The following is a 65,145-nucleotide window of genomic DNA, read 5'->3' as shown; positions in this document are numbered from 1 at the left end:
TCATGTAGAAAAGAACCTTAATCAGAATAACAGTTTTAACGACGATTTTTGAAAAGAAAAATGATACTGCATTAAGATTAGGTTGTAGCGAGCACAATTATAGAAAATTGGCTACAATTGCCGTTCAGGTACGATAATTAATAGGTAAAGAAAGTGTTATGTAATGACGTCGTCATGCAAGGCACTCACATACAAAATGCTTTCAAATGTGTAATGAACAGAAAAGATACACAAAACTGCAGCGGATTGTCGCTATTTGTGCTCTAAGACTAGTGCAAGAACATCACGGTGCATGTGATGATACATGTAATGAGCATTGACGGGAGCGTGCGAAAATACCACGGTGGAAGTGATGATACGTCTGATGAGCATCGACGAGGGCGTACAAAAATATCACGGTGGAAGTGATGATAAATCTGATGAGCATCGACGAGGGCGTACGACAATAGCAGCCGTGCCTTTGGCCGGTCGCTTGATAATCCAATCACTTCCTAACCCAGCCTTTAAATCTTGGCACGGAGTCAAGGAAGGCATCGAATGTGCTCGGCTAGTATGGGAGCCAACCCGAGACTAGCCTTTTTGAGTACTAGTTATCGTACTGGGGATTTTAGTAAAGCAATCCTGCCGACGTGAAGAAATTTAATGATGGCTAAAGCTGGAGCTAGTGACTGCTTGCTGAAAAAACTGCGACGAATATGTTCTCTCCTGTAAGAAAGCTGCTAGGATACGGGGCTGTCCCCTCCTATCCGATGACAAAGAATGACGCATGCTCCCTTCCTCGGTGGCGCCGCCACAGGGTCTGATGTCCTGAGGCAGCACCGGCCGGAGGCATGTGCATCACCATCTGATCCGCCCCCTCTCACCGGAGTCACCCCTGCCCCCGATGTAGTTCTGTTCGACCACAGCCACTGTCTGCCGGCCTGGCCTCGATCAGAGGGCGGCCGCGACGCCGGCCCGCTGGACCTGTGGACCCCGTTGCCGGCGCTGGAAGCGATTGGTTTTGCGGAACATTCCCGCGGTGCCAGAACACACGTTAGGTGGCCGCCGGATTGCCCAAAACGGAGCGTGCTCTGGGGGACTGGACCACGCATTTTGGGAGCCGGCCGCTGCCACCAGCACCCTGCCCCCAACTCCTGACCCCCCCCCCCCCCTCTCTCTTTCCCTCTCTCTCTTTCTCCCTCTTCAAGTTTTCCTCCTTCTCCCTCTCTCTTGCTCTCTGCCTCTTGTCTCTCTTTCTCTCACTCTCTCTTTCACAGTCTCTCCCTCCCTCCCTCCTTCCCTCCCTCCCTCCCTCCCTCCCTCCCTCCCTCCCTCCCTCCCCCCGCCCACTCGTTTGATAGGTAAGTTAATCAGTATCGCTGTTTTGCAAAGACTGCGAACTAAGACAGTTATTGATGCCCTACACTTTCCTGTCTTCCAAAAATTCGAGCCTGTTTTTGTCTGGTAGGACACGCTTCATTTGGCGACATTTCTCCAACACCTAAGCAGATTTGACCTCCCGTACCTATTTGCAATGCTGGCACCGAGACCTGACAATCTAAATAATCTGATGAATAAAAAATAATTGACCCTATTTTGCTTGAGGTCACAGCAGCCGCAGCTAAATTTGCTGTGCTTTTTCTGTTTATCTAGAATGAACCACGAGCGTAGGTGTAATTGAACACAGTGAGCGTGATCTACCGCTGTATAAGGCTGTAGACCATAGTCAGAACGATCATTTCGTGAATGAGGAGACCTGTGCCATACACCTGTCCTCCTCAGACGCCTGCACGGCTGTGGCGATGCTGGAATGTTGTCTCCCCACGCCTCTGAGATGCCTGCACGGCTGTCACGACGCTGGAATGTTGGCACCCCACGCCTCTGAAGTGCCTGCACGGCTGTGGCGATGCTGCAGTGTTGGCACCCCACGCCTCTGACAACGGGTCGTTCTCAGCAGGGCCGCAGCCAGGACCTTCTTACGTTGGAGGCGGGGGGGGGGGGGAGCTGGGTGAGGACTTATCATTAGAAGAGCGTCATCATCCGCACGGTCAACCGGGAGATTTATGTGCCGAATAGCACCACTGGCACCAACTGGCAATAGCACCAGCTGGCACCTGCTCAGATCCACTATATCAGCTCATGGTCTCTGAGCCCTGATGTAAAGCCCCTGGAAAGCGTGTGGCAGCCGCTCTTGTCCAGCGCTGCCACACCAGCTTACCCGCTGGTGTTGCCAGTGTTCCCCGCTGCCATACCAGCTTCCCCGCTGGTGTTGCTAGTGTTCCCCGCTGCCACACCAGCTTCCCCACTGGTGTTGCCAGTGTTCCCCGCTGCCACACCAGCTTCCCCACTGGTGTTGCCAGTGTTCCTTAGAGCCCCGCTTTTGCATTAGGAGCAACTCCTTAAGCTCGGTACCCGATTTTGATGCATCGATGCTCCATTTTTGGATGTTTTAGAAGCCTTTCGAGCGTCTGAAACTGCCAAACAGGACTGGGCCGGCAGCACCAAGGCCCTCGCCACCTCCAGGACGTGGTCATGCACTAAAATCCTCCCCTCCCCCTCAGACAACGCCACTTTCGTTCTCAGCATACCGTCTTTTCGGCGGGGCGGATCCAGGTTTTCGTCAGGGGAGGGAGCGCACTTTGCTGTGGTGCCTCCTGCCCTCCCCCCCCCCCCCTCCCCCTCGCAAAGAAGTCTCCGGATCTGCTTTTTATGCTCAGATGCGTAGTTTTAAGCGGCAAAATATATTTGGCAGGAATAGTCCCCCGGATTCGGAGGTTAGTCCCGCTTATTTCTAGAGGTCAATCTTATTTTATTTCTACGTTGAACTTGAATCATTGGGACCGTTTGAGGTGCCCCTCAACTTTGGTGCGCCTTAAACACATAGTTTATGTGGGTCTTAAATGGAATTTCTACTGCCCCTTCAACACGATATTTCGGTGTCCCTTCGGCCCAGGGCCACACTATGGCCCTGTGTCTCCTCGCCCCTTCCTCTGAACCTGCCACAGCTTGTCAGATGAGCTGTCAGCAGGGCTACCTCTCTAGTCACATTTTCGTCCGCTAGGTGGCTCCAGAGGCACACGAGTGACGCGGTGCAGCAGGTCGTCTGGCGGCAGCTGTGGCGGGCTGCACTCGAGGCACACGAGTGACGCGGTACAGCAGGTCGTGTGGCGGCGGCTTGGCGGGCTGCACTCGAGGCACACGAGTGACGCGATACAGCAGGTCGTCTGGCGGCGGCTGCGGTGGGCTGCACTCGGCTCGATCGTGAAAGACCGCCGCCGAATTCAGGCAAACCGGGGACCCAAGACCGTTTTAGATAGCAGAGAGGCCCAGGCGCGGGCAGCGCTCGGTGCCCAGCGTCGGCCGCCAGACAGCAAGCTCGGCGCCCAGCGTCAGCCGCCAGACAGAGAGCTTGCACAGCCCGTGGTGCTGCATTTACAATGTGTCGAAGAATCATGGGTGAACTCCAGCCGTCGCCACTTGGCTCCAGCCTTCCTGCTTTGAAAGGAAGGGTGTCCAATTCAGGAAGAAGCCCACTTCTTCGCGTCTTCTTGGAGGCAGGCTCCGACATTCTTCTTCACTGCTCCCCCCCCCCCCCCCCCCCGTTCAAGTCAAATGCGAAGCTACGCCCCTGCACACTTCTAAAGATACCGGCCATGCTTACACAGAAATGCTTTAAATCTAACCACATCGGATCGGTAAGAGGACAGTGCGTCTGTACAAAGTTGTTTGCAGACCCTCACAGCCGTGCGATATCAGCAGCGCTATCTAGCGGCGACCTCCGCTGCCGAGCGATATCGCGCAGGAGTCTGCGAGCGCCGGCGGCCGGGTCACGTGTCGGACCGAAGAGCCGACCGGCACGGGCACGCCGCATAGCTCTCATGTGCCTCCCGCCAGAGCAGCTTGGCAACGCGCGGGCACGCCGCATAGCTCTCATGTGCCTCCCGCCAGAGCAGCTTGGCAACGCACAGGCATGCCGCATAGCTCCCATGTGCCTCCCGCCAGAGCAGCTTGGCAACGCACAGGCACGCCGCATAGCTCTCATGGCCCCCCCCGCCAGAGCAACTTGGCAACGCACAGGCATGCCGCATAGCTCCCATGTGCCTCCCGCCAGAGCAGCCCGGCAACGCACGGGCACGACGCATAGCTCTCATGTGCCTTCCGCCAGAGCAGCTCGGCGGTAGCCGGTCACGCTCGGCTGTCAGGGCTGCCCAGCTAACAGTCAACTGTCTACAGTTAAAAGCAAACAATAAACAGTCAACACAGGGGACAGTGGCGCCCACACCGTTCAACAGCCAACTGCCAACAGCTGAGAGTCAGCAGTCAACAGTCACAGCAAACAGTGAGCGTCAACGGTCACAGTCAACAGCAAGCAGTCAGCAGTGAACAGTCGCAATCAAATGTCGCAGTCAACGGTCAACGCCTTACAGTCAACAGTCAATAGCCCACACTCGTCGACAGTGGCGCCATTCAGCCGACAGTGGCGCTACTTTGCACCGTCAGGCTGCGACATGCCTAGGGGCGCCCACACTCGTCGACAGTGGCGCCATACAGCCGACAGTGGCGCTACTTTACACCGTCAGGCTGCGACACGCCGGCTGGTCTGCACGCTCTAAGGCGGGACTGCCCACCAGGCTGGCTTCGTCTGGACCGGTGGTAACAGATGATGAAAACAAGCACAGCTCATGCTGGGTTCGGCTTTCAGGAGGCGCAAATAATGAACGCAGCAGTGGCCAGTGAAACAAAAGGTGTTTCACTCAGGAGATTGGTGAAGAGCCGTGGTGAGCCAAGTGTTTCATTTCCTGGTGGACTGTAACACAGACTCTCACTCATCACTCAGAAACGACGCCACAACCAGTGCGGTTGAACTAGAGCGTATCCATATGCATTTGCATCCACCGGGCACTGGGTCCAGGCTAATATTCTTCGGTGGAAGACCGGCTGCCTTCGTCAAGTTGTGCACTCAAGTCTTGAGGTCCGTCTCTCTCACTGTGTATCGTCTTTATCTTTAAATGGTCTATTTCATAGCAAGCAAGCAAGTCAAAGCATGGGAAAGTCCAGTCGTTTCCATTGGTACTAGTCGGGCAACATATAAGGCCATAGGTTTGCGGGACTTCAGCCTCTCCCCAACTTGGACTCCGGCTCCCCAAACCTGGAAAAAAATTGCCCGAATCCAGGGAAAATCCCATTTTTGGCGATTTTTTTAAGTGGGTCGCATTCTTTTCCCTGCTCAGATCCCTCCCCCCCCCCTCCACGCTCCCTAAATCGTTTTGCGAAACTTAGTCGTTGGCACGGATTTTTCTTGCGATAAGGACGAACTTTTGAGCATGCACCATTCAACGGCACCCCTACGCTATCCTACACTGCCTTCAGGCCCATGCCGTCCTCAGCCCCGAGCACGTGACGCAGTGACAGCTGAGTGATTTCTCACAAATCCGGCATGAGACCTGTCCTCCCCAGATCCACGCGCTGACACCGCCCGTGCGACGGTGACTGCTCAGGCTCGAGCCGAGGCCAGGCTGGTGTCGCGTCGCTCCTCGCGCGGCGGAGAGAGGCGCTTCTGGCCCAGTCATGCTCTCTCAGCGCCCGAGCCCCGCAGACACGGAACGCTCTGGGCTCTGAACGTTCGCCGATCAGGGGCGTTGCCAGGGGGAGGGCAGCCTCTCCCCTCCACTGAGCTTACCCTTATGGTCGATTTCGTAGGACTTTGGCTCAAATTCGCAGGGCTTCGGAGGGCATCTCGCGCTTGCGCCTCTCGCCCTCCGCTGAGGGAACGCTGACTGCGCGTCTGCCGCCACTGAGGTACCCGGCCGCCAAGGTCGCAGCTCGAGCCGACCGACCGGCGCCTGGCGCCTCAGTCACGTCTGAGCGGCACGGACGGAGGGAGCACAGGACAGACGGACGAACCACGCACCATGAACACGTCGGTGACGTTGTCGGGGGGCCAGCGGATGCCGCTGCTGGGGCTGGGCTGCTGGCAGGCGCCGCGCCAGGAGGTGGCCGCCGCCGTGGAAGCCGCACTGCTGGCCGGCTACCGGCACATCGACACCGCCTACAACTACCAGAACGAGGACGGCGTCGGAGAGGGCATTCAGGCCGCTCTCAAGACGGGCAAGATGACCAGGAATGAGCTCTTCGTCGTCACCAAGCTGCCATTGATCGCCATGCAGGCTGACAAGGTGGAGAAGTACCTGAAGAAGTCGCTTAGGCTGCTGGGTCTCGATTACGTTGATTTGTTCTTGATTCACTTTCCAGCCGGTTGTATAGAGAGAAGTGAAACAGACATCTTTCCGATCAAGGACGGAAGGCTGTTGATTGATCCTTCCACAGACCTGATCGCACTGTGGAAGGAGATGGAGAGAATGGTGACACTGGGCCTCACCAAGACCATCGGCGTGTCCAACTTCAACGCCAAGCAAGTCCTGAAGATCGCCTCCAACGCTCAGATACCTCCTGCCGTTAACCAGGTGGAATGTCACGTCTACCTACAGCAGCGAGCACTGCGCGAGGCGTGCAAGAAGCACAACGTTGCCATCACGGCTTACGGTCCGCTGGGCTCCCCCGGCCGCAAGGCGCTGTACGAGAGCCGCGGCGTGACGGTCGAGCTGCCGGACCTGCTGAACAACCCGGTGGTGCGTCTGGTGGCCGAGAAGCACAAGCGGACGGCGGCGCAGGTTCTGCTGCGCTTCCTGGCCCAGCAGGATATCATCGTCATCCCCAAGTCGACCAAGGCGACGCGGATCCGCGAGAACGGCGACATTTTCAGCTTCCAGTTAGACGAGCTGGACATGGCGGCGCTGAGCTCGCTGGACCAGGGCGAGCCCGGCCGCAGCTTCGCATTCGACGGGTTCCCCGGCTTATCTGAGCATCCGGAGTTCCCCTTCTGAACGTCGGAGCACCCGGAGTTCCCTTTCTGAGCGTCGAAGCACCACGAGTTCCCCTGCTGAGCGTCGGAGCACCACGAGTTTCCCTTCTGAGTGTCGGAGCACCCGGAGTTCCCCTTCTAAGCGTCGGAGCACCCGGAGTTCTCCCTCTGAGCGTCGTAGCACCCGGAGTTCCCCTTCTGAGCGTCGGAGCACCCGGAGTTCCCCTTCTGAGCGTCGGAGCACCCGGAGTTCCCCTTCTAAGCGTCGGAGCACCCGGGGTTCCCCTTCGAAGCGTCGGAGCACCCGGAGTTCCCCTTCTGAGCGTCGGAGCACCCGGAGTTCCCCTTCTGAGCGTCGGAGCACCCGGAGTTCCCCTTCTGAGCGTCGGAGCACCCGGAGCTCCCCTTTTGTGCGTCGGGGCACCTGGAGTCTCCCTTCTCAGGCGCCTCGCACGCTGCGGCCTGCTTGGCACGAGCCAGCACGAGCGCCAGCAGTGACGTCACGGGGCCACCGCCAAGCGCAGCCAGTATATCGGTGCCGTGTGCTCGCAGGCAGACGCTTGGGGATCAGGTCAGCGCAGGCTGTTTGATCGGTTTCTTTGTGATGGGCACAGGTTTCAGGTTGCATAGCTCATATATGACGCAGGGACTCGTTTGTTGTCTTTGGTATGCATTGAACCCACGGGACGAACATACCGATCGGCAAGCTGGTTAACATCGTGCCATATGGGTGCATCATGAGTGCGACATGAGTGCCAGTTGGTGCAGTAAAGACGACATTTCCGATGCGTATGTTATCCAGTTGCGCATACGACGTAGCGCTGCCCCACTCAACCAGCACTTCACCACTTAATTTGAATGGAGAGGCCGTTATCAGCTGAGCAGCCAGGATCAGTTTTCGCCATGAAACCTTCCAAGCGAAACCAAGCCAGCCCAAGGTCAAACGTGCCCAGAACAGGTTCCTTCAGTTTTGCAAGCAATTGCGCGTGCCAGTCGGTCGAAGAATAACTGAATTAAAACATAGATGGCATTAATTCAAGTATGAATCGTGTTTAACTGGCGGTACATCGCACACATTTGCAGCTGTAAGAACCACGCTCTGCATGAACAAAGCTGGACTCCTGCAGAAGGAAAACAAGAGCAGCACCTACTGGTGTTTTAAAAAATCACAAGCGCAGTATAAACGTCCTGCTACGCAAATACTAGTGTCGTAATGTCGGATACAGCCGATACTATGCGTAATTAAATTACTACGCGCCCGTGTAGACATTAGTGGTGTACTGATAAGCGCATGTACCTGCCTAGCGATCAACACCTTCGCGGCAGCCCGAGCAATTGCGCTGTTACAACGTCGTTGTCAGTCTTGTTCGTCAGCGCCGAGAAGCGGTAATATTCTCAAAAACAGGCGCAACAATGCAACAGCTCCGAGTTCCAAAATGGTTACAGCGTTTGAATCAGTGTCAAGGATTGCGCTAGGCGGCATGTTCCTAAAACCAAAATGTTAACCACGGTCATTTTAGGTCAGTTACCTGCTCGGACCTTTAGGAAGTCCTTAAAAACTGTCTCTTACGGTCTCTTAGAAATAAATTCGAAATGAGCACCAGAAACTATTCCGTACAGCCCATAATCTAGTAAAACAGCTGGCTGGTTTTGACCTCGGTCCGACCTTGGTTGCTGATCCAAGGTCAATGGATTTTGTTGCAATGCTTACTCTGCTCGTTGTATGGCCTAAAAACATAACATATATGTGTAGTTTCGTACAAAACTACGTTGTCGCATCATGTTGAAGGATTCCCCAGAAATTGTCTCCGCTGACAGTCACAGCCTGGCTTTGACTGGTCATAGATCAGCGCCTTTACAATGCACATCTAATTATTTATACCAAAAGATCTGCTGTTTGATTGCCGGCAGCTATGCAAAGCTAAGCGTACGAAGCGTACTACATAGTTTCCGAATAGTTTCCGCGTCCGAGCCCTGGCGCTAAGCGTACAACATAGTTTCCGAACCACGCCGTGTATAAACTTTCGGGGGGGGGGGAGAATTGACCCCCACCCGAGCGCGTGTCAACACATTTGAAGTGGCAGGTGTAGTCACGTGGCTTTGAATCCGACATCCTATCGCGTTTCATTGCATACATTTCGGCTCATGTGCGCAGACCCCAGCCGTCATCAAATATCCCCGTCGTCAGTGTTCAGATCGTTCGCCAGCGACAGATCACATGGGGCAAAGGGTGACCCACCTGGGACGGGCTTTCCGGAACAAATCACATGTTTCCAGCAACGGAGACCTACAGTCGTGCCTGTCATCAGACGCACTGCGACGAGCGAGTCCGTTCTCGGGTGCGCGGACACCCCGTGCACCCGATCGTCGGAATCCCGGCCATGTCAGACCTTCTGCTGCCGACAGATCATCGGCGTACCCGACTGCATGCACTCCGCTCTCTTTTGTAAACGAAAATGTCACGCGCGGGTCACACACCGGCTGTTGGCGACCAACTAGCACCGCGCGACCTCCCTTTACACGTAGGTGATGGACACAATACACGCTACCATACGCGCTCCCTTGTCATCGGCGCGGATGTGTCTGGTACAAGCATCCCCCGAGGTGCCCATGGTGTCCACTTGTGCGGAGCAGCCGCCCGAGGTCTTCGCTGGGGCAGCGTGTGTCGTTTGCTGGGCTCGCGACGACAGAAATGGCGCCATGCACCAGGTCATGCGCTGTCGCAGCCCACCCCTGCTCGGGGGTGGTCGTTTTACCTCATCCGCCAAGGCCATCGATGCCTTCGCCATCGTCGTCGTTGGGGCTTTACGACGCACTCAGCTGCTGAGGCCAGACATCTCCGCCTGCCTATCACCCTGGCAGCGAGGACGGGCACCGCGGGAATCGAACCCCGCACCCCTGGTTTTTCAGACGCGCGGTGGTTGACGCAGCCGGGCCCCCCACTCCAAGATCGGCACGCCCACAGAGGCCTTCACCGCCGCCGAGTGGACGCAGCGCAGATGTCGAAGAGCCCGAGACTGAAACTGCGGCGGGGTGGGGAGGGGAGCGAGGTTTCGGACAAGCTCTGGCCCTCGGCCTCATCCGCGCATAACCGACATTCGCGTGCTGTGTTCCTCGCCCGACTCTCCCGATGCTGGGGTCTGGCTCACGCGCTTCCTCCGACTGCTGTGTTGTTAGTAAAAGTCAGGGCACATCGCTCAAGTTTTGGCAGACGTGCACGGTGTTCCTCGTGTATCCCATCCAGCACGGTAGTGACGGGCGGCGCTTTAGTGTGGGACGCCTCCGGCAGGTGGTCGCCGCCGGCAGGTGTCGCCCGTGCGGCGCCGGTAGGCTGCCGACGCAGGAGCGGCCTGGCTGGTGGGCTGCCGCCGGTGGAGTGGTCTGGCTGGTGGGCTGCCGCCGGCGGAGCGGTCTGGCTGGTGGGCTGCCGCCGGCGGAGCGGTCTGGCTGGTGGGCTGTAGCCGATGGAGCGGTCTGGCTGATGGGCTGCCGACGCCCTGACACCCGCGTAGAGGCACGGGTCACTGCAGCCCCCCCCCCCCCCCGCTCTGTGTCCTGTTTTCGGTGCGGTCCATTCGTCGTGCTCGCCATCGAGACCGACCAATGCTAGGGTCCCAACTGATGTCAAACTCGCTGGAAGTAGAGTCTGAAAAATGCTTCGCACGGCGGGATTCGAACCCGGACCTTCCGGTCCTCAACCTAGCGCCTTCATCACTAGGTTACGAACACTCGTTGACGAAAGCCGCGCGTCATTAACGAAATATATTTATTCACTCCTGCAATCAACAATAGGACCACGCGGCAGCATGCGCCGACGACCAATGCTTACCCGAGTGCACCATAAACACGGCGAGCATCGGATAGGCGCCGATGTCATGGCCAGAGGTCCACATAGGTCCCTGGCCAGCGCGGCGTACGGCGCCAGCGGGGACGCTCGGCACGCGCGCCAGCCGTGCTTTGTGGATACAACCATGGATACAGCATACATGATACAGTATCTATAGCAATACTCGTGCACACAGCGGATACGAATGTTGAAATAGCATCATGGAATAACGGGATGCCCTACACGCTACACACGAGATGAATAACTGGCTTCAGTGCCGTAATGAGAAAGCACTTCAGGCACAGTGCTCTACCCCCGGTACTCACCCTATATAGAGCGCCCGTGTCGGACTCGTCGGCGCTCTTTTCCTCCCCTCGACCCGCGCTCAGCACTACACGGCATAAGTCAAAGGCGCGTTCCTACGGCTAGCACGAAACACACACGTCCCCAATTTTGTTTCAAGCCAGTGACCGGTTCACCTTGATATCCAAATTGGGCTCAACTCAATATCCTGCAATGATCCCACTCAAAAGCCTTTCACTGAGGCGGTTATCACCGAATCAAGACTCCCTCCACGTGTGCGCGGGAAACAGCGGAAAAGGCGAGATCGCGGCACCTCAATTGAAGTGGGCCAAAGGTCAATCGGAGGTCAATCGGAGGTCATTTTCGGCAACGGGAAGGGAAGCGTGAGGTCGTTTTTGGCACTGTGTTCCGGACAGCAAGAGCTCTCTCAAACCACGTCGGTCTAGAGCTCATGAATTGCGCGCAATACCACAGCCCTATCGACCGTGACCGGAACTCGACCTTCGCCGGATCATCCGAAGATGGCGCCACAGTTTGGACAGCGCCGCTGGCGCGTGGCAAGGCAGCAGAGGATGCCGAGAGGGAAGAAGAAGATGGCGCAGAAGATGCCGAGGCAGCTGAAGTCATCCTCCAGCACGCCGATCTGCAACGAACAAACCACGATCTCAGCACAACACCTGAACACGCCTAGAGCGCCCGCGACCCACGCCGCTTCGAAGTCGGCAGCTGAGGACCTGCGCAGTCGGTCGGCGGCGGAAGCTGCTGCCGAGGCGCTGCTGCACGGCGAGTTAGCGGCGCGCACCACCGGCTGCCAGGCTAGGGTCAAATTAAGGCAGGCTTGCCGCGCTGGCCGCCCGCCGTCCCGCGCGCGCCGTCCGCCGGGAGCGGGCCGGCGCCGCGCCCGGCCGCTGCGTCATGCTGCGCAGCCTCGGCGCCGCAGGTCAACACGAGCCGTTGGAAACGCCCCGTCACGCTGCCATGCGTCATGCCCCGCCGGCACGAACAGCCGGGACGGGCTCATGCAGTCGCCGCCGCCGCCGCCGCCGCCGCCGTCGCACGGCACCAGCTGTGTCCAGCAGCTGACACAGCACACCGTGCCGAGCCGCCGACACACGTGCCCGGCTCCGCACGAGCGCCTCTCCTCTCGCGGGCCTCCTCACCCCGCAGGCGGGGGACAGCCTCCGACACAGTTCCTAACCCAGGGGGTACGACAGTCTCTGACATAGGTTCCCACCTATCCAGCGGACAGCCTCTGACTTATTCCCCGGGCCGGCAGTCGGTGGACAACCTTAATGCCGATGAAGATGATGACTCGGGCTCTAAGGCGCACCGACTACCGTGATAGCATGGCGCCCACACAAGACTCCATTCCCACCCGGGAGACGTGGGACAGTCTCTGACACGGGTCCCCACCAAGCGGACGCCGTACAGGCTCTGACACGCATCTCACCCTGCAGGCGGGACAGCCGCCGACGACGATGACCTCGTGGGCAGGCATGTGGGTGACGTAGGTGACGCTGCCGTAGGAGCGCGGCTCGCCGCCGGCCAGCGGCACCCGGTCCCCGTGCAGGGGCCCGTACTGCTGCGGGCCGTACTGCTGCGGACCCGGGCCTGGAGGGCCGCTGTACTGCTGAGGACCCGGGCCTGGAGGACCGCTGTACTGCTGAGGACCCGGGCCTGGAGGGCCGCTGTAATGCTGCGGACCCGGACCCGCAGGACTGGTGACAGGAGGCCCTGCCGGCGGCGGCGCGCGACCGTCACGCGCAGGTCGCGCTCAGGTCACGACCAGGTCACACCTGACGTCACTATCAGGTCACATGCCACGGCCTGGGTGAATCTTCGCGTTGGCGTCCCTTGGCGCTTCAGGTCACGGCAGGGTCAGCGTTTAGGTCACAAGGTGAGGCTGCAGGTCAAGCCCAGGGCAGAGGTCACGCCCAGGCCAGCCGACTCGGTAACGCTCGCAGACACGCACATTGTGAGGAGACGTCGGATATTGCGGACGATTCAGACAAGGTAGGCCGGGCACTCACAACACATGCAAACAACCAACACAGCTCAAAGACGTTCAGACACACGTAATGCTGTTGGGAGGACTGTAATAGTTTAAAAGGCCGCCAGATTCGAGCCCATATTCCTGGAAGCGTTCTCTTCGATCCGACCCCAAACGCACGGCTCGCCCAAGCAGACCCAATTCACACATTTCGAGCATCACACGTATTGTCAGCCGGTAGCCCAACCAAGGGGGAGCCTTTGGGACCACCTCCCTCCGTCACCACTCCACCTGGAGTTGGCGTGGGAACTCCTGGGGCTGCAGGTCCACGTACTTTTTGTTAGTTTAAGACCCCTACAGGGATTCTGGAATAAAGATGGGCCCGAGGCATCACAACAGGATCCAGAGCCTACGAAAGTGCTCCGAAACAAAACAACAAAAAAGGCCCTATCGTGGCGAGGAGGGGAACCACTCGACTGTGGGGGCCCCTGCGACCGGCTCTGGTTTCTCCGCAGGGCGCAATCCTGGTCACGCCGAAGCCCACGTTGGTGAGAAAGCTTCACATCCGCCATGACGCCGGACCGCGCCCGGCGGCTGGGGCTACGGTGGAGTCGCCCGCTGACCCGCGACCTGGGGTCGACCCGAGCCAGCCGCAGGGCGGGCCCGCCCACCGCCCGGCGACTTCGGGCTGACTACTGGCGGCAGCAGCGCCGCCGTCTGCAGCCGCCGGCGGGCCCTGCGCCGGCCGGTCACGGGCCACCCCGGCACCCCGGCTCACGGCACTTGTCGGACCTCCCCCGAGCACCGCTGCCGCCCCCCCCCCCCCCTCGGGCGCCGCTGCCGGTCCCCCTCGAGCGCCGCTGCCGGTAGTCTCACCACCGTGCATCTCCGGCATGTACTGCTGGCCGGGCGGCGAGACCTCCGAGTACGGCGGCGGCTTGTCGTCCGGGTTCATGATGGAGACGGGCGCGCGCGCGCCGCTGCTGCCTGACAAAACAAACAAACAAACGGGCAAACTGCTGTGTAGATGTTAACTGTCTCTCGTTTAGAGCCCGTATCCGTGCATCTGCGGCCTCGCCAGCGGAAGTGATCGAGTGGGGCTGGGACCATAGCCAAGCCACAGGCAAAATGCCTGCAAAGGGGCACAGCAACAAATTCATCTTAAGATTCAGTTCAAAGATGAATTTCTGAGATCAGAGTTCACGCCAAATGGTGCTCGTTGCGTTAGCCCTGACCCCCGTCACCCGACCGTGAAATTCCAGGTTAAAATTCCAGGTTAATGACAGAATACAGGGTAAAAGTTCAATGTCTTGCAATACTCTGCACATCCTGTTCCGCCCTCTGACGTCACCTGACTTTCACGACACCGTCACAGCCGCCGGTCACCCAGGACAAAGGCAAATGGTGAATGCCTGAAGTAACTCAGATCCTCCCCTCCATGGGTTAGAAGCCAGGCAGGAGGATATCCGTGGATTGGAAGGTGGGCACTCCCACCAACTGGGCTATTGCGATGGGTAGAGTTCCATGACCAAAGTTCCTTCAGGATACATTCTCAAAAGTATGTAAGGTGTTGGATGCAGCTGAAGTCTGAGCTTCACACTGTGGATCTGGTCCACTTCTTTTCTCGCTGGCTATGTATGCTGCCTACAATGCCATCCATGATCAGGTGACACTTTTGGCATACAAAACCAGGAGCAGGCACATAAGAACTGGAAAACAATCAAAATTGATAAAACTATCTGAAATCAATAAAAGCTCACAAAAACTTGGGGCATGCATGATACCATAAAATGCTAGCTGCCCCCTCCCCATATCAATCACACCTTCATGTAATTTGAATCACCAACTGCGACTGTTTAAGTCACCCCCCCCCCCCCCCCATCCTCCCCCATCAATGACATGGAATGCAGGAGAGCTGGAAATGTCCAAGGGAGCATCAGATATCAAACACCACTTTGTGATGAGCATTTGGCTGGCTGCATTTGTCACCAGCCAAATGTGCATCTGGGAGGGGGAGGGGGACAACTGTGCATGCTCTTCAAGATGACAGCCAGGCCACAAATGGCAAATACATAGACCTTTGATCTAGGCAATGCTCAATAGGAGTTTGAACTAGAATACTTGCAGGAATAAGAGTAGACCAAATGTAATGAATTTCTTGAAGTTAAGACAATCTGTTGGACTATGGTTCTGCCATACCTTCATTATCCTGCACCCTCTTTTCACCATTCTAGATCTCAATGCACCCCCTTTTCACAATTCTAGATCTGTCATTGTCACCAGCTATGCACGATGCTAAGACGGACATGGAAACTAGTTCACCACTAGAATGGCTATGGCACCCATTGTGATTACTTCACTACACTTAAATTTGGATATTTCAGTTTTCTTTAACACATTCTGCAACCATGCCTGATCTAATATGATGATCATATCCTGTGGTTGATCACACCCTGCAATATATCAAGCCCTGACATTGCCCACCTAACAGCTGACTATGACAATGATGGGGCTTTACATCTTATCAAATGCCAAGGTGAACAAACCAACACAGTTAGCAGGTAATGAGCTTGGGGCATTAGTTGTTACAACAAAACTGTCTTTGAGCTATGTACTCATACTGCTCCAAAAGAAAGCAAAGCAATCATAATGAAGCAGAAGGACCATAAGATCTCATCACACCCATAAAAGAGAACTTGTAATTGCTAATTGGCTCAACACCAAATTGTGGGGCTTTCTCTATATGAAGAATGGAAGACCATCTGGCAGTTATTGAAGCTTAATGATCAGTATGGTTGCAATGGTAAACATTCTACATTTAAAGAATTACCTAAATGCATATCATGTCTACCATTCAATTACCATAAAATTTTATTGCTCAAAAGATCACTGTTTTAAGGCAGTAGCAGTACCTCCTTTGCAACTACTACAAGGCTTGTCTTATGGGTATTAGGTATCTGCATTAAAAATGATGCTCTATAGCCATGAACAACAATCTGCAAGCAAGTGTTCTGTGATGATGACACAGTAGTAGTGTAAAGAAGTGAGTTTGGCATGGAATGGAAACCCCAACTTGCCATAGTTACAGAACCTTTTGGAATCACAGATATCATAGGAAGCACAACATGTCAATCATGCAGAGCATGGTTTTCAATATCTGATGCTAACCCGGTTTGCAACAAATCCAAGCAATACAATGGATGCCCAGGCAACATTGGTGTGCCGAGCCTCATGCTTGTGTAACCAAACTGAGGCCAAGCCAAATTGTACTGAATTTGCACTTCATTCCTTAATGAAGAGTTTTTAGAGTATTTTACATGAAACCACCACTGTGGAATCATGACCTGAAATAATGGTGCTGTTAACATTGCATCTGGTAGAGTTGGGTGCAGCAACTGAGCACCACACTCTATGCACTAGGATTTATAGCATACATAGTTCCCTTCAATTTTTGTAGCACTGGGGAGATGGAAGTACAGGGGCAGATGACAGGTAACACGCCACTAAGACATTTGTCTTGTCTGTATCCAGAGCTTGTACCCCCAAATTGGATATTGCTAGCTGCTGATTGGACGCGCACCACCCCTTAGCAACAATCCATATAACAACTCGGCATGCATTGCCCCTAAATCAATTGAACGTCAATCATATAATTGATATCCAGGACTACTTCTTTATACTTTGTCATACCTATTAAGTACAGGAGACGGCAACCCCACGGGCCCAGCTACCAACAACTAATCGTCCCCCAACCCATTACATCACCAGCACTCCGTGCCTCAATGCCACAAAGGCACAAATGCCGGGTAGAATGAAATTCAGTACATTAATTGCAGTATAGAACTAGAAATACACTAGATGCGCAATTAAAGTATATTTTTAGTTTATTCCACATATTTGGTAGCAGGTAATGGCAGGCGGCGTGGCGAAAATATTACACTATGAGTGCATTTAAAATCTAAGCGTGCATTCAAAGTGTTGAGATCGTGAGGTTACATAAACAGCAGCTCGGAGCGACTGGGATCGGCAGGCCAAGTGGCCTTGTACAATTTTGATGAAGCGGCTTACAAGAACGTTCGCAGGATGGATAAACGATAAAGTCTTTGAGAAATATGTCTACATACCACGCGCAATGGAAGAGGAACTCATTATGGCAACTAACGCAGCAGCTAGATCAGCAAAAGTAAAAATGGCAAAATTGGAAAATCAATGCACAGAACGATCAAAGTAAGAAACTGACAGGAATGTCCACACACCTACCTAAACTACACCGACAGGGACCTACGTCTTTCGTCTACCCCCGCAGGGTGCCGTGGCTAACTCGCGCGCTACTCACATGCCGATGTGCCACAAAGAGAGAGAGAGAGAGAGAGAGGAGAGAGAGAGAGGAGAGAGAGAGAGAGAGAGAGAGAGAGAGAGAGAGGAGAGAGAGAGGGGGGGGGCGTCACCGGTCCGTGTTGTTCTGATATCCACGGACGGGCCTTCTCGATATCTAATAAATACTGAAACTGAACTGCGCTGATAAACTGAAAAAGGATAATCCGATATGAACAGAATTTGGCTCAGAGCCCTGCGTTTTCCATGCGCATGCAATATTTATTTTGTCCGTCCTGATGGCTTTTACCGTCCCGATAGCTCTGTTGGTAGGAGCGCCTGTCTTCCGATGCACTCACCCGTGGCGGGGTGGGTTCGAGTCGCTTCAAGCGCTCGTTATTTGTCCTTGACAGATATAGTCTGCGGTCGGTGGCAGCGGCTGCGCTAAAAATCAGATGACGTCAGAGGGTTGGGTGCACCGTGCCGAGCATTGCGGCACTTAAAGCTTTCGCCACCAAATTCTGCCGTAACCATGGCGTGGCGTGTCGGTTGGTAGGGGTCATCGCTCACACAACAAGCACTGCTTAGCGTGAGCTTTGATCTCAGGAATCCGTCCATTCAAAAGGTATGGATTAAATCTTTTGAATGAAAAACTACCTCCAAGTATCCCCATGGCCTACTCTATTTACCAACCTTAAGTACACTTATGTCTACACTACATTACACTACACATATTAGCCTAACCTAGAATACACTTGGCAATGTCCTTCCGCGCGTGCCGGTGGGATGGCGGCGGCGGAGGTGGTGTCGGTGCTGTGGCGGCGATGGTGGTGTGAAATCTGGTCTGAATATCTGTGTGGCTACGGGACGGTAGTACGGAGTCATGGACGCCCACAAGCCGCCGCACACAAGTTGTACGCGGCACGCACCTTACCTGACCGGGTTATTTTGGATCGGGCGACGTAGAAGGGGGAGGGCTTGGGGGCTTGGATGAATGGGTGTGTGATGGATAAGTGAGTGGCAGGTTCTGTACGGTTGGAGGATGTGCGGAAACCAGGGGTCGTAACAGAGGTGGTGCGGAACACGGGGAAGGGAGCACAACAACGGCCGGGGGTGATTGCTGGTGGCCGGCTGCGGCTGACCGCGTTGGCAGGCCCGCGTCGCGCCGGCCGCTCCGGTGGCCGACCGACCGCCCCGTACGGCCGTGTTGGGCAGCCCTCCCGCGTCCTCGGAGGCTTCCCGGGCCACTTGTAAGGTACCCAGCCCCAAACCGTGCTCCCTTGTGCACGGTTTTGACCCGGTTCGGCGGGGCGGGAGGGGGGAGGGGGAGCTGGCCGGGATGGGACGCGGTCTCTCCAGCGTCCCAGCCGTCTCGGTTCCCGCCCCGGTATGGCTCGGATGCATACTCCGTGTCCGGGCGCGCCTGTCGACCAGGCAGCGCAGCAGTGGGACCTCCCTCCGAAGCGGACTAGTCGTTCATGGTTGCATAGAATATGGGCTGGCGTGAGCCTGACTCCGTGCTGACCGAGGCTCGCGGAGGTTAGTCGGTGTCCCTGGGCGGCTTACGCTCCGTCACATCATCGACTGTGAATTAGCTGCCTGCTGACCGCTGCGGACGGCACGCGCAGCGGTCAGCAGGGGGAAGCGCGCGCCTCGGAGGCGTATTGGCCGTGGCGGGGACACGGCGGTGCGTCGTGTCTACTGTGCCATATTTGGCGCCGTGGTGTCGCGCTCGTCAGAGTCGCCTCCCCGTGATTTGTCAGAGTCGTCCACCCATGACTTGCCAGAGTCGTCCCCCCATGACTTGTCAGAGTCGTCCCCCCATGACTTGCCAGAGTCGTCCTCCCACGACTTGTCAGAGTCGTCTCCCCATGACTTGTCAGTGTCGTCTCTCCATGACTTGTCAGAGTCGTCCTCCCATGACTTGTCGGAGTCGTCCTCCCATGACTTGCAGAGTCGTCTCCCCATGACTTGTCAGAGTCGTCTCCCCATGACTTGTCAGAGTCGTCTCCCATGACTTGCCAGAGTCGTCCATCCATGACTTGTCAGAGTCGTCTCCCCATGACTTGTCAGAGTCGTCTCTCCATGACTTGTCAGAGTCGTCTCCCCATGACTTGTCAGAGTCGTCTCTCCATGACATGCCATAGTCGTCTCCGCACAACTCGTCGGGAGAGGTCTGGGAGAGACTGGGGAGAAATCTGGTAGTTCGTCCTAGTTATCGAATCAGCGTCGACCCGAACTGTTTGCTGGATAGGTCGCGGGTGTCGGCCAGAGACCGCTGCCGCACCTCTCGCCCATGCAACACGGCTGGAACTCCTCCCTCCAGAGTGGGTTGGTTGTCCATGGTTTGTAAAGCATACGATCGTTTCGTCCATTGATTAGAAATTCAGACGGCTTACTCCACTCTCAAGGTCGTCGGATGGACACACGTCTTATCATCGTACAAGCCTCCCACTAAATCCGAAAGTCTGCCCGTGCTCGAGCTGGCCACTTTGTATTACGGCTCATCCTGCCGATACCTGTTTGAGTGCGTGTGATGTCCGGATATCCCGCCGACTGAGGTGGAAACCTCTAGGTCCCGGGGAGTCCCATAGGTGGCGTTAGCATTCCTGCCAGGATTAACGCTCTATCGTCTGCGTCACATGCTGGAGGGCTTCCAGGACGGGTGTGGCGCGGTGCGCGGCCGGAGCGAGGCGTGTGATGTGTGGGTGCGAGGCAGTGGCAGGGGTAATGTAATGTCGTGCGTTATCGCGCTCGCACGCTCTTGGGGCGGCCCCGCTAGTCCACGGTGCGGTCTTCAGATACCGGCACAAGGTACGTGCATATGCTCCCCCAGTTCAGCAGATTGGGGTAGCGAAGGCGAATCAATCTGATGTGTTTGTGGGAACCCAACAGTGGTGGAGGGGCGAGTCCGCTGCGGGATTCGAACGAAGCAACGGCGGAATGATACTTGGGCAGAACCCACTCCATGGGGAAAACGTCACTATGGTGAGATAATATCACATTCCGGCTGGGTGGCGGCGGCGGCGACTGTCAGGCGGCATGGGCGGAGCCGGCGAGGCCAGCGGCGCCGGGCCGATCCCGTGCCGCGCGTGTCAGCTGGGTTGCGGTGGCGGCGGCGGCGGCGGCGGCGGCGGCGACGGCCCTTTCGTTGGCCTTACCTGGCCGGGCCATTCTTGATGGGGCGATCACTAGCGGGGGGAAAGGAAACGGACATGGAATGGGTGGCCGGTTCCGTACGGTCGGTGGATGTGCGGAAACCAGGGGTCGTAGCAGAGGTGGTGCGGAACCGGGGAAGGGAACACAACAACGGCCGGGGGTGATTGCCGGCGGCCGGCTCCGGCTGACCGCGTTGGCAGGTCCGCGTCGCTCGCCTGTCAACCTAGCAGCAGATTGGATGTCAACTGGCAATTGGATATCAATCTAGCAGCAGATTGATATCCAATTTCCAGTTGGATATTGCGGGGCGTCTCGATTGCCTTCAAATTTGGTGTGCAGGGCCTTCTCAACACGCTGATTCCGAAAATCACTGCCTTTGGGGTGGAATTTTGCGTAATTTTCGAGTTATACGCGACGTAACATCCCAATGTGATATTGCGGGGCGTCTCGAATGCCTCCAGATTTGGTGTGCAGGGCGTTCTCAACACGCTGATTCGAAAATCACTGCCTTTGGGGTGACATTTTGCGTAATTTTCGAGTTACATGCTACGTAACATCCCAATGTGATACTGCGGGGCGTCTCGATTGCCTTGAAATTTGGTGTGTAGCGCCCTCTCAACACGCTTATTCCGAAAATCACCGTCTTTGGGGTGGATTTTTGCGTAATTTCCGAGTTATACGCCGCGCAACACAACAGTTGGATATTGCGGATATTAGAGTTACACGCCCCGCAATATCACATTGGGATGTTACGCGGCGTATAACTCGGAAATTACGCAAAACTCCACCCCAAAGGCAGTGATTTTCGGAATCAGCGTGTTGAGAAGGCCCTGCACACCAAAATTGGAGGCAATCGAGACGCCCCGCAATATCACATTGGGATGTTACGCAGCGTATATACGTATTACTCAAAAATTACGCAAAATTCCACCCCAAAAACAGTGACTTTCGGAATCAGCGTGTTGAGAAGGCCCTGCACACCAAATCTGGAGGCAATCGAGACGCCCGCAATATCAAATTGGGATGTTACGTGGCGTATAGCTCGAAAATTACGCAAAGTTCCACTCCAAAGGCAGTGATTTTCGGAATCAGCGTGTTGAGAAGGCCCTGCACACCAAATTTGGAGGCAATTGAGACGCCCGCAGTATCGCATTGGGATGTTTCGTAGCGTATAGCTCGAAAATTCCGCAAAATTCCACCCCAAAGGCAGTGATTTTCGGAATCAGCGTGCTGAGGAGGCCCTGCACACCAAATTTCAAGGCAATCGAGACGCCCCGCAACATCACATTGGGATGCTACACAGCGTATAATTCGGAAATTACGCAAAATTCCACTCCAAAGGCAGTGATTTTCGGAATCAGCGTGTTGAGAAGGCCCTGCACACCAAATTTGGAGGCAATTGAGACGCCGCGCAATATGACATTGGGATGTTACGCAGCGTATAACTCGAAAATTACGCAAAATTCCACCCCAAAGGCAGTGATTTTCGGAATCAGCGTGTTGAGAAGGCCCTGTGCACCAAATTTGAAGGCAATCGAGACGCCCCGCAATATCCAACTGTCAAATGGATATCAATCTGCTGCTAGATTGACAGGAGTCCGCGTCGCGCCGGCCGCCTGGGTGGCCGACCGGCCGCCCCGTACGGCCGTGTTGGGCAGCCCTCCCGCGTCCTCGGAGGCTTCTAGGGCGTACCGAAACGCTGCGATGCGCTGATGGGTACATCGGTGGTCTCCGATGGGTTCGCTCTGCAGCCTGCGGGCCGCAATGTTCTCATAATTGAATATGCTTCGAAAGTCGGAAAATTCACGGCGTTCTGCACGTGCACAGACTTCAATGAAAGATCAATCGTGACTCTTCATTCTGTTGCGACAACCGAGTGTTAGACGAAGCCACGTGTTTCTGAAATAGCTCCCTGGGCAATAAACCAATGGAATTGATAATTACAGCAATTTCCATTGACCTACCAACCGTCAGGTCTGAAGGTCAGACCGAGGTCAAAAGCAACTTGCATTTTTACTCGAGAGCCTGCCTACTGGGATAGTTTCTGAAGCTCATTTCGAATCTAATAATGACGGGGACCGCAGCAGTCATGTTCCAGGGGAATTTTTAGTGATGGGCAGGTCACTAACGTAATAAGATTTAGGTAAAAACTTTGTTCCCGAAACATGCTGCCAAGCGTCATCCTTGACGCTGGTTTGATTAGCAAAATAGCAGCCATTTCGTAGGTTTTGGTCACATTGATCTTTCTAATGTCAAGCAAGGTCACTAACCTTGATTGAACACAGCTGACCTTTCGCTTAGAACAGGCGATGGCATGAGGAGGTCTGGGGGCACGTCGGACACCAATTTGGAGTTTGGCCTTGTTTGACCTCGTATGACCTCAAGGTCATGACCCGTGTAGTATCCGGTCGGCTCTTGCTGTCCGCCCAAACACTAAGTCAGGTGTTACCGTGAGTATTTGCCCAATACTTTGGTGAAAACAACAAAAGCAATAATATAACGTCCGAGGCGTCCGAACACGCCGCGCCCCCGCCACGCGCTACCACCCAAGGCCAACTCTCTCGCGCCATCCACTTACCTGGCGCGTAGGCGCCCTAAACAACTGCCATATACCACAACCCGTGAACCTCAAATTTTGAAGAAAGTGTGCTTTCATATACCGGTCAACCTACCCTGGTTATCTCATTTTTTAGATATCAAGGAGTCCAATTGACACCCACCTGAGTGAAAGGTATTCAACCGGCCTCCCGGGCGTGTGCTAGATAATCTAAATCCTCTCGGGCGTATGCTTAAGTTCTGTCCGGTTTTCGGCGACTTTAAGTTGCATCCCCGTAGTCATAATTAAACGTAAAAAGTATTCAGTCGGTTGTTAATTGTATTGATATGGAGGCACGTCTTCCCATTTAAAGCCAGTGTAACAGAGGCAAGGGTGATATCTGATGATGATACAGACATTGATGATGATGATTATAATAGTGGATATAGCGATGCGTTTGGGACCTAGTGAAGCAGCAGTAAAGGCACTTGCTGCATCTCATTGGCCAAAATCTCCTCTTTTTTTGCTCATATGCAATGAGCGTCTCGGAAGACCATTGAGAGGCTTAACACGCGCCCGGGTGGCCGATTGGATACCGTTCGCTCGGGTGGAGGTCAGTTTGACCCCATTGAGATCTCAGGAACTAAGGGAGCTAGAAACACCAAATTTACAGGATGTATTGACCTGTCCGTGAACTGACTTTGCCCAGAGTTTGATATTTCTAGGTTATGACCTTCGCTCAAGTAAGGTCAAATAAAGTCGAATTTCAGGTTGTTTTCCAAAGGGCCTCTGGAACCTAGATAACTCTTTTTAACAAAAGACCACATTCTCATCTTAGGTCAGTGACCTCGACCGCTTTGAGCTTTACAGCTGGGTAAGCGACGGAGATTGCGCTAGGCGGTATGTTCCTTAAGAAGTGCTTACTTAGGTCATTCTAGGCCAGTGTTCTATTCCGACCTTTAAGAAGTCCGTGGAAGTTGTATAATGTGGTTCCTGTTATCAATAAATTCGAAATGAAGACCAGAAGCTACCCTATACAGCAAGCCGTAGAGTAATAAAGCAGGTTGATCTTGACCCTGGTCTAACCTTTATACCTGGCCTTAGGTCAACGTAATTTGCTCATTTAATTGTTGTGTCGCCTAAGAAAGCATCTCAGAGATGTATGGCTTCGTCTAACGTTTCATTGTTGGATCAGATTGAAGTATTCCGTAGAAACTACATTCGCTAAAACCATGTCATCACTTTGACCTGCCATAGGTCAGCAACCTTACAAGGTAGATCTAACTTGTTGATGTCAGACGATCTGCTACTTCATTGACTAAAGCTATGCAAAATTTGGCGCGGCTACGCCGCGTCGTTCAGAAACAATTCTGGAGAAACCTTCAGGGGGTCAGTTTGACCCCCCACCCGAGCGCGTTTTGAGTGAGCGTCGGAGGGGGGGGGGCAAGGTTCCCCCGAAAGTAAACAAAGTGACGTCCATAGATGTCGAGTCAATCAAAATTGACATAACATCGGTTCAGAGCAGTGTGAAAGCAGGCCTTTAACACATGAACTTTATGGGCTAGTAGGAAAGCTGCGCTGTCGGGCGGCTGTGCTACCAAAGTGCTGGAGAGTGGGAGGGGGGGGGGGAACTTCATCATGACTTGCCGTGATCATTGCAATCAACTCTTGCCCTAAGGCTACATGGTAATGATGAAAGGATGAACAATGATCGAGTTTAGCGATGAGCTATGGTACTAGAGATCTCCTAGATGCACAATCAGGGGATAAAATTTCAGTTTCCATAATTATGTAGTGCTCTGAAATAGCATATAGCAAGGCGTAAACGTCTTAATGGTTATTTGCACAACTGCACTTCAATCAGGGACGGATCCAGGCTTTCGTCAAGTAAGAGTGACCACGCATCATTGAGTTAGATAGGCCACTAGAGTTTGGGGCCCCCTCCAAAAAAATATCCTTGCATTCCTGTCATTTCATGTTAAGACAAAGAGTAGGTAGCATTTATATATATATATATATATATATATATATATATATATATATATATATATATATACATATATATACATATAGGAGGCCAAATTGAAGGTAGTTATTGAAAGTTCCTCGAAACTTGCATTTTCCGAGAGCACCAAAATCCGGGTTGCACTACAATTGGTTTTCCTTCCACTATGATAAAGTCCCGGATCAACCCCTTCGGCGAAGGGTTATCAAAGAGCCAAAAGCTCCATTTTGGGGCATTGTGGCTTTTATTTTCAAGAGACACACAATTACAGGCGGCACCATGAATGGCGCTAATACCTTCATTTTAATATGACCATGAATTCCAGGGACACCAAAAATGCCCCCAAATCTGTATTCTTGACTATGAATTCAAGTTCCAAGAACGTCACTATCAGAGGCGCACACTGGGGGGGGGGGGGGGAGGGGCAGCAGGAGAACGTAGCCCGCCCTTTGGTCCGGATGTCCGAAGATCTCAAGAAGCCCTTTGAGCTCATTGTGGCCGACGACGAAGGACCCCATTGGAAGATCCAAAGGTCTGGCCGGAGACCATATAAAAGCATCCCAGTCCGAAGGTCAGGCCCTCAGAGTCGGTCAGAGTATCTCTTGTACCGATTGGAGGCCCTCAGGGACATTGAGGGCCTCTATCCCAGTCAGCTGACTGAGGCTATCAATATCAAAGTGTCAGCTCCGTGCCCAGCTGCGCCCTGGCGGCATCTTTCCTAAGCAGTGACAAGATCTCGTCGCTGCCTTCTGACTGGCGGCTGCAAAGGCCAATCAGGAGGCCTCCTGCGTCGGTTAGGCCCCTGCCGTGGTGCAGGGCCCCTTGTGCTAGACAGGGCCCACAGCGTTTAGAGGGAGTCTCCCACCTTTGCAACAGATTTTAGAAACATTCTGTGGTGAAATCTCAGGGCCAGTTGCGTTTACTAAAAACACTGGGTAGTGTCATTGCGGCACCATCAAGATGTAATGAGGATGATTATTTCCATTATTTTCTTTACAATTTACGCTGTCGTGTTTCAAGCTTATTTAGAATGCATTAGACAAACTTAAGATGAATTAGTGTATTGTAGACATTACCGAGCACGCACCATGGAAAAAGCAAGGCAAATGGAAGGTACTATCTTCATAGTGGTGAACAGGGAGTCCAATGACACTTTTCTCGCCGGAGCGACTGCTTCAAACAAAAATTATAAGCTTTTCAGAAGGATTTCAAGAGAAACGATAATCTCGATCAAGTTAGACGCGTCTGATCTAACAGTGCGTGAAAAACACAAAGATGGCATGCTTCCTTTTAAAGGGCGCCTTGTAACGGCAATGAGCCTCAGGTCTGCCAGAGGCACATTTTCTGAATACGAACAGAGATCGGACCCCTTATTTCAAAGCGTCTCTTGCGTTGGTTGTGGGCATCTTGACACACTTAAATGAGATTTGAGAAATGACGATGCCAAGGTTCTCATCCATAGGGGAGGCCCTGTGTCAGTCAGAGGCCCCAGAACCAAGCGCGGAGACCTCCATACCGTTTCGACGTGGGACTTATAAGCCAAATCGGTGTATCGGTGCCAATTACTGAAATCCCTGCGCCGGTGAGGGATCCTTCCGCATCAGTCAGCGGAAGTCATCAGTCATCATCAGTCATCAATCCGGTGTCAGATGCCCTGGCCAGAGGGCCTGCCGCATCAGGTCTCTGGCCCCCCTGGCTCCTGATCGATGCGGGCCTGCGTGTCAGGACACTAAGTGTCCCGTATAAGCAGGCGCTGGGGGCCGCGGGCGGGGACGTAATGGCCTTCAGCATTGAGCGCCTGCCGCGCAGCCGCTAACCGATCTCTCATTGGACGAATGCCTGTCTACGTCATTCTGCCTATCGCACCTGCCGCGCCGCCTCTAATCGATCTCTCATTGGACGAATGCCCTTCTACGTCATCCTGCCTATCGCACCTGCCGCGGCGGTAACATCGACCGAATGTTACCTGTGTGAGCAAAGCCTATCTTTTCGGAGCGCGGCGAATGGCCAACCACAGAGCAACGGGCCCGTGACATGGGTGACACGCGCGAACTCCGTAACGAGGGGGTAGGTGTTCCGTGACTCGGTGGGCGTCGGCAGTCCAGTGACAAAACGTGGGTAGAAGACGCGGAATTTTTTCAACATTTTCGAGCTTCGAACGCGCGTCGATCGTGATAATCCACCAGCACTTAAGTAGGCGCATTTGCTGAGGAGGTCCCATGGAGCTTGGCCAGGGAAGCATATGCTGACGACGGATAGCGACAGGGGCTGGACCTGAAGTGTCGGAGATCCGCTCACTTTGCCTGAGCCCTCTGACAATGCCAGGAGATATCAATCAATCTTAGATCTACTTGGACATGCGAAATCCAACATTCACGGTGGCGAGGAATCTGGTTGCCTTGTTCTTTTTCCAAACGCGCCCGACAGCTCACGGCACGTGTTGGGTGACAGCTCACGGCACGTCTGTCACGTGCTGTGTCTGTCACGTGCTCTCTGACTGTGGGCGGTACGTCTGTCACTAATGTTGTAACCAGATATTTGTGTTATGAACCAGGCGTCTCTGCTATGAGCCAGATGTCTTTGAGCCAGATGCTCTGAACCAGATGAACGCCAATTACAGCTGGCGTGACGCCCATAAAGCGATCATTATCCGTCGCCTTTGGGAAGAAGAATCTTTCAATGTTTGCAGGATATTCGAAAAAGTTTAAATTGGTCACAAAAAATCTTAGCATCCTGAAATTCATGGTTCCAAGATATCCTAGAGAAACCTTGAGAGAAGCGGACGCACCGAAGCCCTTGGGCCGGTAAGCGGGCGGCTGGTTTTGTCTTCCGAAATGATCCCCGCTTATACAGGCTTTCTCTGTCAGTAAAGGTCTTCTCTGTTGCATGAAGCAAAACTTCTTGCCTTGTTGACCCTAAGCGTCTTTCTCTTGACTCTTCACATCTCTCTGTCGGCTTAAACTTCTTGCCTTGTTGACTCTTAACTGACTTGCCGACTAGCTGACTTGTTAACGTCCGAACTTCAGCACCCGTGGCAGTTTCGTTGCATTGTCTGCATGTTCTCGTCTCATCTTATTCCAAGGTATCGCTGCCATCGACACGTGCTGGTGCTATTCGAGAGAGTATGACGCTCTGTATTTCAGGTTCTCACAGGGCTGCGCACGTGCTGGGCAGACGATGGCGGCGTCTCTTGCTGCTGCTGCTGGTACCAGCCTGTCTCATATATGTGTTCTACGACTCTCTGGAGCCCCACTTCATGGCAGTGGGGTGGCTGGTGCAAAACCGCTACTGGCACCAGTGGTTTTATCGGGCACCGGAGCTGTCCAGCGACCTGGAGAATGCCAGTCTGGTCCTCTACTGGACGCCGGCCTTCCACGACGCCGCTTTTAATGGCTACGGCATGAAGCCATTCGCGCACTGTCCAGTACGTCTTAGCTTTACGAGGTGTAATTTTAGCTTACCAGCCGCGTTACGAGATTGTCTCGTACGTGAAAGGACAACCGGCGAGATTTGTAAGGCGGTGACGCACACCGCGTCATGCGATGCATGTTGGTGTATGTGCTGTGAGCTGCCATGTGTGTGTGTGTGTGTGTGTTGTGTGTGTGTGTGTTTGTGTTGTGTGCAGGTGACGACAGACAGGATCACGCTCATTTGGGCTAGCTTAAGCGTGAGCTTGCGTTTCTTGCGAGGAAATTTGACCATTTACATTTAACGGTCACTTAAAGTAAAGGTAGAGCTTCCACCGGTGACGTTTTTACTATGCGATGGGTCTCTGATATTGTTTTTACGACAGAGACCCCCGCATACCATAAATTTGTGTCGTTGGTTAGGCTCTCGTGGTGGCCAAAGTATAACACTGGATAAACAGGTCTATTAGTTGATTATCCTTGTTGGATATGTCGCGCTTGGTTTCGAATGTCCGTACATTCTTACATGACCTCCCCATATTTACAGGTCAACAACTGCGTGGGCACCAATGACCGGCGCTACCTGTCGCGGGCGCGAGCGGTGCTCTTCCACGGCGCCGACATCAGCATGTGGGACGTGCCTCCTGAGCGGACGGTCGACCAGCTGTATGTGTTCTGGTCCCTCGAGTCGCCGCCGATGCTGAACATGGCGTTCGGCGCCCTCAACTCGGTCTTCAACCTCACCATGACGTACCGGCTCGACTCGGACGTTGTGTTTCCGTACTTCGAGGTCATCCGCCGCAACCGCTCGGCAACGGTCGCGCCTGCAGCGGCGGCCGGACCGACAGCGAGCGGCGCGCCGACGCTGCCGGCCGGGCCGGAGCCGACCGTCGCCTGGTTGGTGTCACACTGCACCACGCCCAGCCGCCGAGAGCAGTATGTGGCTAAGCTCCAGCGCTACCTGCCGGTGCACGTGTTCGGCGCGTGCGGCACGCGGGAGTGCGGCGATCCCGCAAAGCGGCGCGACACGCTGACCTGCTTCCGCGAGCTGGTCGGCAACTACACCTTCCTTCTGGCGTTCGAGAACTCGCTGTGCCAGGACTACATCACCGAGAAGCTGTTCCATGCGCTGCAGGTCGGCCTCGTGCCGGTGGTGCGCGGCGCGCCGCGCGCCTCGTACGCCGCCGTCGCGCCGCCCGACTCGTTTGTGCACGTGGACGACTTTGCTGGCCCACGGGAGCTGGCCGCGCACCTGCACCACCTGGCGCGAAACGCGTCGGCGTTGGCGCGCCTCACTGCCTGGCGCGACAGCTTCACGGTGCGCCCGGTTAGAGGGCTGGTGTCGCCTGTGCGCACGGATGCTGCAGCCGGACGGGCCGGTGCCGGCGCGGTACGACGACCTGCGCCGCTGGTGGAACGACGGCTCGCACTGTCGGTCCTAGCTCCGTCCGTGGACTGACCTGCTGCGGTGGCCGGCGAGTGGCTGCCACACGGGTTCGGGTACCGACAGGGGCCTGGGAGCCCGGGATCCCAGCCCATCTCCCTCCAAGGGACCTCACTCCGATGCGTGTCGCGGCGCGTGCTTTACCAGCGCATGCCTGCAGCTCCGAGAGCAATCTGACATGCGCAGAAGTCATAGCTTACTTGATGTACCAAAGGTCACTCGCATCCACGCGAGTACACTCATGGGTGCCACCACGTCTCTAAGACAAAGGTGCGAACCATAGCTGGGGGGGGGGGGGGGGGGTAAATAAACTGGAATCTGGAGTGAACAACCGGACCTCAAGATGATATTTTCACTGGGCAAGCGTGACACACGATCATTTGTGCAAACCTGTGGGACAGAATGCCGCTTTGTGAAGGCTAGAGGGGACTAACCGCACTCTTCCCAGTGGTTACCCCCATGGCCGCCTGTGGGACGCAGCTACGCGTCGGCACGCCCCGGCCGGCGGCGTGCTGCTCCTATGGAGACTGATACACTAGCGGTGCGTGCCTGAGGCTAGATAGGCTCACTTCCGTCCTGCCTGGTGTAGCACTGAACCGTGCCGTTCATTTGTTATCGCTGACGGATTTGTTCTCAGCTTCACACAGTCATGTGGGCGCCTGCGTCGTATTTCACAATGGTTGTACATGTTCGGGCGTAATAAAGGATTGAGACGAGACATTGACATCACGGATGAATTCGGAGTGTCGTTCTCGTTTGGCGTGTCGTTACACAGCGTTTCGGCCAGTTAACTCTCTGGTCGTCGGCAGGCGCCTTGAAGTCCTGAGAAGGACTGAATGACGCTTGGCTGCCGCCACGTCCGCATCACAGCCCAAATGATCTCCTTAGCATCGCTGAGAGTTGAACCAGGGTCTTTTCGATTGCGGGTCCAGTGCTCTATAACGTCCTGATTGGTCCTCCCCATTCGAGTTCAGCCGTTCTCAGGACTCCATAACAGCTGGCGACGGCCGGACAGTCCCTGGGCGAGACGTTACCTCACTAACGCCGGGGGTGTCACTCCCTACGACCGTTCGGGAGAGGGGCTGAGTCCATAAGGTGGCCTAAGCTACATCTAAGATGATTCCTCCTCGGATTTCGGTCACTTCAGTTGGCATCCCCGGGGCTGAATGTAAAAGCAAAATGCCGATGACGACATTAAGTTTCCGCGAAAGACTTCGACTTCAAATTTCCAGGCAATGCAAGTTGCAATTTTTATGGACAGCTTAGAAGCGGGTGTAGTTCAAGCAGAAATGCCTCTGAATTAAGTTCTTGTGTTGAATTTGGTGGTGATTCCAATAGCGTTCAAACTGCGGTGGCGTTCGAAGGACCTTTTAATGGCAGGACGTAAAACGTTCACGAGCTACATGTTATATGAGCCCGGCTGTACTTCTTATGGCCGCCGCATGTCACAGTAAATTATGCTTTCCTCAATTCAAGTACTGGCATGTGAAATCAGTTGCAGACAGGCATAAATATGAGGGGGATGGCATGACAAAACCATTGGATACGTATAGGATGGTTTTTGGTAGAAGATAGCTAAGACAATTTGTTTGCACTTCTTTGGTCGAGTATTCCGTTTTTGGTCATATCCATTGAGGGGGGAGGGGGCCAAGTCAGCTTTGGCTGGTGGATGGGCGGAGCCCCTCCCCCCCCCCCTTGACTAGCACACCAGGCGGGGACGAAATTGCGGACAATTATTCCAACCGCAGTTCTACATATATTGAGACTGGCACGGCGAAGCACCACAATTTGACCCTAAAACGACCCTGGGCTACTTAACTGCAGCAAGCAATGGTGTCCATCGCGATCAAAAGCGCGGGATATTCGGCTGAAATGTCGTGAACATCGACACCTCTCAGCGCGCGTGTTCAGGCGCGGCGATGCCACATCTGAGTCCCGAGTGACGCGTCTGGAGCGTGGGCACCAGTCGGCAGAGCTGGGAGGCGTGCTGACCCCGGAGCCGGCTCGGGCGACAGCCCTGGTCTGCTGGCGCGGGCCGACATGCATGTAAGCGGGAGAAGGAGCCGCGAGTCACCGGCAACACGACCTGGGGAGCTGCCTCGCCTCAGTGTTTGGGGGAGCGCGGAGGCGTGCTGACCAGGGGGCTCTCCTTCCTCTTATTTTCCCTCCAGGCATAATATAGTCTAGGGCCAGCCCTCAGGAGCATTGCATTGGGATCATGTGAGGCCCAAGCACAGTTGTTGTGGGTATACATGTACCTTGGGTGTATGCTGTTGACAATGAGCATTGTGTGGGGAGCATGCCAGGCCTGGGCACGGTTGTACGTAATCAGTGTTGTGGGGAGTGTACATGCCATTGGCTTAGGGTGTGCTTGGAAAAGCACAGTTTATCAGTGTTTGTTAGTGAGGGGTTGAGGGGGAGGGGGAGAACACTGAAGCATGTTAAGGTGAAGGTCACCAACAGCAGTAACATTTGATATTAGTCCCATGTTGTACAGAAAAAAATTATTCAAACGTGCTGCCACTGTGATTGTTCGTTCCCTTTCACACCGGCCCGTGTGAAGCCGCCTGTCAGTCCTTTCACACAGGTTCGTGTGAAGCTGCCGATCAGTCCTTTTCTTTTCCGAGAACAGAGACCGAGAACCATAGGACATTGCATCTCAGTAACTGATTCCTTGTTTTGTGTACAGTGACGGGTATGCTTAACCTTCAGGGGTGTGTAGATCACAAAACTGAAGATGGTTTTGACTCATCGGAAGGCGGAGATACCGGCCCATCTTATATTCTGCCAGGTCAGCAGGTGTATATGTGTGGTGGCGTTTGTCTGTGCTGCCTTCACCCTCCCCCCCCCCCCCCCCCTCCCCTCCGCGTCGCCATTGTAGTGCAGTCTCATTCGGCAACCGTCTTCAACTAGACGCATGCAATGGCTGTGGGTGCTATCCGATGTTGGCATCGACTCTGACGTCACTGACTGGTGCGACATTCAAAGTTCAGGCCAAAGTTGGCCAGTTGGAGGCTGAAACAGCCAATTTACGCGGCTGTCTAGCCTTTCGCATGGCTAGAAATATCGCTCCTGGACCTGGACTTCGTGTGTGTCGCAAACGCTGTTGAACGTCGCCCCATCTCACACTGGTGGTAGTGTAGACGTCTGGCGTTCTAACATGTCACACGGATCGCGACACTATCGTTATGTGCCGTCACAATCCCTCACACTAACTGTAGTGATGGGGGCAAAACACTTTGCCATCAGTGGCGAAAGTCTGAATACGACCCAAGAATCGCACAGGGTGTTGCGGTGAACGCTTGGAAGTGTTTGTGGTATGTTAGGAATTCCGAAATCGGCAGCGTTTTATCGCTACCTTTAAACGTCCGGATACATTTGCCAGATCAAAAGCGATTTGATAAGCAGAAAAGTCGTTGCAATCAGCACTGAAGTCTTTACAGACATAGAATGCACGGCTTATGTGGCACATCATGTCCTGTTCCGATCGGACAGAAAGCATGTTCTTACCATGTCTTTATGTAGCTGAAGAGCCATTGTTGTAGCAAACTCGTGCTACCCGGGTTAGCTCCATCCAAATTGATTGCTGAAGGGAAACGTCGTCGTTCATCTTGCCAAATCAAAGCGAACGGAAAATTGGGCTGTGTTACTCTGAGTTAGAGCCGACGTCGATCTCATTTACTGTGATTCGGAGTCAGAATCGATAACGCGAAATCAAAATTATCAGCGGAATGACGCCACGTGTGAGTGTGGGACATTATGAAATCTGGCTCATTTTGCCCATTTATTTTTTCTGCCTATAGTTCCAACCACGACAGCACTAAGGGAGCGTATAGAAGTCGAAACGAAGGATGTCGTTGACCTAGTACCGACGAACCAGTGTTTATCCTGCCAGGTGAACATATAACTGTCATGTGTGCGTATGTGTGTATGTGTGGTATATGAGTGTATGTGTGCATACGTAGTATGTGTGTGTGTGTGTGTGTGTGCATGTGTGGTATATGTGCGTGTGTGTGCGTATCAGTGCACGTGTGGTGTGTGTTGGCGTATGTGTGCACGTGGTATGTGTGCGAATGTGTGCATGTGTGGTATGTGTGATGTGTGTGCGTATGTGTGCATGCGTAGCATGTTTGCGGAATTTATTTGCGTATGTGCCCATGTATAGTACGTGTGCGTAGTGTGTGCATATATGCGCAAGCGTGGTATGTCTGCATGTGTGATATGTGTGCGCATGTGGGCATGTATATGTGCATGTGTAATATGTGTGCGGAGTGTGTGCGTATATGCGCATGTGCGGTATGTTTGCATGTGTGATATGTGTGTGTATGTGGGCATGTATATGTGAATGTGTAGTATGTGTGCGGAGTACATGTGCGTATGTGTGCATGTGCGGTATGTTTGCATGTGTGATATGTGTGTGTATGTGGGCATGTATATGTGCATGTGTAGTATGTGTGTGGAGTACATGTGCGTATGTGTGCATGTGTTGTATGTGTGCGGAGTGTGTGCGCCCACGGATCGCTCCGCCGTGGCCAGCAATCTGGCCCGTCAAGCTCTGAGAACGTGAACCGACGTTAGCATGCAAACGTAGTACGATCAGAAGTCATTCATAACTTTGTCACCGGCGATGCTCCCGCGATCGAGTCGGACCCGCTGCCGGCTCTTGAGCGGGACATCCCGGCCATGCCTGGTGCCTCGACGTCGGGTAAGGCTCGGCCATGCCTGGTGCCTCGACGTCGGGTAAGGCTCGGCGCCGGCGGAAACACCGGTCCTCCGCATGCGGATTGGTTTTATTGTGAGTGGGATGGAGGGCTGGGCGGGTCATAGCCTCACGCAAATTGAGCGGAAATTGTGGATCCTCAGCATCCTGGCACGTTCAGGTTCAGCTTGTGTTAGCAACTGCGTCAGAGTGGCCTGCTTAATGAAGTATCTCGAGCACTCAATCTGGCATGTAAATCAGAGCCAAACTAGAAGCGTATGAAACTTAGTTTGACACCAGGAGCTTGCGCAACAAACGCCCGTAATATGCAAATGCTGCATTAGCTGCGGGCCTGAAGAGGATGCATTTATCACCCATCGCTGGCTGGCAATGCACGTTGTTCGCCTGCCCGGTTCTGTACTGATGTTCCTCTTGGCCGTCAGGCCGCAATAACGCCGTTGTTGGTTTACAATTTCTGGGATGCTGAAGCGCCGGAATGAGTCATGCTAAACCTGCTGACGTCATCTTACTTTTGAGTGGTCAGCTTCCAATTATCGCTAGATGTGGATGCCGTCTAAAAATGCTTTGTTTCAAGGTACTTCCTCGCTCGCCTGTCGCCACTGCGGTATCGAGTGCGGAGGTCGAGAGGATCTGACAAAACACGTGGCACATTACCACCGAGCCGAGAGGCAGTCAGGCATCGAGCCACACGGCCGCCGAATTGTTGGTGATATGCGATTTCGCTTTAACAGCATCATCAAACATCGCAAGACCGGCGACGGCAAGAAACCGTGCACGTGCACGAGAAGCTTTCGCGAGAGGTCTTTTCGTGCGAAGACCAACAAGGACCGTGGCGTTGGTAGTCGCGCCGGTGCCCAGCGTCTGGTCTGTGCAGTGCGCGAGAGGTCGTTCAATGGCCGGCACGGGCTTGCAGCGCACATTTACAGCCTGATCGGTGAAGAGATGTTCAGGCGCGACCTATGCGGCGCGTCGTATCGTCACCGCTACGGCCCGGCTTGCCATGTCCGGATCCATACCGGAGAACGCGATCATCCGCGCTGTGAGGTCCTGCAGCAGGCTGTTTACCTGGCGCATGTCCTTCGCCAAACACGGGCTACATTGCCGTCGGCTAGGACCCTTAGAAGACGCTGGTGATGTGCGGCTGCCTGTGTGGCGTGTGTGGACGGTAATGCATGACGCATATCAGTTGGATGAGCACCTCAGCGCCCACGCCGACGAGCACCTCAGCGCGCACGCCGATGAGCACCTCAGCGCGCACGCCGGTGAGTACCTCAGCGCCCGCGCCGACCAGCACCTCAGCGCCCGCGCCGATGAGCACCTCAGCGCCCCGCGCCGACCAGCACCGGCTTTGTGAAATGTGCAGCCAGTCGTTCAGGACTCGAAGCTCCCTCTTAAAACACTTACGACACGATCACCCGGCGGAGGTCCCAGAAGTGCCAGCCTGATGAGCCGCGCAGCTGCGATGTGTGTGGACAGCGACACATCACGAAATATCACCTGGATGAGAACACCAGCATTCACACTGGTGTGAAGCCGTCTCATCCGCAGCCATAGCTGCCGTACTGAAAAGGCGCATCGTTGTGGCGTCGCTCTGTTGTTGTTGTCGCTCTGCTGTAGTTGTGAAGATTGTCGGTTCCGACGTAAGTAACCACCGTAGTTGACGCGCCCCGAAAACCACAAATATACGAGGGATGACGATCGTTGGTTCTGGTATTGATAAGACAGCAGCCTTAGCCTTGTTCCTCGGAGAAACCAGGAGAATAGAGGCGCAGAATAGAGATAGAATATATAAAGATAGTAAGAACAGAGATACATAGAATAGGGATATTAGAATAGAGATACATAGAGATAGTAGAATAGAGATATAACCTAACTATATCTCTATTCTCCTGTGTTTTCTCGCGGACTAAGGCTAATACTACTGTCTTATCTATGTGCCTAATGTTCCTCGCTAATGCACTGAACAACTTACGTAGTTCTGGTGTTGACGTTAGATGTGGTGGCCATCTGCGGAGTGTGCGAAGGCTTAAGGCTGATGAGTGATCTGGGGAGGACACCCCGGGTCCTTCAGGCGATACAACGGTCTGTTTCTCTTCCCCTGGGGAAACCGGTTTTTTAAGAGGCGCACTACGGGCAGGGTCGTGCTTGGTCATGCTTGGCTTGGCCATTACAGCCAGGGTCGTGCTTGGTCGTGCTTGGCGTCCCGTCCCTAAATCCAAGTCGGATGCTCCCTCTCACATTGTTATGTAAAATACCAAGAGTTTGTTCGGCCGACTTATTGCCAGCATATTACTAGCACGGGGGCTTGTTCCAGCTTCGTTGAGCGCTGTCATGGACAATTCTATGTTCTTTTTACACCCACTTACCATGTCAGTAAACGTGCTACGTAAGCGCTCACTTGCGTGTTCGCTTTTGTGTTGGCATACAGACGCGTTCGGCGCGGCGTGAACTTGTCTAAGTGTCTAAGTGTGGCGTGAACTTGTCTAAGAGGGCTGTGGCGGATACGGCACCCGTCTCCTATGTTGCTAGCACACCTCTGCTGTCAAAAGTGCGTGAATCGGGCCCTCGTCATGCGTGCCTGCGCCGTGAGCCCCCGGCTCCCATCGGGGCACCATCCCATCTCCCATCTCCCATCTCCCTCCCATCAGACTCCCATCGGGTACCCTCCCATCTCCCATCTCCCATCTCCCATCTCCCTCCCATCAGCTCCCATCGGGTACCCTCCCATCTCCCATCTCCCATCTCCTCCCATCTCCCATCTCCCATCTCCATCTCCCATCTCCATCTCCCTCCCATCAGCTCCCATCGGGGTACCCTCGAGCGTCAGTGTGGCACCGGCCAGCGCGGGCTCACTGCCGGGGGTATGCAAGTGGCGAGGCCGCTGCCACGGGACGGTGCGGTGGGGAGACTTGGGGCGTGTTTGCAGCCGCCCAGAAGACAAAGAATCATGCCATCGACGTCACCCATCGTGTGATACGTCACAGATCCTGCCGATTGGGGTGGAGCGGCCGCGGTGGGGTGGTCTGGTGCTCATCTCTGAATATTTCGGGTCTGGTTTCGGTCCCCGGCCATAACCACCGCCGCATTCCACGCGGTTCATAGCAAAGACATTGCGTCTCTTCATGACCTTGGCAGTCGGCGAGGTGAAAAGTCCCTATAGTGTTGATTTTGCACCTTTTTGGTGTTCGCAACGACTCGGATGACGAAGTTTCTGCGTGACGTCACGTGTTATCTTTGCCGGGCGCGCAGAATCTTTGCCACCTGATGAGAGGTGAGACAAATGGCGCAAATGGCTCAATTATAAACAACGTAAGTTTCCGCTTCAGAACGACCACGACTGGTGGAAAAAATTGATGCATACCAAACAGCATAACTTTAAGTTTCTACTGTTCGGAGCACGCGTTGTATGCGCAACTCAGCAGACGACGTGTCGCACTGTGAACATGTCCGGCAAAGATTTTACGTGACGTCCCGTAGAATAGTACATTCTAGGTGCGCTGCGGACGCACAATTGGTTTATTCATAAGAACACTGGGATTTAGAAGTGTAACATCAGCATGTTTTGTGACCAGTCAAGCTTCCAAGAACGTCACTCCATGGCTACCCGGCGTCCCTGGTGGTTCTGTACGTGATTACAAACGGAAGCGCTTTCATGTCACAGCGAAGTGAGCATCACAAGATAGAAGCTGGTCGTCACAGGAGTCATGGGCGTCAGGGAAGGCGCACCACTGACACTGTGAACATATGATCGTGGAACGTGAGGTGTCCTATTCTTGCTCGCATGGACCACCCAACACAGATGCCCGGCCATGTCCCACATGATAGCCGTTGCACATGCACCTGCCAAACAGCGACTTTGTTTGCCGCATTGCGGTTAAATGGGCCGCCCAGTCCAGCTGGCCGTCCGGATGTTATATGATACCGCTGCACGTGCAGCTGTAACAATGGCGGCTGTTTTGTCGCATTGCGGTTAAATCGGTCAGCCTCTTCCCCGGCCTCTGGCTGGTGTCGCAGTGATCTCTTCTGCTGTCAGAGCTTGGACAAGCAAAACGTGAAAGCAAAATGGCTCCTCTTCTTGCCGTTGTCAGTCATTGTTCCATCGCATCTGCGCCTTGAAGGAAGTATGCCACCTTTTTATAATTTTCACTTATTGGTAGATCGGACACGTACGATTTAATCCGTAATTCCAGTTTTTTCCGAAACCCTCCTGAACAGCTCAGCTTTTTTATAACCAGCCGTTCCGGCGGGAGAAATCGTATTGAACAACATGCTCATCACTATGAATGTAATGCATTCCACGTGCCCTGCTTTTTCCAACGTGTGTGGTCTGCAATGTTCGCAACACTCTAACTTATCTGTGTTATAAATGCTATGAAGGGTTAAAATCCCCCGCTGGGACAACAACATGCGAGCGTGAAGCTATGATACCGCGAATTTAACAAGAGCGTTATATTTTGGCTTTGATTTCCCCCGGCCATTGCTGCAGTGGCTCATTTCGAGGCGCACCTCGGCTTTGGGAATGGGACTATCACATGATCCATGTCGCGCACTGATTCAGGCTTCAACTAACCAAACCAACTTCTTTGTTACAGGCCGTTACCCCCTGGGCCAATAACAAGCGTTCTTTTATTCGCGCCAGTAAAGAAGGCACCGTCGTTGTCATGACAACGCTGGTCGCGACTACAGGAAAGAGGTGCAGTGCTATACAAAAAGCTTAAAGCGTAATTGGGACTCAAAAAGAATTAAAATTCATATCCTTTTTACGTATTGACGGTGCTGCAATGGCATTACCCAGTGGTTTTATTAGGCCAAATTGGTCCAGAGGTTTCACAAGAGCATGTTTTTGAAATACACCCCAAATGGTGGGGCACTTCGTTTAAATCAACCCGCTGTCCTCTACTTTGAATTATTTTGGTCACAAGCTCCGATTCTCTTATCACGGGGGGGGGGAATTGGATGTTTCTGTATTATATAATGGTCCTCTCCACATAAATACACCGTCCAGGAGATTCTTTCCCAGAATCCCCTTGGTTTTGTGGCCGGTTAGTTCTTGCCAGACTCGTTGACAGGCAAGGGACTGTTCCGCTCATAACTCAAGCGGTCGGACCATTTGAGCTGACGGGCGGCCTACCACGGTACCATTGCGCGGTCCCTTCCTCAAATTTACCGACATAACCGGACGCGACTGCAGCACTTGCTTTCGAATCGAGCGGAATGAATTCAGACCGCCGCCCAGCACAACAGAAAGTAAACCCATCAACCATTGCAATGTGGCACCGACCGCGGCCTCGTGCCTGACGGCACGTAATTACTGGACTCACACCAGCCGTCGCGTTGCCGCCGCGTCCATCCAAACGGTGGTTTACGGTGGTTTGTTCTGTATGACCTGCGGCGACGGAGGGCGACGGTTTCGACAACTGCGATGGTTTGTTCGGCATGACCTGCGGCGACGGAGGGCGACGGTTTCGACAACTGCGATGGTTTGTTCTGTATGACCTGCGGCGACGGAGGGCGACGGTTTCGACAACTGCGATGGTTTGTTCTGTATGACGTGCGGCGACGGAGGGCGACGGTTTCGACAACTGCGATGGTTTGTTTTGTATGACGTGCGGCGACGGAGGGCGACGGTTTCGACAACTGCGATGGTTTATTCTGTATGACCTGCGGCGACGGAGGGCGACGGTTTCGACAACTGCGGTGGTTTGTTCTGTATGACCTGCGGCGACGGAGGGCGACGGTTTCGACAGCTGCGGTGGTTTGTTCTGTATGACCTGCGGCGACGGAGGGCGACGGTTTCGACAGCTGGTAGCCACAAGCGAAGCACGGACCTCTCTGTGATGTACGGACCGGTTGGGTGGCGACAGCTCTTTGTCGCCGCTGTTCCGTATCGCTTTGGTGAGTGGTGCTGAAGGTGCTGGTGGAGCTGCAGATGCTCGTAGTGCTGGAGGTGTTGGTAGTGATGGAGGTGCTGGTGCCTTTAGTTCCCAGGGGTCGTTTAGTCCCTGGGCCGAAGATTAGGGTCTGATTAGGGGTCCGAGCTGCACGAGGAATGTGGCATAATATTTTGTTGTGTTTTCCATGGGGGCTCAAGCCCTTATTTGAGGACGAAATGAACCCTTTCGGGGAGAAGCATGGATTTTGGATGGCCCGATTTTGATGGCAGGTCTAGCCTTCGCAAACACCCCAAATGATTTTGTGGAACTAAACCCCTGGCCTTGGCCGGCTCGAGCCACGCGATAAAACAAGTGTTCACACTAGAACCAAACGTTACATGAAAAAAGTCAGCAATGTCATACACTACAGCTTCAAAAGGCGTAAACCAACATAGCGTGCACCGCATCCAAGCAATCCGTCGGGTGGGTGAACCAACATTGCTTAGTTTCGGGGAGCGGTGGGGACCGGTGCCAGCGGCAGCCGGCTCTGGGGCGCGGCTGAACACTCTATGGAGATTACGAAAAACAGGCGGCTTCTCGTCGAGGCGAGAGTGCTCTGCTGTGATGCCTTGGTGCGCGGAACACCACCGCACCCCACACCAGATGGTCGGGGACGTGATGGCGATGACACACCCGAGATGACACCCGGGTCACAGGTCACCAGCGCCGGTCACCACCATGTTTTCATCGGGACTAGTGCCCCATAGCTAATACGTAATTATGCCTTGCTGTCAATATGTGGCATCGTTCTGCAACGTAACAAAAGGTGCGAGCAAACAATCTAAATAAAATGATTTTCGTAATCTCAGGTAATTTCAGAAACATACACTAAAAAACGACAACTTTCTTGAAAACCATGCAGAAGAACGAACAAGAAGCGCGGAGTAGAATGCGACGGATAAGCGTCTGCTCGCGCCTCACAGCCGCCGTCCGCTGACCAGGTATCTACCTAGGTCAGCCGGCTCCTCAGTCTCGCTGCCCATGTTTGGGAAAGTAGGGTAGAGTTAGGTGCTGATTGTTGAGGGGAAGACAATGGGGAAAAGAAGGAGGAGGGTGTTGAGCCACTCACACGAGATGATCGCCCTTATCAATGACCGCCAGAGCGGACGGGTCCGTATCCATGTTGATGCATTGGTGTAGGATTTTCTTCCTTCGATTAATCCCTCTCATGCACGCCTCGCCACGTGGTCTTCACACCTGGAACTCCTCCACCGGCGGCTTGGCATTACCCATGGCGAAGGTGAGGCGTGGTCACGGAGACTGTGGTGACCATCCCAAGCGCCGCCTTGACCTCCCCCCTCCCCACTCCCCCCCCCCCCCCACCCGTGCTGACATCTCGCTCCCCAGCGTCACTGAGGCGGCGGCTCCAGAAGTCGCGATGGCGGCTGGCGGCTGGCGGCAGTGCTACGGCCGCTCTAGCCGGTTCCCGAAGACGGCCAGCTCGGCAAAGTCCATGACCTCGTTTCGGGCGAATCAGGCGGACGTAGCGGCCGGTCAGCGGCGTGGCGCAGCGGAACAACCGGGCGAAGTCCTTCCACACGAACTGAGCCTCCCGAAGAACGCAGCGCGCCGAGTGGCGCTCGTCGAACGCCTGCGGATGGCTGCCGACGCGGATCTCTGTGTTGCGGTTGCGGCCAGAATAACGATCACGGGCCAACGTACAGCACGCTGCTCACCTGGACCGGGGCGCCCAGGTCGACGGTCCAGGTGCGCACCGGCGGCGCAGTGCCGTCGTTCCGGCCATGGAGGATGCTCACCGGGTTGCCGTCGTTGCCGCGCTGGGGCGGATATGATATGTGATGCCGGTTCATCCAGCTGAGCTTGCCGAGCGCCAGGTTCTCGCCGACGTACTGGCAGAGCGCCGGGCCGCGATTCGAGTCGCAAGGGATGTCGTTGACGCTTCCGGCGAAGTAAATCTCCACGCAGTCTTCCACGCCACCCCCGTTACTCGGCTCACCAGGAGCCCAAGTCACGTTTGCCGGCGTCCCGTCGCTGGAGACGAAGCTGTCCGTGTTCACCAGGTCGTCAATCCCGACGACGGGAAGGGTGGCCTGCGGCGGGCCGAGGACAGCCAGCAGCGCCATCGGCGGGAACGGTGGCGGCGCGGCGATGGCGCCGTCCAGGTAGCATGTCCGCGGCGCCTCCGCGGCGGTGGTGACGTTGCGGGTCACGAGGTGCACATCTCCCACCAGGCGGTAGTCGGGTGGTGGGGGTGCCGTCCGGCCGCGGGAAGTGCCAGACGAACGACTGCACGTCGCGGCCCGAGCCGGTGTCGCTGGTGATGCTCTCCGAGTAGAACGTGCAGCGCTGCTCGGTCGTCGCGAAGTCGAAGGCGATGCAGGTGAGGTTGTCGGCGCACACGACAGCGCAGTCGTCGGTGGATGCTCCCGGAGCCTCGAACAGGACACTGGAGGTCAGCCGACCGGTGCCCACCGCGCTGAAGTTGCCCGTCTTGCGGCAGCGGCCGTCCTCCTCCTCCAGCGGCGGCCGGCACGCGCAGGTGCTTGTCCTGGCAGATCGCGCCAGTCACAAGTAGCGAACAGTCGCTCGCAGTAGCACACGGCTCGCCCAACTGGCGGACGCCGGTGCGCGCGTGCCAGCGCCAAACATCGGTGCTCGTCTCCATCCTCTCCGGCGTTGGCAGCAGGTGGGTCAGTCGGCAGGCGGCCGAGGTGTCGCTGAAGCCGTACCCACGGCAGTCGGGATCTCCGAGGCAGAGGTAGCGGCAGTGGCACTCGCTGACGCCGCCCGGCTCGGACCCGTCCCCCGGCGGCATCTCGGCGTTGCCCTGCGGCAGCGGCTCGAACGCGAACGCCCTGGCCGGCAGGGCCGCCCCCTGACGCGCTGACCCGTCCACCGCCGCCGCCTCGGCCAGCCAGAGGAGGGCGATAATCAGCCGGAGGCGCCCCATGGCGTGACTGACCTCCGCCACTGTCTGAGGAGGGACTGGGCGCTGGGGAACGCGGCGACGACGACGACGGCCAGGTGCAAAGTCAGTCGATCGCTGCTAAGCGCTGCAGTCAACACGGTGATGTGACGTTCAAACCAGCCGTTGGATGGTCTTCTGGACGTGGAGCGCAGCTCTGAGCCATCAATTCATATTCCGTTGAGGATGGGTTCGTCGTTACGGACGGCGGCGTTGTTGGAGACCGCTACATAAAAAGAGGTTCCGTTACTCGCTACTCCGTTACTTTAGGAAGGTAGTTCCGTTTATTCGTTACTCCATTCCTGTACAGGATAAGTAACGAAAGTTGTTTAACCCTGTTACTCCGTTGCGTTTTTAGAAACACTTAAAAAACAGAAAATCCGTCTCGCACATTTCACCAATTAGTTGTTTCAAGCCATGTGTAGTGCAAAGCTTTAATGGAGGGGAAAGTTGCGTGGATGTATATGTACACAATGATGTATACAATATACAAGGAATGAAATCCCCCGTCATTTTTGGAAATAGCTTTGCATTTATTGGATGAAATTCAGGGGGGGGGGGGGGTAACGACATCCCTGAGATTAGGAAACGGATCAAAACTGGGGAGGTTAAGCTGGAAAGAAGGAACGACCTGGCCGAAAATTGTATTTGGAATGGGGAAGTGTACAAGGTGCATTACACATGCAAAATTCGATGACAAACCCCATTCCGCGAGAATTCTGGAAAATGTCCCCCAGTCGTTGTAGCAGTTACACCAATCGTACACGATATTTTGCACGCATTCAAAATGTGCAGCTCCGGTTCCGTGCAGTCCGTTTCTATGCAACCAGACTCACATAAGTACATGCGGCAAGGGCAACGGGGGTGGCGGTGGCAACCGGAGAGGTGGTGACGGCGGTGATGGTGACCGGAGCAGTGGTGACGGTGGTGATGGTGACCGGAGCAGTGGTGACGGTGGTGATGGTGACCGGAACGGTGGTGACGGCGGAGACGGTGACCGGAGCAGTGGCGGCGGGTGGTGATGGTGACCGGAACGTTGGTGACGGCGGTGGTGATGGTGACCGAAACGTTGGTGACGGCGGTGGTGATGGTGACCGGAGCGGTGGTGACGGCGGTGGCGATGGACTGCCGCAGTTGTGGTGACGGCTGGGAGGGGTAAGGAGGGCAGCATTCTCTGTTATGTCACGGTCACGCAGCCAGGCCCTGACCTGGCCAGGGCTGCTAAAAGTGTACGTTTTGTCGCCGACAAAATTTTTCGAGGAAAAATTGTCGGCGACAAAACAAAATTGAGTAGCGTAATGCGATACCACATGACAAAGAGGTCATTTAGTCCATGCCCAGAAGCGTGTCAGCAATCAGCCTATCATCAAGAGTTTCTTTTATCACTGCAATTTTCAATATCATGTACATAACGGAAGCATTCAGTCATACACTGCCCTTAAATGAATGTCAGGATGAGTGCTACTGTTAGGAAAGCAAGCGCACCTTTTCTAGACTAATGAGACAGCCCAATCACGACAGGAGTTTTCTTCCACCTTCGGGACTTGCCGGGACCTCACGTTTAAAAGCCATCTACGGCTGGATTTGCTTTCCTCCACCCCAAGAAAAAAAATAACGAAGGACCTCGATTGCCGGGGCAGCAGAATGCATGGGAGATTCCGAACCAGTAGCAAGCGACACTGGGAATGACGTCAGATATGGGGGCCTCCACGAGGCATATATGCAATGTGTTCCCAAAATACCGATGTCTGCCAGCTAAGTACACTTCTCCATAAACTTAGGGGAGAGGGTTTCAGCCGTGAACTGAATAAAAAAGTAGGAACACCCATGATTTGAAGATCTATGTGACTGGTAGCCTTTCTCAATCAGGACAAGCACAAAATGGCATAAATTGGCATTTCAGAACTACTATCACCTCCTGTCATTCTTCTTCACGAGGAGTGCCATCAGACTTCAACGTCAAATCCACGGTTCTTGAAGGGGAAGAAGGCTGATCGCTTGTTGACTGCTTCAATGAGTCAACAGCCTTTTCGGTGTCTTGAAAAGGTGAGTTGGATAATCACAGGTAAATTTCTACCTTGATCGAATCATTTCGCCGACTTACCCTGAAACTGTCAATGCCCCTCGTCGCTGAGGACAGCATACTAATCACGGCACAGTAAACGAAGAAAACAAGGCCAGAAATTAAACTCTTAGCTGGTATTCATGACATTGCAACGGAAATGCCACTTGCAAAGTTGCAGTGCATCGAAAGTCACCGCCCACTTCGTATTGGTCGCGTCGCAACACTTGAAACACGCCCTCGCGGCCAGATGAATTCCCATATGTAGATCTTTTTCAGCACTTTATGCTGTCTTGTTTGGGACACTGAGAGGCTGTTAAAAGGGCTGTTAGGCTGAGGCTGTTAAAAACAGTGGATCGGCCGACCGACCGGGCCATACGGAATACACTGATTTGTCGCCGGCCTATCATCGAGTTGGCCGACCAACTAAAAATCATCGGATGTTTTTGTCGCCGGGTCGGAATGAAACCTAGGAAAGATACCAGGGTGCAGTAGAATACGGCAAATAATCTTTACAGAGATGTTTGCTTGTGTTGCGTGACGAAATTTATTACCACGGAGGCATTATATCTATGCATGGAAACCTCATGTTATTTTGCATAGAGTGTTTGTATTTTATAGTCTTCACCATCACCAAACTTTGCCGCCAGAAGCCATTTTTGGCACCAAGCTTCGCATGAATATATGCACTTTTTGTCGCCTGTCTTCTCCAAGTCGGCAGGTTTTATCACCCCTGGACCTAGCTCTGTAAAATGGCCGTAAAATGGCCGCTAATAGCCGTCTGTAGTACGTTAAATGACAACATGGAGGCAGCAGTGCGAAAACCACCTTGAAACCATTGTGACATTGATGTCTATTACAGGCCTTCTCAACTGGGGAAATTTTCCCCAGCAAGAAAACTCGAAGGTTTCAGAGAAGTCATTACGGCGTCGCCAACTCACGTAGGGGTCAAAAAAGATATGTGGTTAAGCAGCACCAAGGGTGGGTGCTGCGTGGAAGGCAGTGTTATCACATACATCGCTATGTGCTCAGGGGCGGATCCAGGATTTCGTCAGGTGGGTGGAGGGGGGGCACGCAACATTGTTGGGCCCCGTAGAGTTTGGGGGCCGGCTATATATATATATATATATATATATATATATATATATATATATATAGGTATATATATATATAGGTATACATATATACGGGGTATATATATATATATATATATATATATATATATATATATAGCCCTATATAGCTAGACGTGCTATGTATGCATATACATGAAGCTCATTCATGTTCTACAGATCACGTTAAATCCTGTAAGTTGAGGCTATGTATTATGGAACAACAGGCAAAGTGAAGTACGGAAACCCATCTTACTGCGTGCAGCTCTAAAGCTAGGCGTGCTACGTATGCATATGTATAGAGGTCCATCATGATCTACAAATCAATGGGTGGATAGTGCCTGACAGATTATCAGATGGCCCCTGCAGGAGTGTAGGGGCCTAAATTCATACACCAAGACCCAATATGCAGGGCCTCTGAACGCTAGGTCCCCAACATGGCCGGGCAGGCGAACACATGGGCTCCCGACAAGTGTGTAGGGTCCTCCATTCAGATAGCAAGTACGCAGGACATTATGTGGAGGGCCCCGAATAATCGAGGGTGCCCGAGTAAGTTAACAGATTGGACTCTGACAAAACGGACAGCGTTTGGGACGATGGCCTCCCTCGATGCCGCAATGGCACGGCGTAACAGCTGATCGATTTCGTGGCTGCTTGAGCGAACCGATCACTAGCGGCCGTGGTGTAAAAATACGCGACTCTCCCAGTGTCGCACGCGCGGTGCGGCGGTCAATTGTCAGTCATAGGGCCCTTTGTATCGATTGGGGGCCCTCTGAGTTGACGAGAGTCTCTTTGTCGGGCAGCACCACCAGCGTCGGATGGCCGACTCCGTGTCTGTCTGGGCCTGACGACACATCTCCCAGCAGGGACAAGGCCGCCGCCAGCGACCTACATTGGTCGGGGGCTCCTGAGCAAGTAAGGGCCCCTGTGTCAGCCAGGGGAGCACAGTGCCTAGCGGGGTATTCTGTGTTTGCAAGGGGTCCCAAGTCAGCCAGGGGAACATTTCGGGCACGGGGGCAGGAACGTCACCCCGAATGCTAGGGGGCTTGTTGTGTGAGTCGGGCCCTGTGACAACAACAGAAGATACGAGAACTTATGACCAGAGCCTCAGTGGGACGGTAAAAGGGCGCTGTGTCAGCAAGGAGACCCAGTACCGAACAGGAGCTCTCACGCACATTTCAGCCGAAGGCTGGTTAAGCAAACTGGAGCCTTTGTGCTAATGATAGGGCCCCATGCAGCGAAACGGGATCTTTTTGCTTGAGTTAGGGCTCGTACGTCGATGCGGGGTCAAGTGGTTGGGTCAGAGGGCCTCCCGCGTCAGGGAGAGGGACCAACATATGATGTCCCCTCTGAGGTCCGCCGGATCGACCAGGCATCGCCGCCTCCGTGTCGCTAGAATGACGGCCGGTAGGCACCTCGCGCTGGAACGGAGAGGCCCTTGAGACCCTAGCCGGAAACGATGATGTGCCCCCTAGGGCTCTATCCATCGAACATCTCGTCTGGAAAAGGTAACGAGTCTAAACAATGTTCAGTAGCGTGAATTAAAATGAGGTTAAAAATGACAAAGGACAGCTAAACTATCTGATCATACTGAGCGCAGCCCTATAAAGCTAGGCGTGCCCCGTATGCATACACATGGAGCCTACTTACTTTCTACGGATAATGTTAAATTCTGTGATTTTGAGCCTGAGTGTTTCTAAAAAAACAGGCAAAATGAAATCAAGTTGGCTGCTAAACACCATCAAAACCAAGCACGGACTTGATAAGCTTATTTACGGCTGGCCGGTTAGGCGATGTTAACAGCTGATGGCTGATGACTAACGCATCATTTTTCCTTACATACAAACGAGTACAAAATATCCCAGCATTCAAAATGTGCTAAAAACGTCATGCGCGATAGTAATAAGTTACGTACTCAATAGCCTAGGGAAATGACACATACAGCGTCCGGTGGCACGCAAAATTACTTTCGACAATTGTGCGCAAATTTCGTCGGCGCATACCCGACTGCTGCTATCAGGCCAAGGTACCAAGGCCAAAAGAGACGAAACTTGGGCGATCATGGGTGCCACAAGAGGACAACAAACAGGCTCTCGTCAGTAAGTATAGGATCCTAAAAGCAAGCAAAATAAACTCAAGACCAACGTCATGGTCCCCTAAACAACTGGTGGTGTTCCGGCAGGCGGATATATAAGGCCCGGCCAAAGCACAGAACCCTCTGAGCAAAGGGGAATCACCCAGAACTATGAATTAATACCCCTGTGCGGTCAAGAGTGCACGGCCAGGTTAACTGCAAGAGACTTGACAGGAGTGAAAAGTCCTCCGAAATGATATCAAAGGGAAAGAGCCTCCGATCAGGATGAGGGCCCATGAGCATCGAGTGTCTCCGTACCTTATCATGTATGAGTTCCAGCAAGAGTACGAGGCCCTCCGAACAAGTGGAAAAACCCGATACTAATATGAAGGGCCCCTGGGCAACTGCGTGTACTCCAACGTACGGGGCCTCGGAAAAAGCGTACAGAGCCTGTCGGGCGAACGGGAAAATCTCTAGAGGAAAACCTGCATCGATCAAGAGTGCTCACACACGGAAGCAGATAGCGCACCAAAAGCAGCGTTAGGCCCTGCGAGCAAACGCAAAGATATCAAGGGTAACGTGGAAGCTTCTTAGCGATCAGATTGACCGGGCAAGTAGACATATAGGGTCCGGACAACAGCGTAATGCCTCTGAACAGCGTAATGAGTCTCAAAATTCCCCCCAGCAACACCGTCTCAGTCAGCAAAAAATTAACGTTGCTTATAAACTCTTTACTTTTGCCAGCAACTGTTCTTGGTCGTCTGTAGATCCAAAGAAGTTCTTTTTAGAAGGCTGCGTTCGTTCAGCCGGTTATGGGCTGCTTTGGAACCTATGGGTCCCCTCGGCATGGACCCCTGCCTTCCCCCCCCCCCCCTCTGTATCCGCCACCAGCCCGAGCAGCTTAATAGATGGGATCTGCCAAGAACATAGGGCCATCAATTCAAATCAGGAGTACCTAAGACGCAACAAGGAGAACCCTGGAATAATCCAGTGCGCCCGAACGGGTAACAGATGGCGCCACTGACAAGATAGCAGGGCCAGTGCTCCAGCAGGTTCACATACATATAGGCGAAGTCAAGTCAAGGTCCCCGTCGAGAACGAAGGGTCCTCCATCAAAATAGGAAGTACCTTAAGGCAGAGGGCCCCCGAAAGATGGAGTGTCCCCGAGAAGATTATCAGATTACCCCCGCAAGACTGTAGGGACCTAAATTCAAATACCAAGACCCGATATACAGGGCCCCCGAACATTTCAGTGTGGCCCAGGTGGTAAACAGATGGCCCCAGACAAGAGCGTAGGCCGTTCATTCAAATCAAAACTACCCAAGACACAATGTGCAGGGCCCCCGAATAATCGAGTGCGCCCGAGCAGGTTAACAGATGGGGCCCCCGACAAGGGCGTGGGGCCTTCCGTTCAAATATGATATGCCCATCACATGACGCAGAGGGTCCCCGAATGACCAAGTGCGCCAGAGTAAGCTAACAGATAGGTCCCTATCAAGAGCGTGGGGCTCCCATTCAAATAGAAAGTGCCCAAGGCCCAACGCAGAGGCCGCCCAACAATCGAATGTTTCCAAAGCAGCTTATCAGAAGCGGCCACGACAAGAGCGTAAGGCCCTCTGTTCAAATAAGAATTACCTTAAACTCATTGTGGAGGGCTCCCGAAAGATGAAGCATACCAAGCAGATTATCACATGGCCGCCGACGGGAGCATAGGGCTCTGAATCGAAGCACCAATAGCCAATGCACAGACCCCCCCGAATAATTCAGTGCGGGCCGAAAAAAAACGAACAGAGGGGCCCCATTCAAGTATGACGTACCTAAGACCCAATGTAGAGGGCCCCCGAACGATCGAATGTGCCCGAGCAGCTTAGCAGAAAAGGCCCCCGACAAGAGCGTGTCGGTAGATTAACCGAGACCAACGTGAGGGAACCCTGAGCAACCAAGAATACCCCGCCAGGTTAAAGATGAGAGGCACTGGCTATAGCCCACAGAGCTTTCTTGCGAGAGGAAAGAATCCGTGGAAGACCTTTGACTGATAAGAGCGCTTCGACACGCTAGCAGGAAGTGCCCAGCAAGAGCGCAGGGCCCTCCGAGCAAAACGCAGAGAAATCAAGAACAACATGGAAGGGCTCCTGCACGATCAGAATGGCCCTGCAAGTAGGCATATAGGCCTCCGGAAACAGCACTGAAAGCTTCTTCGTGATCGGAATGACCCTGCAAGTAGGCATATAGGCCCCCGGAAACAGCATGGAGCCGCCAGGGCAGCGTGATAAGGCTTAAAATTCCCAGCAAACAACTCTTCCAATATTGAGGATATTTATCTTCTTCTTGTGGGCCGTTCACTTTCGCTTGCAACTGTTCTTGCTCGCCTGGAAGTCCAAAGATGTCCAATTTTTGTTGCGTTTTGCATTTAAAACTGCACCTGTTCATTCAACTAGGGGGCCCCTCGGAGCCTATGGCCACTTCGAGGCTCAAGGGGACCGTGGCCCCGTGTCATCCCTTCTGAATCCGCCCCTGATAAGGCGTTCAAAAGTATCCCTGTCTGAGACGTGCGATAATTTTCGGCCGCCCGTTGGCCCCCGCTCAGCGTTAGCCAAGGGCCCAGCACCGCGTGGCGTATGGAGTCTGCAACGTCGGGCGTCGTGTTTTTTTTCTTTAAGAATTGCAAGGTCGCGTGTCCAAGAATATGTGACGTAATTTTTGGTCACAAATCGATTCTAAACAAAGCTAGAGTGTGTCGAAAATATTGTGGGTTAATCATGTTACTACGGATGTTTGACCACATTGGAGACGTTCAGTGTCCAAGGGTCTTCAATATTTCTGTAGTACCCAGAAACAAATTCTGCTAGCACCTCTGAGATCAATCGATCTAGAAATAATTCACTGAGCCATTGTAGAATAATATCACCAATGGTGTTTTTCTGTGCAGTCACCCGCTTCATTCGGTTTATTCGCTTCAAACCTACGACTCAAATTACATTTTCAGGTAGCATTTGGGTTCTGTTCAGTTGAAGAATATTGACGTGGAGAAAATCAACGAAAATCGTGTGCTCCTCGACACTAAATCCGCCATATGCAAAGTTATACTTTCTTTCATTTTTTTTGGGGGGGGACCTGACCACTTTGAGACCCTTTGTCAACCCTGCCCCGCCCTTACCAAGACCGTGGCGCGTCCATAGGAGAGGTGGGGCCAGAACCGGATGAGCCCGGCTCGTTACGGCGTTCCGAGTCGACCTGCACGCCACCTCGAGGCCGTTATTATCACCGTCTTGCTGTAGCGACCGTGGACGTACTGCTCCGCGTGTCCCACGCCAGTTAGGACGGCGTCTGTCCTGTGCAGTGAGGCGGCCGCGGTGGTCGTACCGCCCCCCCCCCCCCCCTCGGGTCTGTTGCCACCCTCGCCGGGTCAGTTGCCACCATCGCCAGGATCGTGACCACCCCCGCTGGGTCAGTTATCATCCTCAACCGGGTCCGTTACGACACTTGCTGGTCCGTTCCCATTCCCGCCGGGTCCGTTACCATCCCCGCCGGGTCTGTTACCACCCCGCCGGATCAGTTACCACCCTGCCAGGTCCGTTACCACACTCCCCGATCTGTCACCGGCCTCGGCGCGTCCGTTACCACACTCCCTGGTCTCTTGCCAACCTCGCTGGGTCCGTCGCCACCACACTCACTGGTCTGTTACCAACCTCGTCGGGCCCGTTACCGCCCCCGCCAGGTCCATTACCGCCCTCGCTGGGTCAGTAACCACACTCCCTGGTACGTTGCTACACTCACTGATCCTTTACCTCCCTCGCCGGGTCCCTGTTTTTTATATTTTTACTTCAATCGAAGTGTTTGCGTTTGTTGTATACTTTGTGTACACTCCATACTAAGATCGATGGATTGATTGAGTTCATGCTGACCTTTGGATGACCCAGTCGCTCTACCTAATGTTGTACAGTGATATGGGATCCCGCGCCTCCTCTCCACTTTTTTGTGACAGCGCTTGAAAGTAGTCTTTCTTCTTCCCTGTTGTCCTTGGCGGCCCTTTACGGCAGACAGGGGCCTCTTTGAGTTCGCGGTCTTGAGAATCATCGCATTTTCTGATGCACGATTTCCTTGAGCCAGTTTTACATGCAACATAGGTGTGAGGCTGACATGCTTTTTTAGAATGTTGTTATCCAGACCACGCGCGGCAGTCGTGAGTGTAATGTTTATGTACGATCCGATAGACTCAGGTCAGGAACGGAGTCAGAGTGGTCACTGAAGGGGAGCGGCGCCCTCCCTCAGACCGGACTGTAAAGACGCTCCCGCGTGCCAACATCTTTGATAGCGACCGCTTCTTCGCCCGGGCTCCGCAACTAGCTTAGACACGCTCTCACCACCCCACGGACGCACATCTCTCAAGTCATATTACAGCACCACACATTCCGTGACTACCGCACATAGCCACGGCTCGGCTGGGACGATCCGACTCCCCGAGCGACTGCTGGGCCGGTGCAGTCTGGCACCAAAACATTCCTCCAGAACTGGCGGAAGGTCAGCTGTGTGGCGGTCTGCGGGGCTGATGGCAGCCCCTGCGCCCGCAGCCGCGCCGGCCGCCACCTTATTGTCTCCGAAGCAGGCGAGAAGACGGAAGATATCAAACCGCACCATATACGCAGCGGGTGCGAGGAGGACAAGCAGATGGCGTCGTGTAGGTTTCCCCCTGTATCCGTACGCTAACCCTCCTGCCACCCACAGCACCGCACCCAAACCCGCCCGCTACCCCACAGCGCCGTGCTCAAATCAGCCCATTACACGTAACACCATACCCCTATCCGCTCATTCACCGCAGTACCGTAAACTAAGCAGCCCATTTGTAACGTCGTACCCTAAACCACCCATTACCCGTAGCGCCGTACCTGACCCAAACATCACCCGTAGCACTGTACCCTTACCTAACATCACCCGCAGCACCGTACCCTTACCTAACATCACCCGTAGCACCGTACCCTGACTCAACATCACCCGTAGCACCGTACCCTGACCCAACATTACCCGTAGCACCGTACCCTGACCCAACATCACCGGTAGCACCGTACCATTACCCAAAAATATCCGTGGCACTGAACCCTGACCCAACATTACTTGTAGCACCTTACCCTTGCCCAACATCACCTGTAGCACCGTACCCTGACCCAAAATCACCCGTAGCACCGTACCCTGACCCAACATTACCCGTAGCACCGTACCCTGACCCAAAATCACCCGTAGCACCGTACCCTGACCCCAACATTACCCGTAGCACCGTACCCTGACCCAACATCACCGGTGGCACCGCACCCTGACCCAACATCACCTGTAGCACCGTACCCTTACCCAAAAACATCCGTAGCACTGAACCCTGGCCCAATATGACTTGTAGCACCGTACCCTTACCCAACATCACCCGTAGCACCGTACCCTGACCCAACATCACCCGGAGCACCGCACCCTGACCCAACATCACCAGTAGCACCGTATCCTAAGCCGCCTGTTGCCCGTGGAATATGAATGTTCAGCACACGCAATTTCATTTCCTTCGATCTCTATAATAAATCGTGATGCGCAGTGCTTATGTTATGTCTAACACGTCAATTAAAAGCATTTTCAGCAACATTTGTTTCTTCAGCATGCATTCACAGGCTTGGGCGGCCCTTCGTATGCTCTCCGGGGGGGGGGAGGCTCAGCCCTCCCCCTCCCCCAGTGTTGACTTGGGCTCCCTCAATGCTCTTTTGAGCCCTCCCTCTATGCATATCAGTAAAAAGGGCATATTGGGCCAATGCGATGTCGCAAGTGCCTGAGCTGTTGGTACACTAGGTCACGAACACATCACCACCCATAGCATTAACAACCTTTATCATCTTGATCACCCTGGCATCGGTTTCCAAGGGAGGTTGCTTCTCAGCATAAACAGAACAAATGGAAGCGACCAAATATTTGTTATCTAACTTTTGACATGGGGGACCCTATTCAAAGCGACTCAAGCCCGGGGAGAAATAAGGCTTGAATTGTAGGTTCGGTCGAAATTATTTGCTCAGCCTTCTAACCGATGTCAACTTTATCTGTTCGGCCTTCAAAGTGACTGTGGAAAGTGACACCTCTCTCAACAGCCGTGGTGCAACTGTCAATGGCACAGTCACTTACTGACCATGTGATGAATATTCTGGTCTCCGTAGAGGCCATGGCACGTATTATGTCGTGCGTGAACCATCCGATCAGCCCCAGGGCGTGCGTCTGGTTTGGCTATAAAGGTGAGCGGGCCAGCCAGCTGTCTGAAGCAGGTAAGGGTCTGCTGATCAGGGAGGCGTCCCTGTCCCCGGCCCGCCTGTCCCCGTCCCTGTGACAGGCCGGCCCACAGTCGGTCTTTGGTCACCCGCGGAGGCCAAACCCCCCGGCAGCAGCAGAGGGCGAATCAAAAGTTCTTGGATGTCGGTGCGTTGTACTACCGACTGTGATCGCCCTTTTTGTTACCATGTGTCGGTGCCAGATGCGCGCCGGCCAAATGCGGTCAAACACTTAAATGGCAAAATTACCCACGCAATGAATGGATCCCAAATGCTGAAGCATTTTTTGGGGCAACAAGCCAGAGACCTGAGTCAACTAAGCTAATCTAGGTCAGACACCTGAGTCCACCAGGCTAGCTTAAGTCAGAGACCTGAGCCAGCTTGTTGACTGACCATATCTCGAAGAAATCGGGACTCAAATGACTCGGTGTTAAAACCGGAACCATTCAAAAGCTTCCTGAGTTAATTGGAAGTCGACTCCACTAAAAACGTGCTGAAACCAGTCAGATTTTGGTAAACTATCACACTCAGAGTCAGAGTGCAGACCGAATTCTTTTGTAAATGTGGTCAAATCAGTAGGGTTGCTACAGCAGTGGAGGTAGGATGTGACCTTCGTTACACACCAATGCCAACGGCCATTCGCAATATTGATATGCTTGGCACCAGACATGGAAGTGCGGTGCTACGTGTACTTACATGTATGTGCATGGATGCCATGTAATCGTCAAAAGCAAGACAGTCATGAAATCCACAGAGATAGTGCTGTGGGACCACTTGCAAGTTCACAAAATTTGGCCCGTTGGTCCCCAAAAACGAAAGGCCCGGTGGCTTCGGGTGCAAATCACTTGAGGTCTCGAACTGTCACAAGGCACGCCGCAGCAGGCCCAGAGGAGCAGCCACCTGTGCCGACTGAACCTGCCATCTAGCGACGTGTCCAACAACCAACCAATCAGGGTCAGACCGTGTCCACAATGCCGCCATCTGGCGGGGACGACCGGGTGCGTCAGGTGGGGCTGGAGTCCTCCCTCGCTGCAGCTGGAGAGACCGCCCGGGCCCGGACATCTGCTCGAGGGAAAGAGGGGGGGGGGCGGGGGGGGGGGGGGGGCACCGGGAATGCAGGTATATATGCGTTCACAGCATTCCCTGCCTGCCGATCACCCGCCCACTGTCCACCTTGGAGGGAAACACGCCCGATCATCCGCCCACTGTCCACCTTGGCGGGAAACACGTCCGATCATTCACTTATTGTCCACCTTGGCGGGAAACACGCCTGATCGTCCGCTTATTGTCCACCTTGGCGGGAAACACGCCTGATCGTCCGCTTATTGTCCACCTTGGCGGGAAACACGCCCGGTCGTCTGCTTACCGTCTCCAACAAGTTACCTGTACGGAGTAAATCTCAGTAGCAGATGGCATAAATCTGACTCCCAGATGCATGCGGCCCTGCCCAACACTCAGCCAGTCCCCTTTCCATAGCTTTCAGATGATCATTGTTGACCGAAAGGACTGTAGCCACGACTGAGCGAGCCCTGAATCAGACAGGCGTAGGCGCTGCACTTCAGGGGAAGTGCGCTGAGGACCTTATCAACGCTCTAAAGACGTCACTCTGTTGCCAAGAGTTCATGACTGAGCAGTCCGTGTAACGCATGCGCTTCGTGTAATAGCAGGGACTGGGGACTACGACACCAATAAGAGTGTTCGCAGATAAAGCCAAGTTCATGACAGATAAAGCCAAGTTCTCACTGGGTGCGTGCATGGCTGCCGATTCTACAGCCAAAGCCAGACAGCAACACAAGGCAATGTGACAAAGATGCCCCCCCCCTTACCCCGGCGGCGCCCTGGACGTGTGCTCCTGAATTCGGAGGCCGCAGTGCGTACTGTTTCGGGCGACCGTGCGTGATTGACACCGTGCTGAGGGCTGTGTCAGCCCCGGAGGTCCGCTGTGCTGAGCCGGTCCTGTCGTGGGTCACCTCCCAGCAGGCGTCACACAGACCCGCCCCGTTGCGCTGAGGTGTGACGCCTGCTGGCCGGCAGATGGCGCAGTTACTGTCTGTCGTACTGGCCAAGCGTCGGCAGGCAGGTCGTGGTCAGAGAATGTGTTTCTGTTTCTTGGATGCAATGAGCTTGCTACTCAGATCATCTCTGTGTAGTGTGTTGATTTTGAGTATATAACGATGAAGCGTGCCATTACTGACGTCACACAAGGCTGGTGTCTTATTTTTCCCCCTGAAGGATCCGGTCGTGCGTTCTCCGTATTCGTTATAATTCTTAGCAAAGGGTGCAGGTACTTCCCGAGCAATGCGTACGCATTTTAAGTACGCCCCTGTTTGTTTTGCATTGATATCGAGTCGAAAATCGTGTCGTCTGTAACGTCTGTAACGGCTTCTTTGGTCTCAGCCCTTCGAATAAATACGATTGCTTCCGTTGCAATATGAGGTGGGCGAGCTTCGTACGTTCGTGCTGTGCGAGGTCTTCCACTATAATCTGCCACAATCGTCGGAGCTACGCCGTTTCCAGCGAAATCAGTATTGATGGCAATGCTCGAAACTTGCCGAGGAGTTTCGTTCCTGTCGTTTGTGTACAAACCGCTCGGACTAAAATCAAAAAAAGGAGGAATACGATAAGTGTAAATAATTTTTTTCTCGAAAATGCTTGGATCGATATTGTGACTAAATACAATAACCACATTCAAAAATTATGGAGGAAAAGCAAACTTTTCTAAAAAACATGGCTTATTTCTGACCGACAAAACTCGCCGTTGTATAAGACGCTTACATTGAAATGCCGAATGGTTTAAGCGTTCCCGCCTGGAAATACACCACAGGTGGAATGCAAACATCATAAAACTACTGCCTCCCACACTGCGGGTGGATTTCGGACTATGCGCTGGCACGAAGTCGCCAGCGGGTCTGATCGGTAAAATATATCTGTAAAACCATGGCCGGCGCTTGAAAATGGACATAGCCGGGCCATGCGACTGGATATCTGTCGACATGTCCATACATACACACACATATCCATCTATCATCTATCATGCTGGCCTGGCAGATCGCGCCGGCTACCAGAAGCGAGCAGTCGCTCGTAGTAGTACACGGCTCGCCCAATTGGCGGATACCGGTGCGCACGTGCCAGCGCCAGACATCGGTGCTCTCCTCCATCCTCTCCGGCGTCGGCAGCAGGTGGGTCAGTCGGCAGGCGGCCGAGGTGTCGCTGGAGCCGTACCCTCGGCAGTCGGGATCTCCGAGGCAGAGGTAGCGGCAGTGGCACTCGCTGACGCCGCCCGGCTCGGACCCGTCCCCCGGCGGCATCTCGGCGTTTGCTCTGCGGCAGCGGCTCGAACGCTGTTACGCCGCCCGGCTCTCTTGCCTGTTACCGCCCTCGCTGGGTCAGCCACCACACTCACTGGTCTGTTACCAACCTCGTCGGGCCCGTTACCGCCCCCGCCAGGTCCATTACCGCCCTCGCTGGGTCAGTAACCACACTCCCTGGTACGTCGCCACACTCACTGATCCTTTACCTCCCTCGCCGGGTCTCCGTTTTTTATATTTTTACTTCAATCGAAGTGTTTGCGTTTGTTGTATACTTTGTCTACACTCCATATTAAGAGTTATGGATTGATTGAGTTCATGCTGACCTTTGGATGACCCAATCGCTCTACCTAATGTTGTACAGTGATATGGGATCCCGCGCCTCCTCTTCACTTTTTTGTGACAGCGCTTGAAAGTAGTCTTTCTTCTTCCCTGTTGTCATTGGCGGCCCTTTACGGCAGACAGGGGCCTCTTTGAGTTCGCGGTCTTCAGAATCATCGTATTTTCTGATGCACGATTTCCTTGAGCCAGTTTTACATGCAACATAGGTGTGAGGCTGACATGCTTTTTTAGAATGTTGTTATCCAGACCACGTGCGGCAGTCGTGAGTGTAATGTTTATGTACGATCCGATAGACTCAGGTCAGGAACGGAGTCAGAGGGGTCACTGAAGGCGAGCGGCCCCTCCCCTCAGACCGGACTGTAAAGACGCTCCCACGTGCCAACATCTTTGATAGCGACCGCTTCTTCGCCCGGGCTCCGCAACTAACTTAGACACGCTCTCACCCCACACGGACGCATATCTCTCAAGTCATATTACAGCACCACACATTCCGTGACTACTGCACATAGCCACGGCTCGGCTGGGACGATCCGACTCCCCGAGCGACTGCTGGGCCGGTGCAGTCTGGCATCAAAACATTCCTCCAGAACTGGCGGAAGGTCAGCTGTGTGGCGGTCTGCGGGGCTGATGGCAGCCCCTGCGCCCGCAGCCGCGCCGGCCGCCACCTTATTGTCTCCGAAGCAGGCGAGAAAACGGAAGATATCAAGCCGCACCATATACGCAGCGGGTGCGAGGAGGACAAGCAGATGGCGTCGTGTAGGCTTCCCTCTGTATCCGTACGCTAACCCTCCTGCCACCCACAGCACCGCACCCAAACCCACCCGCTACCCACAGCGCCGTGCTCAAATCAGCCCATTACACGTAACACCATACCCTTATCCGCTCATTCACCACAGTACCGAAAACTAAGCAGCCCATTTGTAATGTCGTATTCTAAACCACCCAATACCCGTAGCACCGTACCCTGACCCAACACCACCCGTAGCATTGTACCCTTACCTAACATCACCCGTAGCACCGTACCCTGACCCAACATTACCCGTAGCACCGTACCCTGACCCAACATCACCGGTAGCACCGTACCATTACCCAGAAACATCCGTGGCACTGAACCCTGACCCAACATCACTTGTAGCACCTTACCCTTGCCCCAACATCACCCGTAGCACCGTACCCTGACCCAAAATCACCCGTAGCACCGTACCCTGACCCAACATTACCCGTAGCACCGTACCCTGACCCCAACATTACCCGTAGCACCGTACCCTGACCCAACATCACCGGTGACACCGCACCCTGACCCAACATCATCGGTAGCACCGTACCCTTACCCAAAAACATCCGTAGCACTGAACCCTGGCCCAGTATGACTTGTAGCACCGCACCATTACCCAACATCACCTGTAGCACTGTACCCTTACCCAACATTACCCGTACCACCGTACCCTGACTCAACATCACCTGGAGCACCGTACTGTGACCCAACATCACCCGTAGCACCGCACCCTGACCCAACATCACCAGAAGCACCGTGTCCTAAGCCGCCTGTTGCCCGTGGAATATGAATACCCGCTCAGCACACGCAATTTCATTTCCTTCGATCTCTATAATAAATCATGATGAACAGTGCTTATGTTATGTCTAACACATCAATGAAAAGCATTTTCAGCAGTATTTGTTTCTTCAGCATCCACTCACAGGCTTGGGGGGCCCTTTGTATGCTCTCCGGGGGGGGCTGACCCCCCCCCCCATTGTTTAGTCGCGCTCCCTCAATGCTCTTTTGAGCCTTCCTTCGATGCCTCTCAGTAAAAAGGGTACACTGGGCCACTGCGATGTCGCAAGTGTTTGAGCTGTTGGTGCACTAGATCACAAACACACCGCTACCTATGGCATCATCAACCTTTATCATCTTTATCACTATGACATTGGTTTCAAAGGGAGGTTGTTTCTCAGCATAAACAGAACAAATGGAAGCGACCAAATGTTTCTTATCTAACTTTTGGCATGAGTGACCCTAATCAAAGTGACTTAAGTCCGGCGAGAAATCAGGCTTGGATAGTATTTTGGGTCGACTTTATTTGCTCAGCCTTCTAACTGATGTCAACTTTATCTGTTCAGCCTTCAAACTGACTCTGGCAAGTGACACCTCTCTCAACAGCCGTGGTGCAAGTGTCTGCAGTCACTTCCTGACCATATGAGGAATATTCTGGTCTCCGTAGAAGCCATGGTGGGTATTATGTCGTGCATGAGCCATCCGATCAGCCCCAGGGCGTGCGTCTGGTTTGGCTATAAAGGTGAGCGGGCCAGCTTGCTGTCTGAAGCAGGTAAGGGATTGCTGATCAGGGAGGCGTCCCTGTCCCCGTCCGTTGGTCCCCGTCCCTGCGACAGGCGGGCCCACAGTCGGTCTTTGGTCACCCGGGGAGGCCAAACCCGGCGTCAGCACTGGTGCGGTGGCGCGGTTTGACGCAGCGGGCGAATCGAAAGTTCTTGGATGTCGGTGCGTCGTGTTACCGACTGTGATAGTCCGTTTTGTTAGCATGTGTCGATGCCAAATACGCGCCGGCCAAATGCGGCTCAACACGAACACGACTTAGTACGATCGCCGGTCATCCGAGAAAGGCCTTGAGCTGGTAGCCTCGAATTCTCACTACTACGCTGTCCCTCGTTGCTGTCTTGCAATGCTGGACACTACTGGATGGGAGACATTCTCCTTTTCGCTCTTTCTGTCTCCCCAAAAATGGTGCCCAATGAATATTGCTACAAACATACTTTAACAGCAAACTCTCCACGCAATTAATGGATCCAAAATGATAAATCGATGTTGTTGTCAATAACTTAAAGACCTGAGTCAGCCAGGCTAGCCTAGGTCAGATACCTGAGTCAACTATCCTGACTTAAGTCAGACACCTGAGTCCACTAAGCCAACAAAAGCCAGGGACCTAAGTCAACTAGTTGATTGACTCTCGGAGAACTCCGGATCCAGATGACTCAGCGCAGACACCGGAATCATTCAAGGCTTACTGAGTCAATGTGGTATGGACTCGACTAAAACCGTGTTGAAATCAGTCAGAGTGTAGTCAACTATCACACTCAGAGTCAGAGTGCAGTCGACTCTAATTCCAGTGTTAATATGGTCAAATCAGTAGTGCTGCTACAGCATTGCAGGTAGGTCGTGATCTTCGCTGCACATCAATGCCAACGGCCATTCGCAATATTGATATGCTTGGCCCCAGACATGGAGATGCGGCGCGTGGCCACCTTACATGTACGTGCATGGATGTCATGTAATCGACAAAAGCATGACAGTTATGAAATCCACAGAGATAGTGCTGTGGGACCCATGCAAGTTCACAAAATTGGGCCCGTTGGTCCCCAAAAACAAAAGGTCCGTTGGCTTCGGGTACAAATTACTTGAAGTACCGATCTGTCACAGGGCATGCCGCATTAGGCCAAAAGCATTAGCCACCTGTGCCGACCTAACCTGCCATCTAGCGACGTGTCCAACAACCAATCAGGGTCAGACCGTGTGCACCATGCCGCCATCTGGCGGGGACGACCGAGTGCGTCAGGTGGGGCCGGAGTCCTCCCTCGCCGCAGCTGGAGAGGCCGCCCGAGCCCGGACATCTGCTCGAGGGAAAGAGGGAGGGGGGGGGGGGGGGCACCGGGAATGCAGGTGTATATGCGTTCCCAGCATTCCCTGCCTGCCGATCACCCGCTCACTGTCCACCTTGGAGGGAAACACGCCCGATCATCCGCCCACTGTCCACCTTGGCGAGAAACACGCCCGATCATCCGCCCACTGTCCACCTTGGCGGGGAACACGTCTGATCATCCGCCCACTGCCCACCTTGGCGGGAAACATGTCTGATCATTCACTTATTGTCCACCTTGGCGGGAAACACGCCCGATATTCCGTCCATTGTCCACCTTGGCGGGAAACACGCCCGATCATGCGCCCACTGTCCACCTTGGCGGGAAGCACGCCTGATCGTCCGCTTTCTGTCCACCTTGGCGGGAAATACGCCTGATCATCCGCTTACTGTCCACTTTGGCGGGAAACACGCCTGATGGTGCGCTTACTGTCCCAAACAAGGTACCCGCACGGAGTAAGTCTCAGTAGCAGATGGCATAAATCTGACTCTCAGATGCATGCGGTCTTGTCCAACACTCGGCCAGTCCCCTTTCCATAGCTTTCAAATGGTCATTGCTGACCGAAAGGACTCTAACCACGACTGAGCGAGCCCTGAATCAGACAGGCGTGGGCGCTGCACTTCAGGGAAAGTGCGCTGAGGACCTTATCAACGCTCTAAAGACGTCACTCTGTTGCCAAGAGTTCATGACTGAGCAGTCCGTCTAACGCATGCGCTTCGTGTAATAGCAGGGACTGGGGACTACGGCACCAATCAGGGTGCTCGCAGATAAAGCCAAGTTCATGACAGATAAAGCCAAGTTCTCACTGGTTGCGTGCATGGCTGCCGATTCTACAGCCAAAGCCAGACAGCAACACAAGACAATGTGACAAAGCTGCAATGCAATGCAATGTGAGGTGGGCGAACTTCGCCGGTTCGTGCTGCGTGAGGTCTTCCACCATAATCTGCCACAATCGCCGGAGCTGCGTCGTATCCAGCGAAATCAGTATTGATGGCAATGTTCGAAACTTGCCGAGGCGTTTCGTTCCTGTCGCTTGTGTACAAACCGCTCCGACTGAACACAAAAGAAAGGAGAAATACGATAAGTGTAACTAAAAAAATTCTCGAAAATGTTTGGATCGATCTTGTGACTAAATTCAATGACCACTCCCGAATATAATGGAGAAAAAGAAAACTTTTTCAAAAAAAATCATAGCTTATCTCTGACCAACAAAACTCGCCGTTGTGTAAGATGTTTACATTGAAATGCCGAATGGTTTAAGCGTTCCCGCCTGGAAATACACCACAGGTGGGGTGCAAACATTATAAAACTACTGCCTACCACACTGCGGATGGATTGCGGACTACGCGCTGGCAAGAAGTCGCCAGCGGGTCTGATCGGTAAAATGCATTCGTAAAATCATGGCCGGTGCTTGAAAATGGACCTGACCGGGCCATACAACTGGATGTCGTGTCTACATATCCATATATACACACACATACCCATCTATGTACATACGTCACACCAATTACTCGAGTACTCGTCCCACAGGTTTTAGCTGAAAAACTAGGGCCGAATGGGCTGGAGACAGGCGACAGTTACCACCCGACCACGGTAATCAGGAATCCAAATACAAGTTTGAGTATGTGGTGACAACATGTCTCTGTACGCAGGCTTGGGAAAATTTTGCCGGAGCTACAACTGCCTAAGTTTAAGAGACCGCCTGCACAGCCTTCTGCAGATTCTGACATGTCTTGATCTGATCTGATTTGATCTGATCTGATCTGATCTGATCGCGATCTGATATGTCTTGGCCGGGAGTAATTCCAAGAACAATGTTTTCTCCTACGAATGTGAAAACGTCAAATCAAGGTTCCATTGCAGTGACTACCCACGCCCAGTCCAGGTCACGCCGTTCCCCGGCGGCGCCTCACACATCTATGGCGTGACTGGAGGGGGGTCACAAGCTCGATGGCTTATGCAAACCTGATAAGATATGAGACACCGCGTTTTATTTGTCTTCATCATGACGCATCAGTAATATTATCAACTGGCATCATCTTCATGATCTAGGACTGGCAGCACGGTTTTGCCGATCGGTGGAAAATCGCAGCAAAACAGGCCTATTGTCGTTCCATTGGGAAGAACAAGGACAAAACTTCCAACACAGACAAGCAACATCTTGCGTGGTATTTTAAATGTCCGACAAGGCAAGGTCCTCTGGCTTGCATGAGGACCCAGTCCTACAGGCTGGGGCCTCTGCGGCTTCCGGTCATCCCTTATGACCCTAAAATCGGGGCCTTTATCGCCAGTTCTCAGGGGCCCTCCGAGCCCCTCGGGACCTAACAAAGGGGGAGGGCACATACTCCTTTGTCTCCCCTTGCCTGCGCGACGGACTAAGGCTGCCTAGGTTACCTTATTCCAATAATAACTATGTCCAAAATGATATTTTGCCACACATCATATTGCATGTCTGCTGGCACAAAAAACCTTAATATATTTAGGATATATGCACAACGAGATTATTGCTGATGAAAACGTGCCACCATCTACAGCTGTTACATTTTTAGCCCGCAAGCGTAGAACGGTAAACAGGCCTTGCCGTCCCGTCCCATGTAATCCGAGGTTGACCTGAGCTGGGCGTGAAGCTGTGACACCATGGACAGAGTACGGTTTCTATTAGTTTCGTTGGCTGGGAGGCTTAAGTTCGAATTTCGTGCTGGAATGTTGCCAAAAAATGAAACTCGTGTCCGTGAAATTCACTACGCACTACTTATTCCGTCAAATCTTATTCACAAGGTGCAGCTTGTCTAAATGCAGACCCAGCCGGCCCCGGTGCCTGCTTCGGCAGCCCCCCGAGACAACACGAGGCACGTCTGAATGCCGCAGTGGCAGTGCGCTCCGCCCCAGACATGGGGAAGAG

General features: G+C 53.7%; 4 protein-coding genes across 5 annotated transcripts in view; 3 read left to right on the top strand and 1 right to left on the bottom strand.

The window, feature by feature from the left end:
• Window positions 1-5,851: 5,851 nt before the first annotated feature.
• Window positions 5,852-7,627, top strand: LOC119094979 (1,5-anhydro-D-fructose reductase-like). The gene has a single exon (XM_037217891.1). It carries the CDS (start codon window positions 5,892-5,894, stop codon window positions 6,861-6,863), a length of 972 nt encoding a protein of 323 aa, XP_037073786.1. The 5' UTR covers window positions 5,852-5,891; the 3' UTR covers window positions 6,864-7,627.
• A 2,951-nt stretch (window positions 7,628-10,578) lies between these two features.
• Window positions 10,579-17,296, bottom strand: LOC119091610 (brain protein I3). Of its 2 annotated transcripts, none has more exons than XM_037214427.1 (4): window positions 17,221-17,296; window positions 13,837-13,947; window positions 12,421-12,704; window positions 10,579-11,613 (listed from the first exon to the last, which is right to left on the bottom strand). In XM_037214427.1, exons 2-4 carry the CDS (start codon window positions 13,913-13,915, stop codon window positions 11,482-11,484), a joined length of 495 nt encoding a protein of 164 aa, XP_037070322.1. In that variant the 5' UTR covers window positions 13,916-13,947; window positions 17,221-17,296; the 3' UTR covers window positions 10,579-11,481. The 2 variants fall into 2 exon arrangements, with proteins under 2 accessions (XP_037070322.1, XP_037070315.1); XM_037214420.1 differs by lacking the exon at window positions 17,221-17,296 and adding an exon at window positions 16,651-16,742.
• Window positions 17,297-26,874: 9,578 nt separating this feature from the next.
• Window positions 26,875-30,651, top strand: LOC119089497 (alpha-(1,3)-fucosyltransferase C). Its single transcript, XM_037212225.1, has 4 exons — window positions 26,875-27,778; window positions 28,118-28,398; window positions 28,929-29,541; window positions 30,635-30,651. Exons 2-4 carry the CDS (start codon window positions 28,231-28,233, stop codon window positions 30,649-30,651), a joined length of 798 nt encoding a protein of 265 aa, XP_037068120.1. The 5' UTR covers window positions 26,875-27,778; window positions 28,118-28,230.
• A 31,176-nt stretch (window positions 30,652-61,827) lies between these two features.
• Window positions 61,828-65,145, top strand: part of LOC119089487 (uncharacterized) — a 52,732-nt gene continuing 49,414 nt past the window's right edge. Inside the window, exon 1 of the mRNA XM_037212215.1 lies at window positions 61,828-61,857. Coding sequence (XP_037068110.1) covers window positions 61,828-61,857 — 30 coding nt within the window. The remainder of the gene's footprint in view (window positions 61,858-65,145) is intronic.

This window comes from Pollicipes pollicipes, unplaced genomic scaffold, assembly GCF_011947565.3.
Source record: "Pollicipes pollicipes isolate AB1234 unplaced genomic scaffold, Ppol_2.1 Scaffold_1600;HRSCAF=1878_pilon_pilon_pilon, whole genome shotgun sequence".
NCBI lineage: Eukaryota > Metazoa > Arthropoda > Thecostraca > Pollicipedomorpha > Pollicipedidae > Pollicipes > Pollicipes pollicipes.
The sequence above is the reverse complement of the archived record's forward strand: the minus strand, read 5'-3'. Positions and strand labels throughout refer to the sequence as shown.

Excerpts from the sequence above, each read along its gene's own strand:
- LOC119094979 (XM_037217891.1), top strand. The coding sequence starts at position 5,892 with ATGAACACGTCGGTGACGTTGTCGGGGGGCCAGCGGATGCCGCTGCTG.
- LOC119091610 (XM_037214427.1), bottom strand. The coding sequence starts at position 13,915 with ATGAACCCGGACGACAAGCCGCCGCCGTACTCGGAGGTCTCGCCGCCC. Across the intron at positions 12,705-13,836 it reads CATGCCGGAGATGCACGGTG|GGCCTCCTGTCACCAGTCCT; the intron begins GTGAGACTACCG and ends CGCCGCCGGCAG. Across the intron at positions 11,614-12,420 it reads GCGGCTGTCCCGCCTGCAGG|ATCGGCGTGCTGGAGGATGA; the intron begins GTGAGATGCGTG and ends TGTTCGTTGCAG.
- LOC119089497 (XM_037212225.1), top strand. The coding sequence starts at position 28,231 with ATGGCAGTGGGGTGGCTGGTGCAAAACCGCTACTGGCACCAGTGGTTT. Across the intron at positions 28,399-28,928 it reads AGCCATTCGCGCACTGTCCA|GTCAACAACTGCGTGGGCAC; the intron begins GTACGTCTTAGC and ends CCATATTTACAG.